General features: G+C 35.6%; 5 protein-coding genes across 5 annotated transcripts in view; 1 reads left to right on the top strand and 4 right to left on the bottom strand.

Moving 5' to 3' along the window:
* LOC130946003 (photosystem I P700 chlorophyll a apoprotein A2-like) overlaps positions 1-3,814 on the bottom strand; it is a 4,388-nt gene extending 574 nt beyond the window's left edge. The window contains exons 1-2 of the mRNA XM_057874687.1: positions 3,662-3,814; positions 1-1,078 (exon numbers count right to left, since the gene is read on the bottom strand). The exon at positions 1-1,078 is cut by the window's left edge and continues 574 nt beyond it. Of these exons, the coding sequence (XP_057730670.1) occupies positions 1-1,078; positions 3,662-3,814 (1,231 nt within the window). The remainder of the gene's footprint in view (positions 1,079-3,661) is intronic.
* A 12,417-nt stretch (positions 3,815-16,231) lies between these two features.
* On the bottom strand, positions 16,232-26,578 carry LOC130944492 (phospholipase D alpha 1-like). The gene is made up of 4 exons (XM_057872830.1): positions 26,421-26,578; positions 18,440-19,818; positions 17,715-18,253; positions 16,232-16,783 (listed from the first exon to the last, which is right to left on the bottom strand). The coding sequence occupies exons 1-4, from the start codon at positions 26,523-26,525 to the stop codon at positions 16,353-16,355; spliced, it is 2,454 nt and encodes an 817-aa protein (XP_057728813.1). The 5' UTR covers positions 26,526-26,578; the 3' UTR covers positions 16,232-16,352.
* Positions 26,579-45,811: 19,233 nt separating this feature from the next.
* On the bottom strand, positions 45,812-47,959 carry LOC130946002 (uncharacterized). Its single transcript, XM_057874686.1, has one exon. It carries the CDS (start codon positions 47,957-47,959, stop codon positions 45,812-45,814), a length of 2,148 nt encoding a protein of 715 aa, XP_057730669.1.
* Positions 47,960-51,288: 3,329 nt separating this feature from the next.
* On the top strand, positions 51,289-54,789 carry LOC130946548 (FT-interacting protein 1). The gene has a single exon (XM_057875323.1). It carries the CDS (start codon positions 51,331-51,333, stop codon positions 54,589-54,591), a length of 3,261 nt encoding a protein of 1,086 aa, XP_057731306.1. The 5' UTR covers positions 51,289-51,330; the 3' UTR covers positions 54,592-54,789.
* Positions 54,790-66,126: 11,337 nt separating this feature from the next.
* Positions 66,127-71,875, bottom strand: LOC130946731 (eyes absent homolog). The gene is made up of 7 exons (XM_057875572.1): positions 71,733-71,875; positions 70,209-70,363; positions 68,909-69,190; positions 68,643-68,816; positions 67,020-67,113; positions 66,743-66,937; positions 66,127-66,633 (listed from the first exon to the last, which is right to left on the bottom strand). Exons 3-7 carry the CDS (start codon positions 69,149-69,151, stop codon positions 66,374-66,376), a joined length of 966 nt encoding a protein of 321 aa, XP_057731555.1. The 5' UTR covers positions 69,152-69,190; positions 70,209-70,363; positions 71,733-71,875; the 3' UTR covers positions 66,127-66,373.
* Between the last annotated feature and the right edge of the window lie 214 nt (positions 71,876-72,089).

Below are 72,089 nucleotides of genomic sequence, written 5' to 3'. Positions count from 1 at the left end.
TCAAATTAGCCAAAGGTGTGCGTTCATGAGCCCATGCTAAAGTTTCAATCAATTTCTGCCAATATCCGCGCCAGGAGATTAAGAACATAAATCCAGTAGCCCAAACAAGATGTCCAAATAAGAACATCCATGCCCAGACGGATAAACTATTCATACCAAAGGGGTTATATCCATTGATAAGTTGTGAAAAGTTTAACCATAGATAATCTCTTAACCATCCCATCAAATAGGTAAAAGATTCATTAAACTGTGAGATATTACCTTGCCATAGTGTAATGTGTTTCCAATGCCAGTAAAAAGTAACCCAGCCAATCGTATTTAACATCCAAAAAACTGCCAAATAAAATGCGTCCCAAGCCGAAATACCATAAGTACCACCTCGTCCCGGACCATCGCAAGGAAAACTATAACCAAAATCTTTTTTATTTGGCATTAACTTGGAACCACGTGCATCCAAAGCACATTTTACTAAAATCAATGTAGTTGTATGTAAACCTAGAGCAATAGCATGATGAACTAAAAAATCTCCGGGTCCTATTGTTAAGAATAGAGAATTACTACTCTCATTTATAGCATTTAACCAACCGGGCAACCATATGCTTCGCCCCGCATTGAACGCCGGACTATTCGTTGAAGATAACAGTACATCGAAGCCGTATGAAGTTTTACCATGCGCAGATTGTATCCATTGGGTAAATATGGGTTCGATCAAGATTTGTTTTTCCGGAGTGCCAAAAGCAAGCATGACATCATTATGGACATAAAGTTCCAAAGTATGGAACCCCAGAAACAGGCTGGCCCAACTTAAATGCGATATTATAGCTTCTTTGTGGTCTAACATTCTTGCCAATACATTATCCTCGTTTTGTTCTGGATTGTAATCTCTAATAAAAAATATAGCACCATGAGCAAAAGCTCCTGTCATAATAAATCCTGCGATGTATTGATGATGAGGATATAACGCCGCTTGAGTAGTAAAATCTTGCGCTATAAACGCATAAGCAGGTAAATAGTACATGTGTTGAGCTACCAAGGAAGTAATAACTCCTAAAAAGGCTAGAGCAAGACCTAATTGAACCTTTGATTAATTAACATCTCGTTTGTTTAGTGATGTTTATTGACTTCCTATTTCTTTTCTTTGTTTTAACACAATCCCTAGGAGGTCAAATTCAGCCTTTAAATTACTGTTTAATTATTTCATTGTCATTCTCCAATATAACAAGAATGAAATCACGTTCTGTAGGATTTAAACCTACGATATCGGGTTTTGGAGACCCACATTCTACCGAACTGAACTAAGAGCGCTTATTATTTATTTATTTTTAATAACATAATAATATTATATTATTAAAATATTATTAAATTTTAAGTGAACCCAATACATCTTGCTTGCATATACCATATACTATATATAAATATTGATATATATGTATCTCCAATTTGAATCAGTCTCAATTGATCCCTTGTTACTTCTCCTACGATAAGTATTAGTTCGAGATAGGGATGACAAGATTTGAACCCGTGACATTTTGTACCCAAAACAAATGCGCTACCAAGCTACGCTAAATCCCTTTCAATTGGTTTCCTGTGTCATTGTAAAGAATCTTTGTCTTGTTTTCCACATTTTCTCTCACTTTTATCTTTTTTCTAATCATATTTTCAAATTATTTGAAGAATATGGCTCGGTATATTAACAGACTGAACGCGACTTGGTACATTATAGAAATTGCCAACTTTGAGGTTAGTGTTATTTTTCATTTTATGGTTATATTAAAGCATAGATATGTTACCATAATTAGGATATTTTTATGGAGGTAATATGCAGTATATGTTAGGAGAATGAATACATAGTTAGAATTGGTTTAAATGCTAAGATACGATGTTAGGCATATTTTAAAATGGATGTTAGTTAAATATTGGTTTAGGCTAGTTTTTCTTTAGTCTAAGTTATTATTAAACATATGTTTATTAATTTAGTTATTAATTAAGATTATTAACAATTTATAATAAGCCTAATTAAGTAGCAAAATATTTATGTTTGTATTTACTAAATATCTAAGTAAATTATTTTTTGTTAAATTTTCTTGTTACTTAAACTAAGTTATTAAGTTGATGGTGTAGTTGTTGGTTATTCAAGTAAATGTTTTCACTTAATCTACCAGATATAGAAGATGCGAAATGAATTTTGTTATTCATTATTTAGCTAAATAATTTTATTTAAATTAAATAAAATAGACGTTTATTAGTATAGCCATAATTTGTTTTAGAAGACATTTTTATTTGCATGATATTATATAGACGTTTAAGTTAATTATTTTACTAAATATTTTTATTATTCAAGTAAATTTTTTTATGTAAATAAATTTATAATTTAAATATTTGTAGTTATTTGCTTAAATAGTTTACTTATAAGTCAAATTAATTTCTTACTCAATATTTTTATTGTTTATTAGAGGCCTCGCCTACGCTTCCGAGGAGAGTGAGTCACATACTCCCACCATCGGACGTCATTGTCCCGCACCTGAGGGAGGTCAGGTTCGGTGATGCGTTGCCACTCAAGAATTTTGTGTTCGACAACTCCCTGATCACGACATTCGTTGAGCGTTGGTGCCCAGAGACCCACACCTTCCACCTGTTGTGGGTGAGTGCATGATCACCTTACAGGACGACGCATACCACCTTAGATTGCATGCTAATGGAGAACCCGTGGATGGTTGCTTTTGTGACTTTCACACATGGTATGGGACTGGGACCTGGGAGTTAGTTGAAAAGCTACTCGGTGTCAAGTCTCCTGTAGTCCAGCAGCAAGGAGCACAGAGGAAGGAGTTTTTCTCCCTGAAGCTGACATAGCTTTAGGAGCATGTCCGACAGATGCCGCCCGGTACTGATGACCCAACCGTTCTCCAATAGTATGCGAGGTGCTACATACTATTATTGATGATAGGGGGTTACTTGATGACTGATAAGTCTAATAATCAGGTTCGTCTCTAGTGGCTCTCACTACTGGACGATTTTAAGAGGTGCCGGAGTTTGTCTTGAGGATCTACGGTGCTAGCATGGACGTACCATTCCTTATGTTCTGCGGCCCACCGCTCTACCACAGGTATCGCCAGGTGCAATCCTCTACTGGTATCTTGGATATACCAGAAGTTCCCTAAGTAGTGTCCACCTGAGCGACAGAGTCACATGTTCCTTATGGCTGGGAGGTAACTATTTAGTTTGGTTTTACTATTCTTCATTTTTCGTATAACATTATTAAGACAGATTGACTGAATGGTGGTTAATGCTGCAAATGTCCATAGGTTGATCGGCATAACACAGCAGAACAGGGACCAGTACGAGCAGAGGATCCACCGATGGTGTCAGGAGTTGGATCAGTTACTCTGGGATGAGGTAAGCCATGTACCTTTTTATTTGGTTCAGTTGCATAGATTAGTCAACCTTTTATAGCAACTATCACTAACATCTCTTTCGATGCGTCCATTGTAGTTCACGTGGACGTCGTACGACGACCCTGCACTGCAGGATATGTGCCCCCTATGGCTGAATGAGGAGGTAGAGTGGGGGACATGAATGTCTGTTGTCCCCATCGTATGCTTTAATATAGTGGAATTCTACCATCCCGATCGTGTGAAGTGTTAGTTCAATGGCCAGGGGGGACCCGGTCAACGTTGACAAGTTCTTGTCTACGACGGGCCACGGTGAGGACATCTGGTAGTCGACCAAGCTTTGTGAAGGACGCCACATGCCCATTCAGCCGTGCTTTGACTATCGGCCGATGCGATACTGAGATTGGTATAGAGTGGCTTGCCATGTCAAACACTTGTCGAGGTAGAATGTACTAGACTTTCCCTGGGATGTGCAGACTTTGAGAGATTGTCAGAAAATTTCTATAGATCAAAGATAATGTTTCGAGGCTGAGATTAGGATAAGAGAAAATTGATGCATGTCTTAATCACTGCATATTATATTATAAAAAAACAAGTGATAAGACTAATTATGTAACCTACACAATATGTGAACATCTAGGATTTAAGCCAATGAAAGAGGATTTAGCTAATAATATATAGTAGGGATATGCCATACTCAATGCTGAGATATTTTTCTATTCCTTCAAGGCTTCAATGTTTATTTATATCTAAAACTACTATGCATAATATATAAAGTGACATGTTGATTGAGTATGTCAAGTTGAACCGGTAATCACACATTTGGCTAATGTTGATGCTTAGAAACAATTTGATGCTACCTATTAAACATTTGCTCAAGAGTATAAAAAAGTTAGGCTTTGGCTTTAATTTGCACTAATGGTTTTAATAATTTTTCTAACTTGAAAACTCCATATTCATGTTGGCATGTGTTTGTCACGTCTTACAATTTTTTTCCAAATATGTACATGAAAAAATAGTAAATGCTTCTCTGTGTTTTGATCCCTGGGCAAAGTTACCCAAAAGAATTAAATGTTTATATTAGACCACTAATTGATAAGTTAAAGGTTCTATGGAACAATGATATTACAACTTATGATGCAAGAAATTTTTTTTTTAACATGAATGTAACATTTTTTGTGGAATATAAGAGATTTTTTAGTTTATGAAATGTTGTCTAGTTACAGCCGCTTTTAAGCTTGTTTTGATATTTTATTTGTGAAGTAGATATGTTGGAGAAGATACATCAGAATTTTATTTTAATAAATATGTTGAATTTGAATTTTTCTAAACATGTATTGTTTAGATGAATTAATTTTATTTGTATGCATTATAATTTTTAATTAAATATTAAAATAAAAAATATGAGATTTATTTTAGTATAACGATAAAATTGGTATTCTAACTGATATTTTGCAAAAAACAGCAACCGAGTAGAAAGAAAATTGTTGCGTAATACCAATAAAATTTTTTATTATGCAGTTAATTAGTTACAATACAGCGAGAAAATTGTTTCAATAAAAAAAATGCTTGTCTAGTGACCAATTAGCCACATACTCACTATTGATGATAGTGACAAATTAAAGATTCTATGTCTCTATCATGGCTGAAACATTTGAGAGATATCTATTGATTTGTTACTAGTTTGAGAGAAATTTGCGATAGTGCTGCTACTAATTGACTGCATGTTATTGCTTAGTAAATTAGCAACTACTTTGTAATTTTATTTTCTCATTCAGAATAACTTTAGTTTAATGACAAAAATCTTACAAATTTAATTAATAATGTTCAAATATTACCATTAGATTTGCTAAAAAATGTAATAGATTTGGGTTCATATTAGTAGACAACTTGCAATAAGTTAGGTTCAAAATAATTAGATGCTAATTAATGACGTCTTTGTATTCAATTTTGTGTACAAAATTAGCTTAGATTTAGCGATGAGTCTATTACAGTAGAGTTCATCGATAATTAGTGACTACCTTTTATTTTATTTCTTTGATGGAATTAGCTTTCAATTTAGTGATGAATTTACGATTATCGATTCGGTCAATGAAAAACTTTCTAATTGATTTGCGACTGATGGTTCTAGTTGAACTTGAGAAGGGGGGGTTGAATCAAGTTGTTTAAAAACTCAAAGTTTCTAGTTCTGTTTTTACTGTTGCTCGAGTTGCAGGAGATTATTCGAAATAATCTCATACGCAGAACATTAAAAGAGTAGAGAAGAGGAGAAAGGGGCCAGCATGTATCCTGGTTCGGATTCTTAGTGCCATGAATCCTACATCCAGTCTCCACCACAAACCATGGTGGAATTTCACTATAAATCTCAGATTACATTCACCAATACTATTGAATTAATTCCTAATCCAACTAGTATCTACCCCTAAGCTTTATACACCAAAGCTTAGCAACCCCAAAGTGCTATCCCAACTTGGAAGGGGAATCTACACAGATTCAATTCTCACCAAGTGCTAACCCAACTTGGCAAGGGGAACTAATCCTAGTTCTTTCACCCAAATTACATCAGAAAAATAGTGGCTATTTTGCATCACTCTTGCCTTTTCTCTCTTGGCTTTTGATCCTCACATATTTGCCTTTTCTCAAAACAGAAAACAACGCAAGACAGCCATAACAAAAAATCAGACTTAAACTTGAGTAGAAGAAAGAGATTTCAGCTCTATATTAGAGATGGTGCTCTGAATGTGTGTCTCTCTTCCTTATTTCCAGAAGATGAAATGAAGCTTCTTTTATATCTTCAGCTAGGCTTCATTGTAGCTTCCTCCTCTTTGCTTTTCCTTGCTGCCCGTTGGAGTGGTCCTTGAAGGCATGCAGTCCTTTCTTCATCCTGCTCCACTTCCCCTGCTGTCCGAGGAGCTTCACCACTACCTCTGCTGTCCTTGGTGTTTCTTTCTTCCTTGGCATGTTCCTCTTTTCCATTCTGCTCCATTATCTTGCTGCTATTCTATGCAAGTTTGTGTTTTGCATAACCACGAACCACAGCAGTGCTTTGGTGATGTCCTTGGGTTAGTGTGTGTGCCCTTGTGTCCTTGCCTACTTTTACAGAGCTACACTTGTCCTTGCATGAATACAGCTGTCCTCATATTACTTTTATCAAATATATGCATAATCATTTAATGTAGCTGAACGGTGCTATGAGGAAATTGTTGGACTTGGTTACTGCACTAAGGAACACTGTGAGCTGCTTTTCTATTTGCTGTGATGGGCTTATGTATCAAGTGCTTGTATACTTGGGCCTGCCACAATAAAGTACACATTAAACAATATTGGGCTTTTAACCCAAAACAATGTTTGTCATCATAATATAACCCAAAATCAAACTAGGCTCAACAATCTCCCCCTTGATGACAAACATGATAAAATAGGGAAAATAAAAAATTAACTGAGTTAAGAACACTTCCCTTTGATGACATTCAGATTGTGAGTTGCTCCCCCTGAATGCTAGCATTACTCCCCCTTGATCATGGCTTACATCTTTTCCTGAACCAAAACTTAAGAACAGCCAAAACCAATATTTCTAAACTATATATCACAGTAATGAAAGCACAGAGCAATTAACACAAAGCACCACACAGGATAAACAAGTTACTTAGCAGCACAAAGCATCATTGTTCTTAACTATCACTATTAACCCCTAAGCCAAACTAACATTCCCTTTCTTTTCTCCCCCTTTTGTCATCAAGGGAGGAAAGGAAAAACCTGCACAAAATTTGTTAGTGGCTGGTGCATAGAAGTCAAGTAGCAGAGTAGTTTAAGTCTGTTACAGTCATCCAAAAGAAAAAGAAACATGTTCAAAACGAAACAGGTCATAGTCGCAGATGAGATAACAAGGAGCTAGGCATCAGAGTTGGATTCATCAGAGGTTCCATCGTCCTCCCCCTCATTGTCAGAAGTTGTGAGGCCAACCTCGATGTCCTCCACAAAGTCTCGTAGAATCCGAATCCTGCCCTTAGTCTTTTTGAGAGCATTCTCCTCCAAAACTTGATTCCGTTTGCGCTCAGCACCATGATGGAGAAGAAGATCTGTCAGATTGAGGAATTCTTCAAGGACATTCTTCAGAATGCGTGTCATGACCTTGATTGTAGTGGAGGTGGAAAGGGAAATTAGAGGATCCTCATCAACAGAAGGAACATCAGTGCTGTCATCAGTTTGACGACGCTTGGGAGCTGTTTTCTTTACTGCACCACCCCCTTTAATATATGAGTTACAATCTATGGCAATTTCAGCCCCAAAATCAACATTGTAATATTGAAAAATTTTTGTGAGAAGCATGCCATATGGTAACGCATTTTTGGTACTGATACAAGCATACATATGCCTTACAAGTAAATAAGCAAAAGAGATGGGAATTTTTGAAAGCAGTGCATACAAAACCAGTGTGTCACAGAATGAGACGCGTTGAAAAGAACCGCTCTGAGGCAAGATGACATGGTTTACAATCCTGTGCAGCTGGGCACGGACTGGACCAAGAGACTTATGAGTAGGAGTGTTACCTTCTAAGAGAGGGATATTGATGCAGACAGTGCTTAGGGCATCAAAATATGAAACATTGAGCGTATCATCCCACTTACCAGAGGTGTAGACATCAGGGCCACGGTCCTGGTAATTTAGGGCTTTGCCTAGGTGATATTTGTCTAGAATGATCACTTTGCCTTTAACAAAAGAGGCGATTCTCCCTTCTTTGTAGGTCATGTTGCTATAGAACTGTTTTACCAAATCAGGGTAAACTTTCTCTTTGATGGACAGTATGGATGTCCAACCTTGATATGCAAACAATGGGGTAAAGTTCAGGCCTTTCCTACGGAGTTTGTCAAGATTGACAAGCTTCGAGGGACAGAGTTTACGCTTGTAAATATCTTTGCAGAAAAACAGATAGTTCATGAGAGATTGAAAACGACGACGATCAAAGGACTCATCAGGAAAATCAGCATAAAATGACTTGTGAGCAATAGGATTTGAGAGTCTAGGTTCAGCAACAGGACGGAGGTCAAAGTCAATGACTGTACCGCGAGTATGGCGATTCTGAGTGGGGCGAGTCTCTTCGTCTTCGTGAAGAGGCCTCTTTCCTCTGGAAGAGCTGGGCTTGGAAGAACTAGGCTGAGATGTGTTTGGTGGAGGAGGAGGAGGAGATGTAGGGTGAGGAGCAACGCCAGGGCGGCGAGCAGTGGTCTTAGTGCGGGCCATGTCAGGAGAAGGGTTTGGAGGTGGAGATGGTGAGGAATGAGTGGGGGAATGAGAGGGAGATGAGTGTGTGTGATCAGAACGGTGGGAGCCACTGTGGGAGCCTCTGCGAGCAACACTTTTCTTTCGAGCCATATATATAGAATCACTGATTTGGAGAAGATGAAAGAGTGGAGAGTGAAGAGTGTGGTGTGAATGGATGCATGCAGTGGGAAGTTAATATAGGCTTGAGAAGTGTAAAGGTTGCACCTTGAAAAGATAAAAACCCAATCTTGGAAAACGCTTTGAAAGTTACAGCTGTACCTTCGTATGTTTGAAAAAGCAAACAAAAGATGGAATTTAATAAAGGATGCAAAAATTTTTTTTTTTTAAAAATGAAGCCCTAATGCATGAAATGCAAAAAAAATTTAGACAAAAAAAAAAATCGAAGTAGGTTCAGAGGTCCAAAAAAATGAAGTAGGTTCAAAAGAATGAAGTTGAAGTAAAGCCCAAACATTTCGAAAGCCCACTTTTCATAAAAGCTTAAACAAAATTTGTTTCAAAAAATTGAAGGAACCCCACATTTTTCAATAAAGAAAAAAGCCCATAGTTCTGAAGACTGTTTCAGCACATGGTGTCCTTCTTTCATCATGGTCAGATTAGAATCCATTAGCTCCATAGTAAATTAATGAAGTTTACTCATCATCTGCCAAATAATCTCTCCGCGATTTAAGAGACAAAACACAAAAGATCTCATTATCAGAAAAATTAAGAAAACAGAGATGAAGCAAGAATGCCTAATTCAGTTCGCAGCTTACAGAACCTCTCTTCAATCAATGGTTTGGTGAAAATATCTGCTAGCTGACCATCAGAATTAACAAACTGAATATCCAAATTTCCATTTTGCACATGTTCTCTAATAGAGTGAAAACGAACTTCAATGTGCTTAGTTCTTGAGTGCAAGACAGGATTTTTGGAAATGTTAATAGCACTCATGTTGTCACAAAATAATGGAATATTAGAGACATTCAGTTTATAATCAGCTAGTTGAGTTTTCAGCCATAATAATTGAGAGCAACAAGAAGAGGCTGCAATATACTCAGCTTCGGCTGTTGAAAGGGCCACAGTAGCTTGCTTCTTGCTAGACCAAACAATAAGTGATTTCCCAAGAAAACAGCACATGCCGCTTGTGCTTCTTCTATCAATCCTATCCCCAGCAAAATCTGCATCACAGAAACCCACTAATTGAAAGGAATCAGTTTTAGGAAACCATAACCCATAATTAGTGGTACCAAGAACATATCGGATGATCCGCTTGACAGCCGAGAGATGTGACTCCTTAGGCTTTGATTGAAACCTTGAACAAACTCCAACACTTTGGATGATATCAGGCCTTGAAGAGGTAAGGTACATTAGGGATCCAATCATCCCTCTGTAACGTGTCTCATCAACATCTCTACCATGTTCATCCTTATCAAGCTTGATGTTAGGATGCATGGGGGTTCCCATAGGCTTAGCACAGTCCAGCCCAAACTTCTTGACAAGTTCCTTTGCATATTTTTCTTGATGGATGAATATGCCTTCTGCAGTTTGCTTAATTTGCAAGCCTAGGAAGAAATTGAGTTCTCCCATCATGCTCATATCAAATTCATTGGTCATAAGCTTAGCAAAATCTGCACACAAATTCTCATTAGCAGAACCAAATATAATATCATCAACATAAACTTGCACAAGAATGAAATGATCATGATAATTTCTAATAAATAAAGTGGTGTCAGTGGCTCCTCTTTGAAAGTTATTTTTCAATAAAAATGAGCTAAGCCTCTCATACCAAGCTCTAGGAGCTTGTCTTAAACCATATAAGGCTTTAGCTAGTTTGAAAACATGATTAGGAAAAGTTTTGTTTTCAAACCCAGGTGGTTGAGCCACATAAACCTCTCTATCTATTATGCCATTGAGAAAAGCACACTTTACGTCCATTTGGAACAACTTGAAACCACAATGAGCAGCATATGCAAGAAGCAATCTGATGGCTTCCATTCTAGCTACAGGTGCAAAGGATTCATCGAAATCAATCCCTTCTTCTTGATCATATCCTTGAGCGACCAATCTTGCTTTGTTTCGGACTATGGATCCATCTTCACCCAGCTTATTTCTGAAAATCCATTTAGTGCCAGTGACTTTCTTTCCATGTGGATTAGGCACCAATGACCAGACCTGATTCTTCTCAAATTGCAACAATTCCTCCTTCATGGCTATCACCCAAGATGGATCAGCAAGAGCTTCTTGGATGTTTTGAGGTTCAATCTTTGATAAAAGAGCAATGTTGTTGGATTCGGCTCTTTTCAAAGATGACCTTGTTGAAATACTTTTGGAGGGATCACCAATTATGAATTTCTCAGGATAATTTTTCAGAAACCTCCATTCTCTTGGTCTTCTTGATTGGTTTGAGGATTCAGGTTCCTCTTGATCAACAATGGCCTCTGCATCAGTATTTTCTGCATTAACAGGAGATAATTCCAAATTGTCTCCTGCAGAATCAGAATTTTCGTTGCAAGCAGGTGCAGCTTCATGAGAATCAGAATTATTTTGAACTGGCACATCGTTCTTGGGGATTTCAGCTTCAAAACCTGGACTATCATCTATGCAAATACTAGGAACAATGTTAGACTCACAAAATGTGACATGCATGGTTTCCTCAACAGTTTTGGAGTTCTTGTTATAGACTCTATAGGCCTTGCTATTTGTGGAATAACCCAGAAAAATGCCTTCATGTGTTTTAGGGTCAAATTTACCTAAATTTTCTTTGATATTCAAAATGAAACACTTGCAGCCAAACACATGAAAATAACTAAGATTGGGAGGATGCCCTTTCCAAAGTTCATATGGGGTTTTCTTCAAAAATTTTCTAATGATGGTTCTATTTAAAACATAGCAAGATGTATTCACAACTTCAGCCCATAAGAACTTGGGGATTTCATATTCACATAACATGGCTCTAGCCATTTCTTGTAAACTTCTATTTCTTCTTTCCACAACACCATTTTGTTGAGGTGTTCTTGGACAAGAGAAGTTATGTGATATGCCTTGTTCATCACAAAAGGATTCAAAAAATTGATATTCAAATTCTTTATCATGATCACTTCTAATTGAAACAATTTTTAAACCCTTTTCATTTTGAACCTTTTTGCTGAATTTCTCAAAAACTGAAAAAGCTTCATGTTTATGAGCAAGAAAGAACACCCAGCCAAATCTAGTATAGTCATCCACAATAACCATGCCATAACTCTTTCCTCCAAGACTTTGAGTCCTAGTTGGTCCAAACAGATCAAGATGTAACAACTCCAATGGTTTCTTAGTAGAGACATCTTCCTTAGGTTTGAAAGAGGTTTTAATTTGTTTACCCATTTGACATGCATCACAAGTGATGTCCTTGTCAAATTTTATATTAGGAAGACCTCTAACTAAGTCTCTCTTTACAAGCTTAGAGATTTGGAACATGCTAGCATGTCCTAACCTCTTATGCCACATCCATTTTTCAGATTCCATTGAAGAGAAACAAGTTACATTTTGAACTTTTAGATCATCTAGAGTGATACCATAAACATTGTCACTTCTTTTGGCAACAAACAAAACAGCCCCTGTTTTCTCATTTATGACTCTACAATCAGATTTCCTAAAGGTTACAGCATACCCTAGGTCACACAACTGACTTATGCTCAATAGATTATGCTTTAACCCATCAACTAAGAAAACACTATCAATGCAAGTTAAAAAATTTTTGCCAACCTTACCAATGGCAATTATTTTACCTTTACCATTATCTCCAAAAGTGACAAATCCTCCATTATACTTGTTGAGTTTAATGAAGAAAGTATCCCTTCCGGTCATATGCCTTGAGCATCCACTATCAAGATACCACATTTCCGTTTTCTTCTTGGATGCAAGGCAAACCTGCATGTTCTTCAACTAACCTTAGGTATCCAAATCCATTTGGATCCTTTGATGTGAAATCTTCTTGGTTGCCCAAGAGCATTAAAATCATGAACAACTTTATATAACTTACTATCATTACCAAAAGACCTAAGAAAGATGAAACATTGAGGAGGATCATGACCATTTCTATTGCACTTGTAGCACTGATTTTTGCCCACTGATTTCTGGGTTTTGCTGAATCCTTTTGGTTTGAAAAACTTGGAAGAGGAAGATTCAAGTTTTTGAAAGTTTGGTTTGAAAGCTGATTTATTTCCCTCTATGAAACCAAGTCCAGATTTTTCAGACCCAAACCTTTGACAAGCAAGCAGTTTGTTCAGATTTTGAGAACCTTGGACAAACTTTGCTAAGTCTTCATTCAAACTTTTTATTTGTTCATTCAGCTTTTTGTTTTCAGAAATCAAATCAGTGGAGGCAGTCACTTCATGCTTGAGTTTGAATTTTTCTAGTTCAGTTCGCAAGGCAATGTTTTCTTCTTTTAAAAACTTGTCATTATTAGTTTCATTTTCCTTAATCTTTTTCAAAAGAAGATCATTTTCTGTCCTCAAAGCCTCATTTTCTTTCTTACATTTAGCATACTTATCCAAGAGTTTCTTGGAATTCACAGAAATGTCTTTGATAATGTAGTGCAGTTCATCAATAGATAAGTCAGAAAGATCTACCTCATCTTCATCATCATGATATGCCATCAGGCATAGTTGAGCTTCTTGATCTGAGCTTTCTGAGTTGGTGTCGTTCTCCAAGTCCTCCCATGTTGCCATCATCACCTTCTTTTTGTCTTTCTTGAATTTTTCGCCTTTCTTAAGTTGAGGGCAATCTGACTTGAAGTGACCTGGTTCCTTGCAGTGATGGAATGTGAACTTGACTTGATCTTTCTTGACATCTTTGGATGAAGAGCTTCCTTTGCCTTTGTTTTTGTATCTTAGTAGTCTTCTCATTTTTCTTGCAAAGAGCACAATTTCTTCATCTGAGAAACTGTCATCAGATTCTTCTCCTTGGGCTGTCATTCTTGATTATAGTGCTATACTTTTCTTTTTGTCATCTTTGTCTTGAGACATGTGAGTGGTTTCATAAGCCAGCAGCTTGCCTCTCAGCTCATCATAGGTGATTTTGATCAAATCATTCCTTTCAGAGATGGCTGTACTTTTCACTTCCCATTTCTTAGTAAGACTCCTCAGAATCTTTCTTATTAAGGTTTCTTCAGAGTAGCTTCTTCCCATGGCGTCCAGATTGTTGATGATTATCGAGAACCTTTCGAACATTTGATCGATGCTCTCATCTTCCTTCATACTGAACATCTCATACTCCTTCATCAGCATGTCAATTCTGGTTTCCCTTACTTGCTTAGTGCCTTCATGAGTGAGTCTGAGCTTATCCCAGATTTCTTTCGCTATTTTATACCTTGACACTTTTCTGAATTCTTCAAAGCTGATCGCACAGTGCATCAGGTTGATTGCCTTAGCATTGAGTTCAACCTTCTTCTTTTCTTCATCTGTCCATTCGTTGTCCTCCTTTGCCACAACTTCTCCATCAGCATTCTGTTTGGTAGGAACGTCGGGGCCATTGAGAATGATCTTCCAGATGTTGTAGTCAATCGACTGCACGAAGATTCTCATTCTCTCTTTCCAGTAAGAGTAGTTGCTGCCATTGAAGTAGGGAGGTCTATTATTGGACTGTCCTTCAGTGAGAGTGAAAGCCACAATGTTGGGATTCATATTGTTGGCCATGGATCTTTACTCCAAGCTGTGAAGCTTGCCTTCTTGAGACCTTGCTCTGGATACCAATTGATGGTTCTAGTTGAACTTGAGAAGGGGGGGTTGAATCAAGTTGTTTAAAAACTCAAAGTTTCTAGTTCTGTTTTTACTGTTGCTCGAGTTGCAGGAGATTATTCGAAATAATCTCATACGCAGAACATTAAAAGAGTAGAGAAGAGGAGAAAGGGGCCAGCATGTATCCTGGTTCGGATTCTTAGTGCCATGAATCCTACATCCAGTCTCCACCACAAACCATGGTGGAATTTCACTATAAATCTCAGATTACATTCATCAATACTATTGAATTAATTCCTAATCCAACTAGTATCTACCCCTAAGCTTTATACACCAAAGCTTAGCAACCCCAAAGTGCTATCCCAACTTGGAAGGGGAATCTACACAGATTCAATTCTCACCAAATGCTAACCCAACTTGGCAAGGGGAACTAATCCTAGTTCTTTCACCCAAATTACATCAGAAAAACAGTGGCTATTTTGTATCACTCTTGCCTTTTCTCTCTTGGCTTTTGATCCTCACATATTTGCCTTTTCTCAAAACAGAAAACAACGCAAGACAGCCATAACAAAAAATAAGACTTAAGCTTGAGTAGAAGAAAGAGATTTCAGCTCTATATTAGAGATGGTGCTCTGAATGTGTGTCTCTCTTCCTTATTTCCAGAAGATGAAATGAAGCTTCTTTTATATCTTCAGCTAGGCTTCATTGTAGCTTCCTCCTCTTTGCTTTTCCTTGCTGCCCGTTGGAGTGGTCCTTGAAGGCATGCAGTCCTTTCTTCATCCTGCTCCACTTCCCCTGCTGTCCGAGGAGCTTCACCACTACCTCTGCTGTCCTTGGTGTTTCTTTCTTCCTTGGCATGTTCCTCTTTTCCATTCTGCTCCATTATCTTGCTGCTATTCTATGCAAGTTTGTGTTTTGCATAACCACGAACCACAGCAGTGCTTTGGTGATGTCCTTGGGTTAGTGTGTGTGCCCTTGTGTCCTTGCCTACTTTTACAGAGCTACACTTGTCCTTGCATGAATACAGCTGTCCTCATATTACTTTTATCAAATATATGCATAATCATTTAATGTAGCTGAACGGTGCTATGAGGAAATTGTTGGACTTGGTTACTGCACTAAGGAACACTGTGAGCTGCTTTTCTATTTGCTGTGATGGGCTTATGTATCAAGTGCTTGTATACTTGGGCCTGCCACAATAAAGCACACATTAAACAATATTGGGCTTTTAACCCAAAACAATGTTTGTCATCATAATATAACCCAAAATCAAACTAGGCTCAACAGCGACTATTGTGTTTGCCTTACTGATTTATCACTTAAAATTAATGAAGAAAGTATTTGTTGCTAAATGACATTTAGTCCGCCACAAATTATATTTTACGTTAGATTAGTAGTGATTTTCTGACTATTTTCATAACAGTTAATCAACGTTATTCTAGTAGTGCACCATCATAATGTAAATATATAAACACATATGAGAATAGTCAAAATTTTCTAACCATTTTGCTTTAGATAAATTTGTCGTTAGTTTTTTAAAATATTAAATGAATTAGTCCCTAATAATAAATGAAAATAACAAATTAGTGCTTAATATTTTTTAACAAGTGAAAAATATGAAACTATTTTGTCTGAAACTTTAAAAAATATGGAACTATTTTGTCATTCTAAATTATCTAGAATCAGGTTGTCATTTATTTTATTTATCAAAAACTGATTTATTTTAAAGAAAAATTATTATAACCAACGATTACGTATACCATTATTATGGAAAAATTATTAGGAAACAATAAAGTATACATTTTAAGATTAATATTAATTTTGTAGATATGATTTGAAACATATAAACTTTAAATCCAACGAACTTATGAGCTACAACAATTTTCGAATAATCTACAACATATGAATTTCTCTGTATTAAAATGTCATGATCAAGGCATAGACAGATGACAAAATGAAAAACTCATAGCATGAATAACTGAATTTAAGTAGTTAAGAGAAAAGGAAGTTCCGATTTGGACCCAAGAATTCGTGCCTTTGTGTCCGGAAAGTGCTCTACACCAAGATGCGTTGTGACATTACCACTTTCTGTTACTTTAATGGGATAACTAAGCAAATGTCCAGGCAAGTCTTCATCAAGGGTTTCGCTACAGTAAAGGTCCCAATACCTTGTTGAAATATTGTTTATAAGTCTGACACACTTCAAACTCTGTGGAACAAGAAAAGAGCCATCTAGAAAACCCAAGTGCTCGTACCACAAGGCCATTCTAAAGCCATGTATCTGACCCCTGTTTGGCTCATTTCTTTTTATGTGATATGGTTGATAAGCTCCCATCGCAATCTCTGTATCTCTAGCTCCATCCATGGATCGTTGATTGATATTGGCAGATCCAATAATTATGTATTCATCATCAACTGCGTGAAACAATAATAATAATCATAATTAACTCTGGAAAGGCATTGGATTGATTTGTTCTTTATTTTGTATTATTAAATTTGTCATTGTATTTTCAAATTCTTGTTTTAACTCAAATATTTTAAATTTGTTTTCTAGTTAAAAAAAAAAACTAAAATAAAAGTATCATATCTGCAAATGTCATTTATGACATTGAAAAGTAGATTTGAAAGTGGAACTTGTCACCAACCTAAATTCTCAGATATACTTAGTTGTTTAATAATATTATACAAATATAGTATATGAAAAACTTTGACTAACATACAAGTCAATCCACTCTTAAAATCGGTGACTTTTTTCATATGAACTTTTTAAAGATACCTTATCATTAATTTATTGGTCAGCCCCTAAATGAGTCTAACGATAATAGGTACAACTAGAATTTAGAAAAAAATTAATTTGATTTCCTATTAAAACTTGTGAAAATTATGTGTTTGTTTGGGCACTATTATCTTAATAAAAAAAAACTTTTATAATTTTTTTTGACGCGTTTGACAAATTTGTAATAGTAAAAGTAAAAGTATTAGAAAAATAAAAAAATATCTTTTTTGAAAAGCTGTAATTTACATTTTTTTTAAAAGATATTTTTTCCTTAAAAAAATGCTTTTGATATACTAAATAAACAAAAGAGTACTTTTAGTTATACCCAAACATATTGATAGATAAAAAGATCTTTTTATATAAGATACTCAAACATAAAATCTTTTAAAAAAAAGATAATTCGAAAAAAGATATTTTCTTAAAAACTCACCCAAACAAATCCTATAACTTTTGAACTTTAAATTATATTGCGAGTTATAAAACACTACATTTAAGAAATTTAAAATAAATTTTGGTCACAAAAATAACCAATATATTAAATTATACAAACAAATATAATAAATAAGTTACCTATCATCATTTTAGCATGTACATAGATCATGAATCTCCTTGCTTGTTGAGCTCTGTTATAATCTGAGTCATATTGTGGGTGTTTAGAAGGTTTATATTCTCGATCATTCTTCTTTTCACGATTTGCAAGGCAAAAGAAACTCAAATAGTCTTTTGGGTCAGCAGTAATCCCTTTGGCACGTAGAGCTTGGATTATATCAATGTACATCATATCCATTGTCTCCTTCTGCCAACTCAACATGCTTTGAACTGAGTTACTCTCAGGAATACCCTCTGGCCACATTGGAATCACTACATATACACTAAACCTTTCTCCTGCTTCAATCTTGCTGACAATCTTGAGAGACAATTCCTTCGGAATAAGATGCAAAGCTCCCACCTCCTGAACTTGAAGCTTGCCAGAATTCCAGCCAAAAGAGCTTCCCATAAAATACTGATTTTCTATATAGATAAAACTCTTAGCTCTCCTGATAGCAGTAATATAAGCATTTTGGATGCTGCAATCAAAGATATGTTCTTTTTCATTCATAAGACCTGACCTGTTAGAAATAAGAGATTAAACTGGAGGAATAATTTGTGTATTACTAAGTGTATTCAAGTTGTCTAAAATGATACAATATAAAAGAGTATTTATAGATACTAAAAGAATTGTAATAATAAAGACGTAATATTCTATAATAAATATTCAGATATATTAAATCTCCTAATATATTCTATAACCGTACCTTGCTACTTCTTCTTCAGAATTTGGGAGGCCCAAAGCTGCTCCTCCATCAATTGATCGAAATAACTGAACGTTCCATGTTTCTTCATCATCTTCAGGGAACTTATCTAGTGATGAGGGAACAAAAGTGTCAACAAGTGAGTCGATTTCAACCAGACAAACATCCTTCTTACCTTGTTTTCTCCACCTTTGCTCAAAATTCTTTAAAACATCCCTTGCAATTGGTCCTTCTAGGCGACAATGTATGTCATGCCAAGGCTCTCTGGGTCCGCCTTTATCGATCGAGGCTCCTTCGAAGTTTGGCTGGCGAAAATCATTATGATGAACTGTTCCTAAGCTACCAAAAATGGAATGGAAAGGTGTGTCATATCTCCCATCACATAGATCAATACCACCAATGAAACTCAAAATTCTTCTCCTACTATCTGATTTTTCATTTGGCATATCACTATCAACGATTATGATCTTTTGATGATGTGTAAACATGGTAGCAACCTCTGTGCCTTGGATAAGGCTTTCCCCTTTGTCAGGATTTCGAGGACATAAAACACAGTGCACTCCAGTTCCATCAAAATAACTTTCTGTGTCTTCATCATGAGTTGTCATAACTCCATCATTCCTTAGCCACTTAATTGAAGTTCTGTCATCCCAAATGAGCATAAGGACCTTAACACCTTCACTGGCCTTCTTTTTAAGAAGCTCACCAAGTGTCAAATTCAAATCACTACCTTCTTGTTTCTTGCAAGTTGATTCCCTAACCAAGGTGATTTTGGTGCAAAGAGACCATCCTGCTATGTAAATCAACTGTTTCGCCTTCGAAATAGCATCAAAGATGTCTTCCCAACATTGATTTAGTTCATAGTACCTACCCTTAGTTAGCAAGATCTCAGGAAAAAATGTGGTTGGTATGTGAGTGTCTTGGTAAAGTGTGACCCTACAACCACTTCTCTGAGGAAAGTATGAATGAGTGAGCCCTGCAAAATCGAGACTTTTGATCCCTTGAGACCAGTTAATGTCCTTTGTGACAGTAAAAAACTGTAATTTCACATGGATTCTAGGCCTTGCTTTAAGAGGTTTATGTTTTTTATTCAAGATTTGGAGCCATCTATCCTTATTTTCTCCATTTACCAACTCTTCCACAGGAAAATATGCTCTTCCAATCACTTTTGCACCAATTATTGTGTCGTCTTCTTTGATATGAAAAACAACTTCACTTGCAATATGAGCAGTGTAAATTCTTAAAGATTGATGCCACTGAAAATTAAAGTGTTCATTTTGGTTTACACTTCTAGTCCTGCCCACTATAGTACTGCCTAAATTAATGGTTGTGTATATTCTACAACCACCAACTTTTCCACTTGAGAAGGTTTCTTCTGATAGCTGCATGAATGAACAATAATAAAAGGCATTTAAAAAGGAAAGCATTCAAAATCTTTATTTTCAAACATCCAATTTCCTTATTTTTGAACATCTAATGGATTATTTTGAACATGGTAAGGGCTTTGCTTGCAAAGCAATACCTATAGAACATGAATACGAGCTACCAGCCTACTTCAAAAGAAGAGTGTCATGATTTATAACAACTTCAAGAGCTAAAGGCCCTGTAATGTGGAAGACCATAGAAAAATACCACTCTTAATGGATATATTTTGACTTCTAAGTTCTAACTGAGCGTCTCACCATGTTTAAATTGTGTGAAATAAACTTTTTTCTCTCAGAGTTGAGGCTTAGATCAACTGGTTAAACCATATGCCTCTTAATATGTTGCATCTGGGTTCAAACCTTGGTGAGTACACCAAATGTTGAATATGCGAAATTTACTACAAAAGAAAAATGGTCTATACCTACCAAAAACATGTCTTTTTAACTACTTCAACGACATTGACAGAAAAAAAGGACTTTACAATGTTCACATGGCTTTTTAACTACTTCAATGACATTGACAGAAAAAAAGGACTTTACAATGTTCACATGACTTTTTATCATTATATACAAGTCCAAGAAACTTTAAAAGAATGAAGAAAATGCGTGCAAATTTCTCTAAGTGTTCATCATCTTCTTCTTTATGTTCATATTTTCTTTTGTAAAACAGCTCTTCTTATCTCAAAAATAAATGAATTAGTTATTTTTAATTGGACTTATCTTTATATATCTTGAACCAAATTATCAAACACAAATTAAGTCTCATACCTTTAAGATAATATCTTAAAACAGATATCAACACTGTGACTACAACATAAACAGTCATATATACATGTTTTAACATGATCTAATAGTGATATATACATTTTAACATTATTAAATACTGTGTGATTTGAGTCATGGTGTAACTTAAGTCTTAAGAAAAACTATCACTATTTTAATATAGTAGAAATCTCAACTATTGTAAAAGTCCTTTCCAAAATCTCATTCGAAAAAAAAAAAACTCAATATGTGATTTCTATGAAAAACAGGAACAAACCAAAGAATGTTTTAAGCATTAATGTTGCGTTTATATCAAGACCTCTTGAGCTATTACATCTTTGATTTGTTTGGTCCAATCAAATAATAAGTCTGAGTAATAAAAGATATATATTTGTATTTGATGATTACTTAGGATTTACATGAATTATTTTCTTAGTTTTTAAGAATGAGACATTTGAAAAATTTGTTGCATTTGCATAAAAAGTTTAGACTAAAAAGGTAATTACAATTTCATCCATTAAATCAAATTATGATGGAGAATTTGTTAACTCAGATTTGGAATGATTTTTGTAAAGAAAAAGGCATTTCTCACAAACTCCCAATTCCTAGAACTCCTCAATAGAATGTGGCTATAATGCACGGAACACGGAACACATATACATATAAAATATAAAGTATTTTTTAAATAAATCGTAATGATATTTTTATATTTTTTTAATATTAAAATATAAATAATTTTTAATTATTTTTAATATCTTATTTTAATTATATAAAGTATTTAAAATATTTTTTATTTTAATAAATAACAATATATATTATTTTTAAAATTTATTTTAAAAATACATGTTAAAAATAAAATTGGACACATTGATACGTGATGATATTTAGGTATGTCTAAGTATGTTCGAAAAATTTTTTTTTATTTTTTATTAAGTCACGGTTGGATACAGCAGACACACATATCGAATGCATGAGTGTCGATAAGTGTCGTGTTCAAAATGTATCCAACACACGGATACGACAATTCAACTAAGTATGGATGTTTCATGGCGATATGATGTTATAGTGTTGTGGTGGTGACTAGTAGTAGCATGATGGTGATGACAAATAAAGAAAATTATAACACGAGGATAAAGTCTTGAATTTTGAAAACTAATAATTAGGACAGATAGAAGTGAAAAAATGTTGGGATAAGTACTTTTTTCGTCCCCAAGGTCTGGGGTCAAAATCAATTTCGTCTCTCATCTTTTTTTGTTATTAAAATCATCCCCAACGTTACAAAACGTTATAAAATCGTCCTTTTTACAAAAAATAATAATACTTTGACAATTTTACCCTTAAAACAAAAATAAAACTAATATTAAAAAAAAAAAAGAAAAAACCCCACCCCACCCCACTCCCAGCCTCTTCGGTCTCTCTCTCTCTCTCCCCCCTCCCCCTTCACCCCCAAAATTCCCCACCCCACCCCCACTCCCACTCTCAGCCTCTTTGGTCTCTCTCCCCCTTCACTCCCAAAATTTCACCTTCCTCCTACTTTCAGATTTAACCAAACTCTCAGATCCCTGACCCTCCTTTCCAAGTTTTAGCTTCCTTCTTCCTCTTTCTTTGGGATCGTCAGTGATGAGGGGATGATGGAGATGATGGAGATGAAGGCGGCGCCGGTGGCGGAGGAGGATGACGCAAGGAGCAAGTATGGGGAGATGATGGAGATGAAGATGGTGGTGCGGCATAAGGACTTGAAGGAGATCGTGGAAGCCATTAAAGAGAGCTTTGACAAAGGGGGTGGCTCTGCTCGACGGTGATGGTGGTGGATCTCAGTGGCGGCGGCGGCGGCGTTTCTCGGCGGCAGAGGCGCGGCGGTGGCTGAGCACGGGTTTCCCCTCTCTTTCCTCTGCTCCCGAGCTCTCTCTCTCCTCAGATCTCGCTTGGTCTCTTTCTCCTCTGGCTCTCTCTTCCTCCAGCGACCACCACGGCCATGGCGGACTCAATGGCGGCAGCAGTTCGGCGATGGCCCAACAACGATGACGACGAATCCCTTGCAGGAGCCTCCTCTTCGCGGTGCTCGGCTTCGGTGTTTGACATGAACATGAACATGAACATGAACATCCTTTTTTTTAATTCTTTTTAATTTCTGTGGTTGTTGATTTTGGATTTGAAGTGCAATTGATGATTGTTGAACTGTTGTCAAATTTAAATTTGTTAGTGATTTATTTTGCTGAATTTGTTATTGTTCAATTTGCTGGATTTGTTGTTGTTGCTGTTGCTGGTGAAGAAGAGAAAAAGAATTGTTGTTGCTAGATTTACTTGTTGCTGTTGCTGAAGGAGAGAAGAAGACTGGGGTTTTTTGGGTGGGAGAGGGGAAGGGGTGGAAGAAGTGATATCAAGATCCAAGGCCAGTGAGTGTGGCGGAGGAAGGGGTGGAAGAAGTGAGAGGCGTTAAGGGGTCAAGAATGGAATTGCTGGTGGTGGAGGAGTAGAGGAGAGAGAGCGCGAGGGGAGGGCGGAGGAGGGTGGCGGTGTTGAAGTTGAACAAGAAGAGGAAGAAGTTGGGTTTTTTCACTGGGAAGAGACATCAGAGGTAGAGGTAGAGGTGGGAGGGGGGAGAGAAAGAGACCGAAGAGGCTGGGAGTGGGGTGGGGTGGGGTTTTTCTTTTTTTTTTAATATTATTTTTATTTTTGTTTTAAGGGTAAAATTGTCAAAGTATTATTATTTTTTGTAAAAAGGACGATTTTATAACGTTTTGTAACGTTGGGGATGATTTTAATAACAAAAAAGATGAGGGACGATTTTGATTTCGACCCAGACCTTGGGGACGAAAAAAGTACTTATCCCAAAGATGTTTCTTTTGGTATTCTAATCTTTAGGTAATACATAAATATATACATTTTATAATTATTAAAAAGATTTTTACTAGTAATTATATAATTGTCGCAAAATTTTTTGTGCGACAAAATATAAAACGACTAATATCTAATTACTAGTAAATATATTAATGATTATTTTTTTGTCAATAAAAATAAAATAAATGACCACTAAAAAGATTTGATTTAGTAGTGTTTACCTTAACTAAGTTGACTGTAGATTTGATTTTAATAACCATGTGTTTTTATAATTTTAAGAGGATAAATTGTCACTCCTGTTGTATTATATTTAATGTGCCTAACCTATTTTTCATCGTTTATTAGTCAAAATAATTGTTTAATAAATATGATAATTATGTTACAAATCTTAATTTTATTTATATTCTTAAAATTTTTTAAACTCAAATCCTCCAAAGTTCGCTTATTTAAAATCCTTAAGTAAATAAATTGGTTTTCACTAATCGTTCAAAATATATATTTTTATTTCCATTAAATAAAGAAAATATCATAATACATAATTCTATTTTTCTTTTTAAAAATGTCATGTAATAAAAAATTTTTACTAATAAAATAAATAAATACATGACTATGATGATAGTTTAATCGGTGAATTCAATGTCACTAACTAATCCCCCTTGTCTTTTGATATAACATAAGAATATCAAGAGACTTGATAACAAATTGGAAATGGATTTCCTTTATCTTTTTTTAACATTTAAAAAAATAAAGTATAATTTTTTATCTTTAATTTTATAAATAAGGCTAAAATTAAATAAAAATAAAAAATAATAAAAAATAAAATTAAACACTGGACATCATCTAATTTTTTTTTTATTGAAAAAAATCCACTTCCAAGTTAGAATGCATCGATTAGTGGATGCTTTTTCTTATCCATAACCTTTGGATTATTGGATATATAACATCTTTTATTATTAATGTATGTTTAACTATACAACATAATCACAAAATCAGCTATATCAACCATCCAACTTGCAAGAATACATATTTTATACTTATTAAAAAGTTTGATTATACTATAAAAATATTTGATTATATATATTATGCCATATTAGATTTGTTTCATTTTGTCATGCAGCGCTTAATTAATCTAGTGGCTAATTATTCTATGTATAAATATATAGACAAGATCGCAGTAGTTGATTATTCTATTATATCGCATCTTGCCAATACCGTTGAATTCTTTGACTCTAAATTCTACGGTAATGAGCATTGAAAAAATTTGATAAAATTTCCAAAGATAAAGAGCATATTTTTGGTAGTGAGAGGCAGGAAGAATTTTAATTTGTCTCAATATAATTATAGGTTAATTACTAATAATTTAATGTTTGAGCAATCATAATATTGACTACTTTTTAGTTTGTAAAAGAAAATATATTTAATTATTTATGGTCTTTCAAATATAAATAATTTTTAATAAAATGTATTATCAAATTTAACTAATTATCGTTAAAGAACAATTTATATAAGATATTTTGTCAAACATTATTCTTCATATATTTATGGTGCCATAGAGTTAATTAGTATTGATTCGAATACAAGATAAATATAAAGAAAAACTATTGATTCTCTAACATTTGTGATAATATAAAACAAAAGATCTCTTTTCTATTCTTAAAATGCACACTTTTTTCATTGTAATAATTAACATATACGTTTAGTCTATTTAACTAAAATACTCTAATACTCTTTAATAATAATTATTATAATTATATATATTAATAACAATAATATAAAATATATATCTATTATTAATATAATAAATTTAATTTATTTTAATATATTTTAACTTGTTACAAAATATTTAATTTAAAATTTTTTATCTATTTGATTATTAATGATAAAATCTTAACAATAAATATATTATTATTACTATTATATATATAAAATATTTTAACTTTTTACAAAAACATTTAATCTAATTTTTTTATACATTTCATCATTAGTGATAAAAAAAAATTAAAAAAATTAAAATATATTATAATAATAAATGTATTTTATTAATATTTTTAATACTATAATAATATTAATAATAATATAAAATATATTACTATATATTAATGTAATAATTTTTAATTATTTTAATATTTTTGTATTAATCAATATAAAAAATTTTGAATTAAATATTTTTCTAATAAGTTAAAATATTAAAATTAAATAAAAATTATTACAATGAAATAAGTATATATTTTATATTATTGTTTCTCTTTTTGAAACAATAAAATAATTATCACTAACTTATATATAAAAATAATTATTAAAAAATATTTTAATTAAATGGACAAAAGTGTATGTTATTTAACTCTTGTAAAAAAGGAGTGTATATTTTAGAAATAGAAGAGAAAAAATATTATTTAAATATCTCGTAGAAGAGGAGAGTGTTATTTTTTTTAGTAAAAATATAAAAAATTTAAATAAAATGGTAGACAATAAACATTTTAGGTGTCAAAATAGCATGCGTCAAACAAATGAATCAAGAAATATATATAGATGATGTTAGAGGATTAATATTCTTTTTAATCAATTTTAACTAATATTTTAGGCCAACATTGTATTTTTATAAAAAAAAATACTTTGGGCATATATACCAAATTCAACAATCAAATTAGTCACTATATATTTGTGTATAAAAAAAATTACGTTGCTTAATTTATTTTTAATATATATTTTATATTTTAACATGTATTTTATACGGATAACTGATTTTTAATATATACTTTACATAATTATATTTTTATATTTTTGATAATTTAGCATTATTCTATATAGATATCTATCCATACCATAAACACAACCCAGTAGCAAATATATATTACCAAACAAAAGCAGAACAGAAAAACAGTAACGTACAATATAAATCAAGATGCTTAATATAGGTTTCATGGTGCTTTGATTTTCAGGGAATTTGAAGCATGTACCTTGGGGAAACAATTGCAGCAGTCATTCACATAGAGATTGTCAGCTTCAAAAATTGTAACGTGAAGAACACCATGCAGTAGTGTTCCTGCTCTTAACTTTGCCATTGCAAGTGCTCAAAAACCCAGAAGAAGTTATTATTGAAATAAAAGTGTAACAGCATAACAAAAGACTAGAAATGAATAAGAAATAACGTTCCCGGGCTATATAAGCCTATAAGGCTATAACATACAGCATCTTTTTTTATAAAGAAAAGACAACTGGAACCACTTAAGGCAGTTGAAGACATTGTTATATACTATAAGCTAATTAAGGTGATAGTGGTGCGGTTAAAAATGAGGTGTAAAGTAATCATTTTAAAATTACTAGTTGATGATAAATAATAAATAATGCAAAAAGTATATAACTAAATCATTAGACTTTGTTAATATTTTTCAGTTGATAATATGAGACTTGCGTATGATGAACTAAAATAAACATAGTTGTCCCGCTTGGCCGAATGGTTGTTAGACACAATTTTTATTTCTGGCGGCTAGTTTCAAAGACACAGTTGGAGGCTGTGATTCTACATTATAAATGTCATGATATTTTGGTTTGGGATTTGATCATAGGGATTCATGAGGCCCAAAAGATATTTTTGAGATGGGTTGAGACTTGAGAGACTATTATTTTTAAGAACTAGCTAACATAGCTTTAGAAATAGCTATGTTCGGGGAGCTCTCTTTCTCTCAACAGGAGAGACTTTTGAGGACTTCGGGTTCTTCTCAAAAAAAGGGAGTTTAATTTTAGCTTTGAATCAACCACTAGATCTTCTTTCTCACATAACATTTACCCCTCTTGAACCATCATAATCATCTAAGCCTGAAACACACAACATTTAAATCTTCAATTTTCTCTCATCATGAACAACATCGAAGGAAAAGTCATAAAGCTTAATAAGCCTGGAGAGCTGGGTTATAAAAAAGACTGCTTAAATGTAGTGGGTAAGGTAATAAGTGACAAGGAGATAAAGTTCAAAACATACAAAAATGCCTTGCTGGGAATGTGGGGAAATCCTCAAGAAGTGGCAATTACAGACATTGGATGGAAGAAGATTTTATTCAGCTTCAAAGACAGGAAGAAAGGGCTGCAAATCATGCAGAATGGACCGTGGAGTGTCAAAGGAAACATGGTAAATCTTCGACTATGGAGGGAGGGCGAGTCAATTTTTGAAGTTGACCATGATTATATGGAATTATGGATTCAAGTGCATGGCATTCCACATGACTTCATGGAGAAAGAAACAGGTATTCTCATCGGAGGTATGTTAGGAGTTTTGGTGGAAGCGGAAGAACCAAAAACAGATGGAGTCTTAAGGAGAACTTATCTGAGAATCAGGGTGAGTATTAACATTACTAAGGCTTTACCTACAGGATTCTGGTTAGATAGAGAGAATTTGCCACCTTTGTGGATTTTCTTCAAGTATGAGAGACTGCTGGACAGCTATTGCTTCAACTGCGGCATACTTGGGCATGAGAAGAAAACATGCAAGAATTCGACAGCCATGGCATGCTGGGATCCAACCAAGAAGAAATATGCACCGGGTCTAGGAGTAAGCCAGGGTCGAACAGGTCCAATCATGGGAGGAGGCACCTCAGAACAAGAAGGATGGAGGCAGAATGGGGAAGAGCAGGCGCGTGAACAAAGGAACCCTGAGAGAGAGAGTAGCGAAGAACGAAGCTTTGAGGAGAGTAGGTATATGGCACAGAGAGTCTCACAGCAGAAAATCCGGAAGAAAAGTGTATGGGAAAACCGAATGAGGAGAGAAGAAGAAATGGCAGATGCAGAAGAGCAGGTAGAAGAAGTTCCTAGAATCCCTGATTTTCAGGAAGAGGGGGATACGCAACAAGACCTAGGTGCAGCCTATAAAATAGGGAAAAAGACAAATAAGTCCCTGACTTTTCAAACTTTTGACAAATACATCCCTGACAAAATTTAAATACAAAAAAGTCCATGACTTTAACAAATGGAGGACAATTTAGTCCTTCCGTCTATTTGTCTCTCATACACCTAACGGAACTGGCTGACGTGGCTGAAACGGTGTCCAGGTGTCCGTTACGGTGCCACGTTGGAAGGGGAAAAAAGTTCGAAGGACAAATAAGTCCTTGACGTCATTTTACAAATAAAGTTCGAAGGACAAATAGGTCCTTGAGAATTTTTTTTTCAAAATTAATAAACTCATTTCCTAAATTCTCTCATCTACCTCTCTCCATTTTTATATTTCTCTCTACTATTTTTACTCTATATATAATTATATTTTATATTAGTAATTTGACAAATCAAAATATATCATTCGATATTTTTTTACAATTAAAATATTTTAAATGTAAAATTATACACATTAAATTATTTTAAATTTTAGATAACGAATGTTAAAATTAATTACTAATAAAAAATTAGACTTTTTCATATAAAAATAATAACTAAAAATCTTATTATTTAATTTTTTATCTGCAGATATCTTTGTCTTCTTAGTCAAAAACTTTTGTCAACTTACGACTTTTTTGTAAAAGTAGTTTGATTTTATAAATCTTTTGTGTCATGCATAATTTATACTGTTAGAACAAAGTGAACTATAATTTAAAAAAAATATATATTCTTGTAATGTTATTATGCATAAAAATACTAGTTCTAATATAATACACAAATGCACTAATGCTAACTTAATACATGAATGATGCACAAATGAACTAATGCTAACTTGATGCATAAATGAACTGATGCTAACTAATGCCACTGGTATGATAAAAACTGAACTAATGCAATTTAACAAATTCTAATATAATACACAAATGCACTAAAACTAAACTAATGTAATTTAAGAAAAAGAGTAGAAACATAACAAGCCCAATTTCTACAATTTTAATACAAATAATTCAAATTGTAGAATAAAACAAGTTAACTAGATTTCAAAATACAAGCATAATTTTATCAGAAATTATTTTTAATATGGAAAGAAAATTGGTGTTTTGGTTGAATATTGACATTTGAAGTGTATTACAGTATTGTGGAAATTATTCAACACGCCCCCACGTGTTGGCTAAGATGCTGCCACGTGTTCAACACGCCCCCACGTGTTGGCCAGAATGATGCCACGTGTTCACCACGCCCCCCACGTGTTGCACCACGCCCCCCACGTGTTGACTTCCCACAAAAAAATCCACCCATCTATAATTACACCACATTCTCCCATTTTCAACAAAAACACCAATATTTGTTCCATACAAAAAAAAATTAGCCTAATTTTATAAACTAAATTCTCATAATAGAAGCATAATAGAAGTATAATGAAAAAAAAAATCTCAAGGACCTATTTGTCCTTCGAACTTTATTTGTAAAATGACGTCAAGGACTTATTTGTCCTTCAAACTTTTTTCCCCTTCCAACGTGGCACCGTAACGGACACCTGTACACCGTTTCAGCCACGTCATCCAGTTCCGTTAGGTGTATGAGAGGCAAATAGACGGAAGGACTAAATTGTCCTCCGTTTGTTAAAGTCAGGGACTTTTTTTTATTTAAATTTTGTCAGGGATGTATTTGTCAAAAGTTTGAAAAGTCAGGGACCTATCTGTCTTTTTTCCTATAAAATAAGCAACCTAATTAAAGAAATAAGGGAGAGGAAGAATGAATGGGCCAACATCCAAAAGGCCCAGAAGGAAGAAAGGAGGAATGAGGCTAAGGAAACAGATGCAAATGAACATACAAGGGAGATTGGGCCCAAAACAGGGGCTTTATACCAGCAAGCAAGGAAAGGTGAAGGAATTGGACTGAATAAATATACAACTGAAGCGGAAGAAGTGAACAGCTATAAAATAGGAGAGTGGCATATGGGCCAGGGAAATAAAGAAAAAGAAACCATTGGCCAAGAATTAAAAAGGCTTATGTCAGCAAGAAAGTGGACTAAAGAAGCGTGTGAAACCAGAATAGAGGAAAAAGTAAACCAAGAACTAATGAAGGGGGAAAAAGAGAAGAATGCTTTAAGGAATCCATTTGAGGAAGCACAGAATGCAAAACAAAAAGGGGTGGATCAACAAGTCAAGCCAGGGGAGAATATCTATTATGTTGAGCTAGCAAGTGATGAAGATGAAGAGAAAGGAACGGAAGCACAGACAGATTGGGAAACCGGACTAGCAAAAAATTTGGAACTCAAGCTGAACTTGAAGAGAAAACGAGAAATTGAAAAGATTCTACTGCTAACTTACAGGGAGGAGCAGGAGGATCAAAAAGATAGAGAACCTAAGAAGACAAAGAACAGCTTCAACACAAAGACTACAGGGGAGTATCAACTAGTTAAACATGGTTCTGGTCAGATTATAGGAATACAAATGGCTGAGGAGGTGGGCCTAAACATGCCCCAACCCCAGCCATGAGTATCATTAGCTGGAACTGCCGGGGAATAGCGGCTGCCCCGACAGTCTCTGAGTTACATAATCTTTGTAAAAAAGTAAAGCCGCTTATAGTATTTTTAATGGAAACCAGAGCCAATCAAGAAAGAATGAATAGGATAAGAAGAAGGCTGAATTTTGACAAGTTATTTTGCGTAGAACCCCGGGGCTTGTCCGGTGGGCTATGTTTGTTATGGAAATCTAATACTAATGTCAATGTTTATGAGTGGTGTGATACCTATATTAAAGCTACTATTAATATCAATAATGGTATGAATTGGCAGGGAGTAATTGTGTATGGTAACCCAGTTTTCCAGAAGCGAAGAAGACTCTGGCAGGAGCTAACGGTTAATAATAGGAGCAGGGAAGAACCTCAAGCGTTTTTGGGGGACTTCAACGATATTCTAAGTCAAGACAAAAAGGTAGGCCTTCATCCACAGCCAATAATTTATTTGAATACTTTTAAAAGGTTTGTAGATGAGAATCTTTTAATGGATATTGATCTTAAAGGAAGTAGGTACATGATGAGCAGATAATTTGTATACTTTTTGGCATTGTTTTTAGTATGTTTTTGATATGATATAGTTAGTTTTTAGTATATTTTTATTAGTTTTTAATTAAAATTCACTTTTCTGGACTTTACTATGAGTTTGTGTGTTTTTCTGTGATTTCAGGTATTTTCTGGCTGAAATTGAGGGACCTGAGCAAAAATCTGATTCTGAGACCAAAAAAGGACTGCAGATGCTGTTGGATTCTGACCTCCCTGCATTCGAAGCGGATTTTCTGGAGCTACAGAAGCCCAATTGGCGCGCTCTCAACGGCGTTGGAAAGTAGACATCCTGGGCTTTCCAGCAATATATAATAGTCCATACTTTGCCCAAGATTTGATGGCCCAAACCGGCGTTCAAAGTCACCTCAAGAAATCCCAGCGTTAAACGCTGGAACTGGCACCCAAATGGGAGTTAAACGCCCAAACTGGCACCAAAGCTGGCGTTTAACTCCAAGAAGAGTCTCTACACGAAATTGCTTCATTGCTCAGCCCAAGCACACACAGAGTGGGCCCGGAAGAGGATTTTTATGTCATTTACTCATTTCTGTACACCCTAGGCTACTAGTTTCTTATAAGTAGGACCTTTTACTATTGTATAGAAATCTTTTGATCACTTTTAGATCTCTAGATCATCTTTGGACATTTTAGTTCTTAGATCATTGGGAGGCTGGCCATTCGGCCATGCCTAGACCTTATGCTTATGTATTTTCAACGGTGGAGTTTCTACACACCATAGATTAAGGTGTGGAGCTCTGCTGTACCTCGAGTATTAATGCAATTACTATTGTTCTTCCATTCAATTCCGCTTGTTCTTTGTCCAAGACATCACTTGTTCTTCAACATCATTCTCACTCATGAACAAAGTGACTGACAACCACTCTTGTTCTACAAGCATTTGAGGCTTGGTGAATGTCTCTTGGATTCCTGATTGCACGATGCATGGTTGATCGCCTGACAACCGAGTGCTCGCCTGACAAACGAGCCAACCATTCCGTGAGATCAGAATCTTCGTGGTATAGGCAAGAACTGATGGCAGCATTCAAGAGAATCCGGAAGGTCTAACCTTGTCTGTGGTATTCTGAGTAGGATTCAATGATTGAATGACTGTGACGTGCTTCAAACCTGTAACCTACTGGGCGTTAGTGACAGACGCAAAAGAGTTATTCTATTCCGGTAGGGGAGGGAACCAAACCGGTGATTGGCAGCACTGTGACAGAGTGTGTGCATTAGCTTTCACTGCGAGGATGGGAGGTAGCTGCTGACAACAGTGAGACCCTATACGAGCTTGCCATGGAAAGGAGTAAGAAGGGTTGGATGAAGACAGTAGGAAAGCAGAGAGACGGAAGGGAAGGCATCTTCATGCGCTTATCTGAAGTTCCTACCAATGAATTACATAAGTATCACTATCTTTATCTTTTATGTTATTTTCGTTCATCACCATATATATCTGAGTTTGCCTGACTAAGATTTACAAGATGACCATAGCTTGCTTCAATACTAACAATCTCCGTGGGATCGACCCTTACTCACGTAAGGTTTATTACTTGGACGACCCAGTGCACTTGCTGGTTAGTTGTGCGAAGTTGTGTAATGCCATGGTATTGAGCGCACCAAGTTTTTGGAGCCATTACCAGGGATTATGAGAGTTGTGAAAAAGTATAGTTCACAATTTCGCGAACCAGTACACTTGGTATAGTAACCCAAGAAACAACCTTGTCACTAGGGAAAGGCTAGATAAGGTGTTAGTGAATTGGAAATGGCTGAATATACATCAGAATGTTATTCTAAGAGCTGCTCCGGCCATAAGTTCGGACCATTGCGCCCTTATTTTGGAAACACAACCGAGAGATCGGATAAAAAAAGAATTCAAGTTTGAGGCCTTTTGGGCTGAGTATGAGGAGTGTGAAGAGGTAGTTAGGAGAAGTTGGGAGCAGGATGTAGGAAACAGAAACTGTTGGAGTCAGTTTAATAGAAACAGGAGCAAATGCATAAAGGAATTGACGGAGTGGAGCAGGAGAAAGTTTAAAAGAGCAGATAAAGAAATAGAAAAAAAAGAAAGAAGAGCTACATCAAATTCAGGAGGGCAATATGACAGACAGAGATCAGATAAGAGAAAAGGAATTGAAGAATCAGATAAGTGAGCTTTGGAAACAAGAAGAAAAATTCTGGGGACAAAGATCAAGGTTGAAATGGCTAAAATGGGGAGACAAAAACACTGCCTTCTTTCATGCAACAACCATACAAAGAAGAATGAGGAATATGATAAACAAATTAAAAAATGAGGCAGGACATTGGATACAGGGAGAAGGAGACATAATGAGGCTAGTAGAAACACATTTCACCAAATTGTTCACTTCGGAAGGGAATAGGAACATGGAAGACTGCATAAGAGAGATTCCTACGAGGGACATGAAAGAGATGAATGATGATCTTATGAGAAAGATAAAAGATGAGGAGATCAAGGACACAATTTTTAGCATGGGAAGCTTAAAGGCCCCAGGACCAGACGGGTTAAACGGACTTTTTTTCCAAAAGCATTGGGATATTCTGGGTAAAGAAGTGTTTGGTGTGGTGAGGCAAATATTTGAAGAAGGCAGATTACCAGGAGACTTAGGCGAAACAATTGTGGTTTTGATTCCCAAAGTGATGCAACCGGAAAGCCTAAACCATCTCAAACCCATAAGCTGTTGTAATTTCATATATAAGATTGTGACGAAGGTATTGGTTGGAAGGTTAAGGAGAGTTCTTGATGTCATCGTATCTCCGGTTCAGAGCGCCTTTATAAAAGGCAGACTAATACAAGATAACATAGTAGTTGTGCAGGAAGTTTTTCACAAATTAAACGGAAAAGGAAATAATGGAAGCAATGACTTAGCCATCAAATTGGACATGAACAAGGCTTATGACAGATTGGAATAGAATTTCTTGCAAAGGGTTATGGAAAAGTTCGGCTTCAGCAGAGAATGGGTGAAACTGATGATGAGTTGCGTTAAGAGTGCCACTTATAGATTTAAGATCAATGGAAAATTGTCATCCAAGATCCACCCTCAAAGGGGACTCAGACAGGGAGATCCTCTATTGCCCTATCTCTTTATCTTAGCAGCGGAAAGTTTTACCGTACTAATGGAAAGGGCGTTGACGGATAACCTCATTTCAGGAATTAGATTAGCCCCAACTGCACCGGTCTTAACTCACCTATTATTCGAGGATGATTGTATCATTTTTGCAGGAACGCAAGAAGAGGAGATTTATCAACTAATTCAGATCTTAAACAAGTACACAGAGGCATCAGGACAGAGAATAAATACTGAGAAATCCGGTCTGATCTTCGGAAGTCAGGTATCAATTCAGAGGTGAGTAAATATTGAAGAGATCACCGGAATGGCATCGTAGGAAGAACCAGGAAGATACCTAGGATTACCAGCTACATGGGGCAGATCCAAGAACAAGGCGCTAGAATGGATACAAGAGAAGATTCTAGATAAAATGAAAGGATGGAAAGAGAAACTTTTAAATCAAGTCGGGAAGGAGGTTTTGATAAAAGCTGTTATACAAGCAATTCCAGTCTATGCCATGAACATCATCAAATTTTCCAAGTCTTTTCACAGAAAAATTGAATCAGCAATTGCGAGATTCTGGTGGACTAACTATGGCAAGGATAGAAGTATTCACTGGAAGAGCTGGACAAAGATGACCAGAAGCAAATTGAACGGAGGACTGAGGTTTAAGGATTTTGAGTGTCAAAACACAGCTTTATTGGCTAAGCAAGCTTGGAGACTTCTAAAGGAGGAAGATACAATATAGGCTCGGATTCTAAAGGCCATTTATTAGCCTAATTGCAGAATATGGGAAGCGGGGAGAGGAAGGAACACATCATGGATATGGAAGAGCATCTTGGAAGGCAGAGATTTTCTCAAAAGGAAGGGAAGGTGGAGTGTAGGAAGCGGAGCAGGAATAGATATTTGGGAAGATAATTGGGTAGTCGGAACAGAAAAGTTGAGGAGAGTTAGAGAAACCCAGCATAGGAAAGTCAGCGAGCTAATAAGAGAAGGCGAGGGCTGGGACTTAGAAAAATTTAGGGATATTTTTCATGGTGATGAGCTTGAACTGATAACTAGAACGCCCATCAGTTTGATCAACAAGAAGGACCATCTTGTTTGGCCATATAGGAACGACGGACAGTACTCAGTCAGATCCGGATACCAGGCAGCAAAGGAGGAGAAAGATACAAGGGTAGAGACAACGCTCGGCAAAGCTTCAACAAGCCATAACTTGAAGGAGATATGGGAGAGAATTTGGAGATTACCGGTTCCGGGAAAGGTCAAAATGTTTTTATGGAAAGCGGTGCATGGAATTCTGCCAGTGAACGCAAAATTACATCAGCGCAGGAGTGCACCTACACCGATGTGCAGCATATGCCCGGAACAAGAGGAGACTATTGAACATATGTTACTATTATGCCCGTGGACCAGAGCGGTGTGGTTTGGTTCTAGTCTTCACATCGTGCCTACGGATTTTAATGTGAGATCATTTGAAAAATGGTTACTGACTACAATTGACAAAATCAAGACTGAGGCAGGAAATGAGCAGGACAAAGTATTGTGCAACCTAGGATGTGTGTGTTGGTGCATTTGGAAAGCAAGGAACAAGCACATATTCCAGCAGACAAGACTCAATCCACAACAGACAATAATTCATTCAGAACAGATTGCAGCAGAACACATAATAGCAACAAAGGACTTAAACAGAGACAACAAAGATATAACAGGAAGGAATGGAGAGAGTAGAAGAATTACCTGGAGGCCTCCTCCTCGCAGCAAGGTGAAAGTCAACATAGACGCGGCCTTTCACAGGGAAACAGGAATCGCAGCATCAGCAGCAATAATCAGGGACTGGCAAGGAAAAATCATTACAGGAATAACATCAAAATTCAAGACAATATCAGTTTTAGCAGCTGAAGCACAAGCATATAGAGAAGCTATTATTCTCACAAAAAATCTCCAGATAAGGAATTGTATAATCGAATCAGATTGTTTACCTCTAGTTCAAGCGATCAAGGCAAGAACGCCCTTAGCTGAAGCAGACGCAATCATCAGGGACATTCTGCTAATGCTGGAAGAGGCGCCGGATGTCGGAGCTACTTGGACTCCACGCGAAGGTAACATCTTAGCTCATCAACTGGCAGCGATGGCAGCAGGAAATCAGCTTCAGAGGCAGTGGGCAGTATCTCCGCCTGTACAGGTCAGGAACATAATCAGAAAGGAAGTAGGATTCGCCAATCTTCACAACAAATATTACAATCAAAATCATGACAACCAGGTTTTAGTTTCAACCAACCTTCAGGAAGGTCAAAGTGATGAAGTATTACAGGGGCGGGTGGAAGCCGAAACCTGGATTAAGCATGCATCACAGGGAGATCGGCAGCTTCAACCCACGTCTTCGCAAAGGCCGACGATTGGCTCCAGCAGGGACATTGGCGGCATAAGGAGGAAGCTCGATGGTGGGAACGAAGCCAGATTTCTGACTGGGCAGAACCTCGCTCGGCACAGGGACGGCAGCGGACAAACCACGAATGCGAGATCACCATCTCAAGGAAGAAACCATCGTCGCCTCCGGGAGTTGCAGCGAGGAACGGACTCCGCGCCGGCTGACCACAGACCGTCAACAACAACTGCGATGCAAAATGAAGATGGTCAGCCCGCCAAGGAGGAAGCATTACAGGATCAGCACCATGCACGAAGGTTCCGGGCTCAGTACGGAGTTCCGTTGTTAACGGCGGAGCGCGAAGAAGAAGCTTGTCTCGCATGGTAGAATCGGGCAGTGAGGGTGGAGAGAAGAGCGAATTCAGTGTCTGGGGGTAGGGTTTCAGGCTTAGGCGGGTTTGGGTTACGGGTTGTAGGCCGGGTCAGTCTTCTGACCATGGCCAAATCCAAAAAAAAAAAAAAAAAAGAACTAGCTAACATGTGTTGTAAATTGGTAAAATTTATAGTATAAATAGGTCAAAATATCATTCAACTAATTATGGATAGGAAAGAAGTTCACAACTTTAAACTCCATTTAGCCATGGATTTCCTAATTATTTTTCACTCTAATTGCTCTTGGACTCCTAGCTTGATTGGACTCCCATCCATGTTGGATTCCGATCCCCTTTGGACTCCTGCCTTCTTGCCACGTTCTTCTCCTTTGTAGACTCCGACTATCCATTGACTTTTATTGATATTGAACTCCTAATTTATTTATTCTTTTTTTTTATTAAAACATATCTTTTAAATTTTTAGAATTATCAAATTAATTTTACTTTTTATTCCATTCGATATCTTGATATGTTTGTTTAAGTTGTTTAAGATTTAAGAGATAAGAATGAAAGAAAAGTATATAAAAGTGTAAATTTATTTTATAAAAAAATGAAGTATTAAAAAAACTACAAAGATGCGTACGCATCATGTATGTGTACACATGAAGTGCGTACGTACCCTACATGTGTAAGTATCATATCTAGTACACACCTCATTTAAAATGACATGTGACTCATGATTTGGAAGCTATTTTGTTCCATTAAAACCAATTTAAAATCATATTTGATGCAATTCTTGAGAAGGAATATACGCACATTTATACACACTCATTTTTTTTTTAATTTTAGAGCGAAAAACTCTAACTTCTCTCTAAAATTTAAAAAATTTCTTATAAATTTCTTTTTTATTTTTAAGTTTTAGTTTATTTAATTGTAGTTTGTAGTTTATAATTTCTTATTTTGGTACTCTAGTGTCTTAAAATTTTTTGTTAGTTTTGTATTTTATTATTTTAAGTCCTTGAATTCTTGTTGAATTTATATTTTTCAAGAACGACGAGAACAAAAAAGAACCACGAGAACTTTATGTTGAGCAGAAAAAGTTTACGTTGATTAGAAAATGTTTACGTTAATATTGGGGAGCGCGTGTATCACAAACAACTTGAGGGGACGTGTTAAAAAAAATGCTTGAAAGACTTGATTAGAATTTTTACATAAATATAGAGCATTATTAATTCTTTAATATGTTAAACTTGTATATTATCAATTTCTTCTCAATTCCAACCCTTTTTAACACTTATTTTGGAGGACGTGCTTTTTTATATATTTTATTATATTTTTTAAAAATTCTTAATCAAAAATATAATTTATACATCCTAAAAATCTTTTTAGTAGCTTTCTATCTTTTATTTTATTAGGAAATGTTTTTTTAAATATATTATTTGTACATCAAAATCAATCACTAAAATCAGTTATCACTGTATTTGTGTATAAATATATGTGTGATTTAATTTATTTTTAATATGTATTTATATTTTTATATATATTTTATACTGATAATTAACTTTATTGGCTGATTTTAGTGTACTATGTAGCATAATTCTTTTTTTTTAACATATTTTATTCTAGTTTTTAATTTTTCTTGTGTTTCTTCATCTAACTGCCAATATCCTGATTTTGTATCGAAAGATGAAAATTAAGTGGCTCCGTTAATTTTTTTCTAGAATTGAATTCTTTCTTAAAAGTTTATGAATACCTTCAATAATTGCTTCATTTATTTTTTTATAATTAGCAAACTTTCTTCATTTTTCTCATTTAATTTTATTATTATTTTTCACATAAAATGCTAGTACGTGCAGCATGTGGGAACTTTTAGTTAACCTAATAATTCTTTTTTCAAGCAGATCCTTATATTCTGATGAAAATTTTTCTCTATCTCTTGAAGAATATGAAATTTTTTTGGGATGTTTATTTCATTTATAAGATCTTTTAGTTTTATACTTACCGATTCTTGATTTATATTTTTAACATCTAATGGATTTTTTACACATACCTCGTCTAAAAAATTTTCTATCCTTTTTTTAAGATTGTCTGAGATATTTATTTAAAAATATAAATTTAGGTAGCATTCTTCTGATAAAATTAAAATTTTGAATTTGAGATTTTTATCTATAGTTATAGTAGGTATTATTATCTGAGTTTATTTTTTATGAATTATTTTCTACATACAAGCATTTTTTTTATACATACAAATTTTTATAAGTCATTTATATTCATGCGCTTCGTACTGTTACTGCACGTTTTTCTTCTTCTTGTTGTTACTGCATGTTCTTCTTCGTTATCGTCGTCATCAACACCGCCTCTTCCTCTTTCTCCTCTTCCTCCTTCTTTTTTCATTAGAATTTCTTTTTCTCCTTTTTTTTTTCTTTTTCCTCCATCATCAGTTATCTCATTGTTGAAGATAATGAATAATTCAGGTTCTGATTGTCAATTGAACTAGAACAAAATTGATTATTGTTTTGAATCCAATCAAGTGGCTGAGATGTGGTTTAATTCAGAAGAAAAAAATATAGCATTAGAGGAAATATTTTTCTATATTTGTAGCAAATTTGGGTGTAACACGAAGATTTTTTGGTGTAACACGAAGATATTTAGGGATATTTTTATTTTGATAAGTTCTGCATAATTCAAAACTCTTTCTCTTTTCCCTTCTCATCTTCTGTTGCTTTTTTCTCATTCATCTTTTTCTTTTTGTTTTACCTTCTCAAATTTCTTCTTGTTTTACTCTCTTAATAACAAGAATAAAAACAAAAAAAAATCAAATAAAGAAGAAGAAGAAACACATAATATTGCAAAATTACTTGAAAAATGATGAACTTACATTCATTTAACTAAAAGAAAGAAAGAAAGAAATGAGAAAAAAAAGAAAAAAATGCAACATTAGAGGAAACATTTTTCTGTATTTGTAGCAAATTTGGGTGTAACACGAAGATATTTGGTGTAACACGAAGATTTTTGGGTGTATTTTTATTCTGATAAGTTCTATATAATTCAAAACTCGTCCTCTTCCTCATTCTTATCTTCAACTGCTTCTTCTTTTTCATCTTCTTATTTCATATTCTCATAATTCTTCTTGAGAGAAAAAAATTAAATAAAAAATAAAAAATACATAATGTTGCAAAATTAATAGAAAAAGGAGGAGGGAAAAAATGCAGCAACAATAACAGTAGTAAAAAAGCGACGATGAAGATGAAACACGTGAAGTAAAAGGAGGAGAAACGCAAAGAAGAAGGAGAAGAAGAAAGAAGAGGAGGAGAATAAAAAGGAACGTAAAGCGCACTATGAAAATCATTGAGTAGCGCGTGTTGATACGCTCATATGGGTGAGTGTCCTTTTTGTTAGATTTGTCCTAACTTATATGATTTGTAAACCAAAATAACTTAACTTATATGTGTAGCATTTCTATTTTTTATTTATTGATGAATTATGTAGGGCTTTAAGAACCATATTTGATAGTTCTTGAATAAATGGATGATAGAATTTAAGGAATTTGTTTCCTAATATAAAATTCATTCCTAAATCTAGCTTACATGTAGAACATACTACAAATCTATAGTTTTTTATAAAAATTTCAACTATTTCTACTTTTTATTTAATTATAGATGAATTCTATGATGTCTTTGTTATGGTGCCTAAAATATCTAAATTGTTTAACTTTTTTTTAAAATGAAAAATAAAATATTTAAAATAAAAAATAAATTATATAAAATTTATTAAATATTATTTATTTATTTTTTTTAATAACTTAGGTAGAAAATGATAAACACCGTAACATTCATCTTTTATGTATAGACTTGTCAGTAATTTTATCCCGTAATGGTTTCTTTCGTTTCTTCCAATCTAATTGTAATTTTGGATTGATAAAACATTGCGTTGCTCTTGAGTCAATAAACATTAACAAACTTTTCTATAATTTTTATAGAAATAAATATTGCACTATCACTTGATTTCTGAATCCGTTTTTAAGACAAACTCGAATACTTATTCTAAACTATTATCTGATTCTTTAAGTGGTTCAGAAAATAAGATTTTATAACTTCTACTTATTTTATAAGATTCTTTTTATTTTGTCCCAACACGATTTTGTAACTTATTTTATAAGATCATTTTTATTGTTGTCCTTCATTTTAGGGCATTTATGAGCATAATGGTCTTGTTCTTTACAATACTAAAATTTACAATTTTCTTTTTTTTTGGACAATATTTATTGTTTGGTTTAAAATTTCTTTTTTTAGAATATTCTTTTCTTCTCCAGTTATTTGAATAGTATTTTCTTTCTCTAAAGCATTGCTGTCTTGGTTTTTGTTGGTATTTTTATCACAAGTATAGTTTTGGAAAATTTCAGCATTCTTCTGGAAACATATAGTAATTATTTTTCCAAACTTTTTTAGATTGCTTTCTTACATTTCTCCTCTTCTTGTCAATATATGTTGCTACTCCAAATTTGTTTTCGATAGTTCCTTCGTTTATCCCATTAACAAATCTTTTCATGATGATTTTATTAGTGGGATATGGAAGTTTTGCAATATAAATATATATTAAGATAAACATTTTTATCTTCTTGATTAAGCTTATAGTAATATATTTTATATTCTCCTCTTCTTTATGTTTGCAGGTTATGGGCTTTCGGTTGGCTAGCATAGGTCGAAGTCAGGAAAAAAGACATAGAAAGATGTTGCAGAGTTCTGTGGTAAGTGCCAAATTGAAAGAGCAGTTGGAATCCAAAAAGGCTGCTTTGACAGAATTGGAAAAGGAGGCTTCTGACGCGAAAGAAAAACTTAAACTTGAAAAGGAAAAGTGTAAGAAAACTGCAGAGTTACTGAAAAAGAAGGAAGATGAAATTGCCAATATGGGCGAGCAGTTCGTTGAAATGGAGTTAAAGTTGACACAGATGAAAACTAACCGTGAAGCTGAGATCCTTGATGCTTTTGCCGAGGGTTTCGAACGTGCCCTTATTCAAGCAAAGTTTCTTTGCCCTAAAGGAGATTTTGCGGCTATGGACCCGAGTAAGATAGTTCGGGATGGGCACTTAGTCGATGATGAAGAGGTTCCAGAAGAAAAGGGTGATAACTTGGCTGATTGATTGTGCTTGATGCTTTTTCTTGTCTTTTTTGTAATGATTTAGCAGTATGAACAACTTCCGTTTTTATTTTGAGTGGGGCAGTATGGGCCCTTTTTCTTGGTCTGTTAAGATCAGTGTTTGTTTTGTAACTGATGCATTTCTGATAAGTTTAGGATATATTTGTCTTATCCTTTTTCATATCCCTATACTTAGGGTCTGATTACTGACAAGGAGTCATCAGTCCGGTTTGCACACCAATTATTGGTGTGGCTTCGAGTTTAAACAGGAATTGCTAATTGTGGTAGGCAATAAGCCTTAAGAGGTTTATGTTAGTATGGAATATATTGACAAAAAATAACTTTTATTTGTATGCACGACCTTTACAAATTTGATTTAAGGCCGCTGGCCTCGTTAAAACCTTCTTGAGCAAAACCTAACTTTAGGAAAAATCTCAAGGTAGGAAAAAGAGTGCCAGCATTTTGAAGTGTTAACTATAATATCGTTTCAAGGAATTAATATTCCAAGTGCTAGGTAATACTGTACCATCTAATTGTTCCAATCGATATGCTCCTTTGCCGAGCACTTGATGAATTCGGTACGGGCCTTCCCATGTGGCTGCAAGTTTTCCATGAGCGGGCGGTCTCCGCGCTTCTTCAGTTTTTCTTAATACCAGGTCTCCGACATTAAAAGATCTTGGTTTCACCCTTTTATTATGGCGTTTGCCCACTCGTTGTTGTAAGGCTTTGTGATGAACTGCCGCTATGGCCCGTACCTCCTCAACCAAATCAAGCTCGGCTCGCCTAGCATGCTCGTGATCTTCTGCTTGTGTTCTGAAGGAGCTTTGTGATACTTCAACTGGTATCATTGCTTCCGATCCGTAAACCAGACGGAATGGTGTTTCTTTAGTCGTTGAGTGTGGTGAGGTATTATAACCCCATAAAATTTCTGGAACAAGTTCAGCCCATAATCCTTTGGCGTCATCGAGCTTCTTCCTTAGAGCCTGCAGGACGACCTTGTTTGCAGCTTCAGCTAAGCCGTTAGATTGAGGATGCTCCACCGAGGAGAAATGTTGCTTAATCTTTAAATTCTGTAAAAAGTTCTTAAAATTATGGTCGGTAAACTGTCGACCATTATCGGTTACAATGTGACGAGGTATACCAAATCTGCAAATTATCTTTTGCCAGACAAAAGAAATCATTTGAACTGATGTAATTCTAGCTAGAGGTTGAGCCTCAATCCATTTAGAAAAGTAATCAATTGCGACAACCAAATATTTTACCTGTCTCGGGGCTGTGGGAAAAGGTCCCAAGATATCTATTCCCCAATGATTAAAGGGCCAGCTTACCGTTGACTGATGTAAATCCTCGGCGGGAATGTTAATGGTCGGGGCATGTTTTTGGCAGCGGTCACAAGCTCGGACCTTTTTCCGACTGTCCTCCCATATGGTCGGCCAATAAAAACCGGCACGAAGAATCTTTTGTGCTAGACTTCTGGCTCCTGAGTGTATTCCACAAACGCCCTCATGGACCTCGGCTAGGTCGGCCTCTGTCCTGTCTAAGCATTTCAATAATGGTCGGGAGTAGCCCCGCCTATACAACAGGTTATTTAATAATGTAAAGAAAGATGCCTGTCGTTTGAACTTTTTTACATCTTGTATCTCTTGTGGGAGTTCTCCAGTTTTAAGATATTGAATGTATGGCTTTTGCCAACCGACTTCTTGTTCTATATGAGAAATGCTAAGAATGTTTATGCTCGGCTCGTGGAGAGTGGACTGTAGTAGTGAGGCAGTGTGTGATTGAGTGGAAGCAAGCTTTGATAATATATCTGCCCTATGATTTTGATCTCTTGCTATATGATGAATTTCAATTTTTGAGAAACGATCCATGAGGTTTTTGACAAGAACTACATATTTTGATAAAACTGGATCTTTTGTTTGGAAACTCTGATTTACTTGTTGAACAACTAATAGAGAATCACAATAAACTTTTAAATTGACAACATGAAGTTCTGTTGCTAACCTGAGCCCTGCGAGTAGGGCTTCATACTCGGCTTGATTATTGCTGGCTTTGAATGAAAATCGTAGAGAATGTTCAATAATGACTCCCTCAGCATTTTCCAAAAGTATTCCTGCTCCAGATCCATGGGGGTTAGAAGCCCCATCAACAAATAACATCCAACATGCATCCTCTATGTTTGTGCTCGGTCCCGTGAGCTCGACAACAAAGTCGGCCAGGTACTGTGATTTGACAGATCCTCTAGGTTGATATTGAATATCAAATTCGGACAGTTCAATAGACCATCTTATCAATCTCCCGGCAAGCTCGGGTTTGGCGAGTACTTGACGTAAGGGTTGAGAAGTTCTGACGTAAATTGTATGACTCTGAAAGTAGGGGCGAAGTCGTCTTGCAGAAAAAACAAGTGCATAAGCGAGCTTTTCTAACCTCGGATAGCGAAGCTCAGCATTCTGCAATGATTTGCTTACAAAATAAACTGGTTGTTGTGTTTTCTCTTTTTCTACAACAAGAACAGAGCTAACCGCTATATCAGTAACCGACAAATATAAATATAATGGTTCACCAATGTTAGGTTTTTGCAAAACAGGTGGTTTAGAAAGAAATTGTTTTAAACTTTGAAATGCCATTTCACAGTTTTCATCCCATTGGAAATTTGTGTTCTTCCGTAAACATCGAAAAAAGCTGAAGGACTTGGAGGCCAAGCATGGCAGAAATCTGGAGAGAGCTGCCAACCTCCCTGTTAATCGCTGAACATCTTTAATGTTTGTGGGACTATTCATATCAAGGATCGCCTGACATTTTTCAGGATTTGCTTCAATTCCTCGGCTAGTAAGCATGAAGCCGAGGAATTTTCCTCCGATAACACCAAAGGCACATTTTTTCGGGTTGAGCCTCATGTTATAAGCTCGGATTTGGCCAAATATTTCGGCAAGGTCTTCAATATGGGAATGGCCGACCTTTGTCTTGGCGACCATGTCATCGACATACACCTCAATATTCCGACCTATCTGTTGCTCGAAGACCCTGTTCATCAGTCTTTGGTATGTTGCACCTGCATTCTTTAAGCCAAAAGGCATGACATTGTAGCAATAATTACCATATTCAGTAATAAAGGCCGTTTTTTCTTGGTCTGATGGGTGCATAAGGATCTGGTTATAACCAGAGTATGCATCCATGAAACTCAAGGTGCCATAACCACAAGAGTTATCTACTAAAGTATCGATAGAAGGCAGAGGGTAAGCGTCTTTAGGACATGCTTTATTTAAATCAGTAAAGTCGACGCACATGCGCCATTTACCATTATTTTTCTTTACCATGACGACGTTGGCCAGCCAAGTTGTAAACCTGATTTCTCGGATGAAATTTGCATCGAGGAGCTTCTTGGCTTCAGCCATGGCTGCCATTCTTTTTTCAGTTCCGAGATTTATTTTTTTCTGAGATATTGGTCGAGCTGCGGGGCTTATTGCCAACTTGTGAGTAATAACGGATGGATCAATGCCTGGCATGTCTCCAGATGTCCAGGCAAAAAAGATCGGCGTTCTTCTGTAAAAAACGGATGAGCTCCTCCCGTTCTTTGTCTTTTGCCGAGGTTCCTATGAAAGTGAATTTCATTGGGTCATCAGTTAACATAATCTTTGTTAGCTCTTCATTTGGCAGAGGACGATCTTGAAAGTCGGCTCTAGGGTCAAGCTCGGCTAATGTTGGTTGTTCAGAAGTGATGGAGTTTATACGTCGTTCGGAACTCTTCCTGATAGGTTTTAGGCTTGTATTATAACAATGCCGAGCTTCTTGTAAATCACCATGGATTGTGGCTACAATATTGTCCTGCACGGGAAACTTGACACAGAGATGAACAGTGGATACAATCGCAGTAAATCTATTTAAAAAAGGTCTTCCTAAGATAAGGTTATAGGGACTGAAACAGTCTACAACAAGATATTGGATGTCATGTGTTTTAGATAGAGGCTGCTCACCGAGTGTGGTTTGTAACCACACTGATCCCATCACTGGAACGCGTTCCCCGGAAAATCCTACCAAGTCCCCTGCAGATGGCTGCAAAATATTAGTACTTAATTTCATTTTTTCAAATGTTGTAAAAAATAGCACATCAGCACTGCTGCCTGGGTCTAGCAGCACTTTCCGAACTATTAAGTCGCCCAACTGAAGAGAGATGACGACAGGGTCATCTAGGTTGGTATCCTTGCAGTTAAAGTCGGTTGGGCAAAATGTCATCTCTGGAATCTCTTGCAATGGCTGGGGATTGTCATCTCTGGAATTTCCCAGTGCTAGCATGGCCATGTATGTCCGTTTTCTTGCCGAGCTTGTTTGTCCACCTCCGGCGTAACCGCCCGAGATGCAATTAATTATACCCCTGGGCTGAGCCGGTGCCTTTTCCTTATCTTTTGATGATGATGATGGTCCTACAGGGGGTGGATCTGAAATGGAAGCGGATCTTTTCTGCATGTGGCCTGAGATATATTTATCAAGATGTCCTTGTCTTGCTAAACGTTCTAAAAGGTCTTTGGCGATCACACACTCATCGGTTGTGTGACCATACTTCTGATGGAATGTGCAGTATTTGGATTTGTCTATATTCTTCGGCTCGGGATAACTGCCAGCTTTGCGAGGAGGTTTAATCAGCTTGGAATTCAAAATTTCCTTAATAATATCATCTCTTTTCGTGTTAAACTGAGTGTAGGTTTCATAGCGAGGGGTTGGTCTGAAAGTCTTCTTGTTGTCCCGAGGCTTATCATCTTCTTTAATAGCTGCCGACTTTTCCGCTTTGCGAGCTTGACGAAGCTCTTCAATGTCTATTTGCCCTTTTGCCTTTTCTCGAAACTCGGCCAAAGTCTTCGGCTTGGCTACGGCAATGGCTTCTTGAAACTTTCCTGGTCGAAGGCCCCTTTTGATGGCGTGAAGATGAACTTCTGGATGAAGGTCGGGTATGCGCATGGCTATCTTTGTAAAGCGGGTGATGTAGTCTTTCAGACTTTCCTGAGGACCTTGCTTTACAGTCGTTAGGTAGTCGGAATCATGCAGATATATCGCTGATGCCGCGAAATGATCTTCAAACTGCTTTGCTAACTCCTGGAAGCGTGAAATTGAATCTGCAGGCAAAGAGCAAAACCAGTCAAGTGCAGGACCATCTAAAAAGGAGGGAAAACAACGACATAGAATAGGATCGGATGCACCGTTAACGATCATGATAGATCGGAACTTTTTGATGTGCTGCTTTGGGTCGCCTAAGCCATCATACGGATTCAAAGTCGTTGGCAATGTAAATTGCCGGGGTAGTTGAAAATTCATGATATCAGCTGTGAAAGGTCTTGCCGAGTTGTCAGGCTCCTCTCCCTCGTCTTTCAGTGAGGCTTCATTGTTGTGAGGATCCCCTTCCTCCTCATCCTGGGGAGTCTCCGAAACATGTGTCGGCTGAGATTGATTCTCGTCATTGGCGTTTCCTCCATGACGGTTGTCGTTATGTTCGAGTCGGGCGTTGGCTATTTGCTGAATTTGCTGCTGCATTCTTTGATTTTCCTCAGCCATACGTTGATTTGCCTCTGCCATGCGCTGATTTGCTTGCTGAAGCTCGGTTACCATCCGAAGTAGCTCGGACGGAGTAGGTGGAGGTGCATCAGCCATTTGCAGACGATAGGGTATTTGGGACCTGTTAAGGGAAGTGTTCTAAACTCGGCCCCACGGTGGGCGCCAAATGTTCCTGCCTGGTTGCGGCCGAACTATTCTTCGTCTTGGAGAGGGGGTCGGCCGAGCTATACTTCGTTCCGAAGAAGGAGCTGCTTTGCCTAGCAAGTGGACCACAATACACCTCGATCACCAAGTGAAACAAGAGGGGGAGCACCTGCAAAAAGTACTCCGACGCTCAAGTCAGTTAATGAGAATTATCAAAAGAGTTTTTGTAATTTGGAACGATGATCTACCTTTTCAACCTGGACTGTTTTCTTTTATAACTCGGAGACGATAATCGACCGTTTTCTCATAAATTGATTATTTTATTGTAACCGACCAAAGTCGTTAAATGCCATAAAATCGGTGGCGTTAATACATCGGTTACGAATAGGTTTGCCGAGCTATAACTCATAACGGTCATATCAAATAGTATTTACCAAAGCAACTTCAATTTAAAAGTTATGTTCAAACATTTCATCTTCTTGAACTATTTTTAGTTGTTTAAACAACATAGTTACTTCTTCTAACTTTTCATCAATGTTAATAGTCTTAATGGTGGTTTTAACTTTTAGTTTTGACATATCAATTATATTTTGTTGATTTTTATTTTTTAAATTTTTTTTCGAACAATATTGAGTCCGAATTGTCTTTTATCATTCCTTTATTCTTTTTGATAAATTGTATTTAAATTTCTTCGAGAAAATTTATTATAGAAAGTCTGGAGCAAATGTGAAAAATATTTACTCGTTTCGAAAGTTTTAAAAGCTATTTTTTAGGTTTTTGACTTGTGAAAAATTATATTAATATTATTTGGTACAATTTTTTAGATATATTTTTAATTTTTCAAAAAATTATTTAAGAGTTTTTGAAAAAGTAAAAAAATTTGATTTTTTTTCAAAAACTATTTTATCACTCTTATTTATTAAAACAACTTTAAAATAAGTACTTTTATGATAAAAATCAAAATACAGAATAATTTATTTATAAACTGTTTTTAATATAAATCCTTATGTTTTAACCTCTTTTTTAAAAAGAATTTAATTAAATTGTTTATCCAAACTGGCATTTAAAGTCCTATTTTAGAAGGTTCAAAAGTTATTTTTTTTTTACTTTTAAATTATGAAAAGATATCATATTAATATTTGGTATAATTTTTAAAGTTAATTTGTGACTTCTTAAAAGTTAGTTAAAGTGTTTATGAGTTGAGGTAGTAAAAAAAAGTGACTTTTCCTCTTCTAAAAGTTATTATATCATTCTTCCTTTAAAATACATTCTTGTATGACTAAAAAACAAGATATAAAATAACTTATAATTAAGCTATTTTTAATATAAGTTCTTATATTTTATATTTTTTTTCAAAAAATTTTAATGAAGTTATTTACTCAAAATAGATATAAGATGACAATTTTTTGGAGTTCCATGAGATATGAGTTTTTTTTTTAATTTTAAATTGCTTGAATAAAACTAATTGTAAAATTAAAATTTTAGAAAAAAATTATTTTATATTGATTTAAGAAATTTAGTGTCATTAAAACTGTCATTAATTAAAATCATTAATTTTTTATCTATTATTAATTTGGATAATTTAAATATTTTCTCTCTTAATCTTTTCAATTTATTTAATGGCACATTTTTTTTAAAAGTTATGATTTTAAAATATGGCTAAATTATTTAATGGCTCTTTTCTTTCATAAATCAAGGTTTTAAAATGTGGTTAAATTAATATTTTTATGAAAAGATATTTTTAATATTTTTATCGGAACGGATGGTTTTTCCAAAATTATTGTATATTGAGAAAATTTTGTTAAAACTTCTACCTATCATAAAAAGTTAATTACAAATTTTTAATTTATAAATATTAAATTAAATATTTGCCAAAGCTTATAAAATAAAAGAATACTGAAAAATTATCAGAATTTATTATTTTTGAATATCAGTTTGTTATTAATATTTAAAAATATATAATAAAATATATTGTTAGATTACTAAACTAAAAAAAATTAAACCAAAAAAATTAAAATAATAATTAAATAATAATTAAAATAATAAATTATAATAGATGTCTAACATTTCTCAATAAAATATGCAAAAAATAATAAATTCAGAGGAGAATATAAGAGTAAAGTTCTTGATTTTAAATATAGGAGAAGTCTAGGAGGTCGTATGTAATCAATAAAAAAAAAAGTTATTAAATGAAATCTCACACCAATCTTATACTATCAAAATTATTATTAATAGCTATTTGATAGTTATAAATCACAAAAATTAATGACCCAGCACTCCTCTTAAATCTATCCAGATCTGTTTTATGTGAAGGTTAAACTACCAAAGCTCTATAGTCATGTGGCAAATAAAGTAATCAACAACTTCAAAAGGGATCAATACTGCATATTTGCTAGAAGCTACTTTTAGTTTAAATGTCACTTCATCATCCTTTGTTCTTTGCTTATCCTGCATGATACCATCTTGTTTTCAGTTTAATGAATGACTTGGCACAGCTTAAGAATTGACACCGAAGCACCAAGTATCGTATGAACTTTTTGGCGGGTTCGAACTGCCTATTACTCACATTTAATTAACAATAATAATAATTAATTATTTATTATTATATTCATTATAGCACAAGTAAAGTATCTATAAGCTATGGTATGTGAGACCTTGAGCTAAGCTAAGCCGCCTTTACTTTTTTGCAGCTTCAAATCAGCCTTTCATGTTCATTCACTTTTTCTTCACTTTGGCGTTGCTCCACATAGAAGAAAGAACTGATCCTTTCATGTTTCAACTCATCCTTTTATCCAAATAACCCCATTCATTAAGTAAACAAATTAACCTCAAAATCATTATGCCACATGAATCAGTTAAGAATCAAATCATGTTCGCTCACCCAAGATTGGACCAAAATAGGAGTAAAAGCAGAGTCAGAATTCTGAATCATTCCTTGTTACTTTCATATTTTACGATCACTTGAAAACATAAAACCCTTAACAAATGAAACAACGTTACACGCCAAGAAGAATGTCCCAACAATAAGTTACATCAACTTGAAGCTTTCCCTTAATCCTTTTTTATGTTACTAAAGCTCATGCAGCTTCTTCACCAAATTATTCCTTGCTTAAAGCATACTGAGGTCTTTTCTCCACTGTGTAACAACAAAGTGAAACAACATTAAATGTGTCTACTTCTACTTCTTCTACTAATGTTGTTTTGCCTTAATAAGTAGAACTTCATTGCTTTCAGAATGGAATATTTTGGTTACTTGTTGCAGGTAGCAACTTGAGTTTGTTGCTTAACTGTGGCAGAGACACTGGGAAGAATTGAAAAAGGATATGAAGCTGGTTGTGGAGGTCATAGATGCTCATGATCTTATGCCAAAAGACGGCGAAGGATCAGCAAGTCCATTCGTCGAAGTAGACTTCGAAAACCAACTAAGCAGAACAAGAACTGTCCCAAAGAACCTCAACCCAACTTGGAACCACAAGCTGTTGTTCCAGTTTGATTCAACCAAACCTTACCATCACCAATCCATTGAAGTCTCCGTGTACCACGAGAGGCGACCGGTTCCTGGCCGGAGCTTCCTCGGTCGAGTGAGAATTCCTTGCTCCAATCTTGTCAAGGAAGGTGAGGAAGTTTATCAAACTTACCCTCTTGAAAAGAAGTGGTTTTTCTCTCCTGTGAAAGGTGAAATTGGCCTTAAAGTTTATATTGCATCACATTCCAAACCCAAAATCAGTCCTTCCATTTTGATTTCAGAACTTGAAAAACTCTCACCTCACACTCCTCTGCCTCAAGCACCACAATCCAACACTAAAAATCTTTCTCCTACTCATTTTCATAGTAGTCTTCCCTCAATAACTACAGAAGATACAGTCCTTACTGAAGAAACTTCAGAATCTGAACCCAAAGAAGTTACTACATCATTTGACACTTCAGAACAAGTCACCGAAGAATCAGGGATAGTAAACAAAGAAGCTGGAACAAATCTCGCTGCTCGAATTCAGTGTAGTGGCAGTGATACTGATCTAGCGCCAAAGCAAGAGAAGAGAGAACCTGTCCCTGAGAGAGCCCAACAGCTACACAGACACCAAGTTCACCAGCAACCAATGATTTCAATTAAGAGACGGCAGCGAGGCACGCCGGCCGCGGCCGCTATGCAATCTGTTAATTTTCCTCAACAAGTCCACCGCAGTAGCCATGACCATCCTAGTACTCTTGGCAACGTTCCTAGTAGTCTTGACCATCACGGCAGCCTGGATGATGAGGACTACAATGTGAAGGACACCAACTTGCAGCTGGGCGAGCGGTGGCCTAATGGTGGAAGAGGGTGGATGAGTGGCGGCGAAAGGTTCTCGAGCACCTATGACCTTGTTGAGCAGATGTTCTATCTTTATGTCCGAGTAGTGAAAGCCAAAGATCTTCCACCAGGCACTCTCACTTCAAGTTGTGATCCTTATGTGGAGGTGAAGCTTGGTAACTACAAAGGGAGAACAAAGCACATTGAGAAGAAATTGAACCCTGAGTGGAACCAAGTCTTCGCTTTCTCAAAAGACCGCATTCAATCTTCGATTCTTGAGGTCTTTGTGAAAGATAAAGACATGGTCGGAAGAGATGACTATCTTGGAAGGGTGATCTTTGACCTCAATGAGGTTCCAACCAGAGTTCCACCAGATAGTCCTTTGGCACCTCAGTGGTACAGACTCGAAGACCGGCGAGGAGATGGGAAGGTAAGGGGTGATATTATGCTTGCAGTGTGGATGGGAACTCAAGCAGATGAAGCTTTCTCAGATGCTTGGCATGCTGATGCTGCCTCTGTGTACGGCGAAGGCGTTTTCAACATTAGATCAAAGGTTTATGTGTCTCCAAAACTGTGGTATCTGAGAGTCAACGCTATTGAAGCTCAAGATGTGATACCTAGTGACCGAAATCGCCTACCGGAGCTTTTTGTCAAAGGACAGGTTGGCAACCAAGTTTTGAGGACAAGGATATGTCCAACTAGAACAACAACGCCGGTTTGGAATGAAGATTTGGTTTTCGTGGCGGCCGAACCATTTGAGGAGCAACTAACAATAACTGTGGAGGATCATTTGCACCCTACAAAAGATGAGGTACTTGGGAAGATAACCTTGCCAATGACCCTCTTCGAGAAGCGGCTAGATCACCGGCCGGTTCATTCCCGTTGGTTCAATCTGGAGAAGTATGGTTTCGGAATGCTAGAAGCTGATAGGAGGAAGGAATTGAAATTTTCAAGCAGGATTCACCTCAGAATTTGCCTTGAAGGTGGATACCATGTGATGGATGAGTCCACCATGTACATGAGTGATCAAAGACCAACTGCAAGGCAGCTGTGGAAGCAGCCGATTGGGATACTTGAAGTAGGCATCTTAGGAGCACAGGGGCTTCTCCCAATGAAGATGAAGGATAGCCGCGGCAGCACAGATGCCTATTGCGTCGCCAAGTACAGCCAGAAATGGGTCAGAACAAGAACAATTCTTGACACTTTCAGTCCAAAGTGGAACGAGCAATACACATGGGAAGTTTATGATCCTTGTACTGTCATAACTTTGGGGGTTTTCGATAACTGCCATCTAGGCAGCAATGCGGCGGCACGTGATTCCCGAATTGGAAAGGTCAGGATCAGGCTCTCAACATTGGAAGCTAACAGAATCTACACTCATTCTTATCCTCTCCTTGTTCTGCACCCGCATGGTATCAAGAAGATGGGTGAGCTTCAGCTAGCAGTGAGGTTCACCACACTCTCACTAGCTAACATTTTTCACATTTATGGCCAACCGTTGCTTCCAAAGATGCATTACTTGCATCCTTTCACTGTCAACCAAGTAGACAATTTACGCTACCAAGCTATGAACATTGTGGCGACGAGACTAGGAAGAGCTGAACCTCCTCTCAGGAAGGAGGTAGTTGAGTACATGTTGGATGTTGATTCTCATATGTGGAGCATGAGGAGAAGCAAGGCGAATTTCTTCCGAATCATGTCGCTTTTCTCCGGAATGATCACAATGGGTCAATGGTTCAATCAAGTTTGTCACTGGAAGAATCCCATCTCATCAGTCCTTGTTCACATCCTTTTCCTGATACTAATTTGGTATCCCGAATTGATGCTCCCAACGTTATTCCTATACATGTTCTTCATAGGCCTATGGAACTATAGGTTCCGGCCTAGGAACCCGCCTCACATGGACACTAAACTTTCCTGGGCGGAGGCCGTTCACCCGGACGAACTCGACGAGGAGTTCGATACATTCCCAACTTCAAGATCTCATGATGTTGTGAGGATGAGGTATGACAGGCTAAGAAGTGTTGCAGGTAGGATTCAAACAGTTGTTGGAGACATTGCTACACAAGGTGAGAGATTCCAGTCTCTGCTGAGTTGGAGGGACACAAGAGCAACTAGCCTCTTTATAGTGTTCAGCTTCTGTTCGGCGGTGGTTCTCTATGCAACGCCACCGAGAGTGGTGGCTCTGGTGACCGGCTTGTATTACCTTCGCCATCCGAGGTTTCGCAGCAAGCTTCCTTCGGTTCCAAGCAATTTCTTCAAGAGGCTACCAGCTCGAACAGATAGCATGCTTTGATAATTATTAGTTTTCAGTATGATGAGTTTTATGTATTTATTGTTTTTCTTTTCTGTATTTTTACTTCTTCATAGTTCATAGTATATGTTCTGTTTAAGTTCCATCATCTCGAGACACCAAAAGAAGTTCTATCATCTCAGAAAGTGCCTTTGCTCATATATAGCACCATGTAAAGATTGTACCTATATGGATTTACCATTTTCTTTTAATAATAATATACACGTAATTCTAACTTATATCATAATTTGTTAGTCTATAAACTAAGACAATAACGTAAATATTAAAAAAAGTTTAGGTAACTGTTCTGCACCGGGTAGTTTAAGCTCGGAATGCAAGATTGTTTGGCTCCAGGAATTCGACGATCTGCACAAAACATTTCGACGATCAAGTCAGTGGAATTACTCAGAAATAAAAGATGGAACCTTGCAATAGTGCTTTTTTTGTTATCAGCCTTTTTCCTCGTGCCCTTTACTTAGAAATTTCTCTCCGTTTTATAGATGGTTGGCCTCATAGTTTTTGTTAACAGTCTCATGAGTTTATTCTTGCCCCTGTTAAGGTGGTAGGGATAATTTAGTTTTGAAACAGTTGTTCCGAAATTGTTGCGCACGTATAAGCTCTATCCGAGATATGATTGTGTAACCGTTAAACCGAAGTTTTTTTCTGGTATAGTCTACAAGCCCCTCAAGCTTGGCTTGGCCTAACGTATAAGTAGGTTGAGCTTGCCATAGCCATGATATCCTTCGTTTGTTTGGATATTTGTATGTTGGATAGAGCATACGTGTAGCCCCCAAGATCAACATGTTTATTTTTTAAGAAATTATTTGGGCCTTCATTTTAGGCTTTTAGTGAGTGGTTTAGTTTCCTTGGCGGGAAAAAAACGTAGATTTAGTGGTAAGAAAAAAAGTTTATGCTTTTTCGGATTTTATAACCTCTCATTTAAGACCAACTTCTCGTTGGTATATTTGCTTTATTTAAGTCATCTTTTAAGGACTTTAAAGAAATGTATGTGAAGGTTTAAATCGGTGAGGAATATTATCCGTTTTTTCTAGACTCATTAATGAATGAGAGGTTTCCTATATTTTAGTCGTCAGAGCCAAAACAAGTTTTGGATTGTGAAAATAGGGTAATAGTAAGGATTATGTGATGGATTTTTTAGTCTCAGTAATGTCGTCATCAGGGTTGATGCTGATGTGAGAGTTGTTCATGAAGCGGGGAAGATTGGTGTTTCTCGGTATTTGCAAGTAAGTGATGTTTATTTGTTGACTTTAGTGGAGTAAAATTGTCATATGACCTTGTTCTGTTTTGGTATGTAGATGATAGGTAGTCGGTTACTATTTGTTCTTGTCTGGTAATTAGTGCCGATATATAACTCCTTTTAGTGCCGAGATATAACTCCTTCCTCCGTGTGTATGGAGTTTTCTGTCCTAAGAGCACGAGCTATACTTCGGTCGTCAAGGAACACCAGAGGAGGTTGGGACCTACAAAGAGACTCCAACGCTCAAGTTAGTAAGAGTATAAGATGAATATCAAATGACTCAGAATGAATAGTGTTGTGTACCTAAGATTGGGGGTGGGTGTATTTATAAAATTGTTGTGGTATGATTACTCTGATATTGTGGAGCTGTTATTTAGTGGGATAATTATGTGATAACTGCTCTAGTGAGTTTGTTTAGAAAGATTTGCGGAAAGATTCCTGTGCCATCTGGGTTGGCACGTAGTTATTTGATTGTATAGGATAATTTCGTTAGGAGAGCAAAACACGTACTCTCCACGTACTCCTGCATGTGTGTATTTAGTTTTAACCAGATTGATTCCGATTTATAGTTTTAGTTTTACTTGAGCCGAATTATAGCCAACGGACGGATCACTATTAATTGGTCGAACTTGGGAATTGGATGCCATTCTTGAGAGTGATAATGTTGCCGCTATAAAGAAGCTGAATGAATCTCTTAAGGAGAAAGCTGATCTAGGGACTAAGTTAAAAACTGAAGTAAAAAATTTGAAAGAGGGTTTGAAAAAGGAAAAGGATGAGGGTAAGGAACTTAAAGCCAAGCTAGAGGCGAGTGTTACTGAAGGGGATAAGTTGAAAGCGAGAATTTCGGAGTTAGAGGAGGAGGTTTTGAGCGCTTTCACTCAAAGTTTTGATCGTGCTACTCCTCGATAGGAGTGATTTTCCCTGATGTTGATGTTTCAAGGTTGGGTGTCATGAAAATCATAGCGAATGGTGAATTAGTCGATGATGACGCGTTGGTTGACCACCAAGAGGAGAGTGTAGGTGGTGGTGGCAAGGAATAATCTCGTCTTTGAATGACTTTTGATCTTTTTGCTTTATGATGTAAAACTGTATTTTGGGTATAGACTTTCATAGTAGCAATTTGTTTGTTTGTCTGGCCGAGTTTGAGACCATATGATATGATTGTTGGATTTATATTATCCTTTTGATGCTTTTTGCTTTGTTTGGAATTGTTGATAGATAGTCATCCAATGATAATAATCATGTTTGAATCTGAATGAGAAGTACATAATCGATATTGCGTGGAGACCTCATTAAAACTTCTCCTAAGAAAAATCCAATATGGGAAAAAACCTAAGAGTAGGAAAAAGAGTATCTCCCCTTCTCTATATCGTGCTTAAATAAAATAATGCTTAAGTGAAGATATGTTCCAAGTACCAAGTACATCAGTTTCTTGAAGTGTATGTAGTTTGTATGATCCTTTGCTTAGAACTTGTTTAATTTGGTAGGGTCCCTCCCATGTAGTAGCAAGTTTACCATATGCTGGTGGTTTTCTAGCTTCTTCTGTACGTCTGAGGACAAGATCTCCCTCATAGAATGTTTGGGGTCGGACTTTGTTGATATATTTCTTTTGTATTATTGACTGCATTTGCTCGTTGTCTAATTGCTGCTCTATCTTTGTCTTTCTCTGTTGAATCTAGCTCAAATCTTCTCGTGTCTTCATTCTCGGATTCGTTTCTGTGTTCGGCTTGTGTTGATGTTTGAGCGATTTCTATTGGTATCATCGCATCTGGACCATATACAAGTCGGAATGGTGTTTTACGTGTTGTAGTTTGGACAGAAGTATTGTAACTCTAAAGGATCTCTGGGATGAGTTCCGCCTATTGCCCCTTTGCGTTGCCGACCATTATCAGTAATAATAGCTTTAGGTAAACCAAAACGACATATAATATTTTTTCAAATGAATGATATAATTTTGTCAGCTCCGATCTTAGCTAGAGGTTGTGCTTCTATTCATTTTGAGAAATAATCAATTGCAACTAACAAAAATTTTACTTGGCTGGGGGCCCTAGGAAATGGTCCAAGAATGTCGAGCCCCCATTTGTAAAAAGGCCAACTTACCTCCGAGCTATGTAGGAGCTTGGCTAGGTGGTGTATGCATGATGAATGTTTTTTACAGATATCGCAACATTTGACTTTATTGAGACAGTCTTATTTCATAGTTGGCCAATAATATCATGCCTTTGCAATCTTGGATGCTAGACTCATTCCTCCAACGTGGTTTCCACATACTCCCTCATGAACTTCGGCCATCGCGAGATTGGATTCATCTTCTCCAAGAAATTGTAAAAGAGATTGTGAAAATCCACTTTTGAATAATTCATCTCCGATCATAGTGAATGAACTTGCCCTTTTCTTGAATAAGGTCGGGTTGGTGACCTCTTTAGGTATTTGTCATGTTGTGATGAATTTCTTATAAGGTTCTCTCCAGTTGGCAACCTGTGAAAGAGACAAAACTGCTTTGCTGCTAATGCTTGGTTCAGCAAGTGTGAGTTGAGAAAAAAATAGGTTCACTCATGTGTTTTCTGGTTGTTGCTAGTTTAGATAGAGCATCAGCTCGGGGTGTTTTGTTCTCTAGGTATGTGAGTTATATGAAAGGAAATGAATTGTGAAATAAGGTCATGTACTAATGTAAATTATTTGTCTAGTGATTGGTCACATACCTGGAAATTACTTATCACTTGTTGGACTACCAACAATGAGTTGCAAAACACCTGTAGGTGGGTAATATTCAAAGATTGTGCTAGCCGAAGGCCGACTACCAATGCTTCATATTCTGCCTGATTGTTGCTTGTTAGGAAAGAGAACTTGATTGATTGCTCAGTACATAGGTCGTGGTTGTTGGTTAGGAATACTCCTGCTCCTAATCCTTCTATGTTAGCAGCTCTGTCCACGTATAAATGCCATTCTTCGATGCGATTTGTTTGAGAGGTAAACTCGGCGACAAAGTCTGCCAAGTTTTGGGCTTTCAGCGTCGTCCAAGGTTCATACCTTATGTCAAATTCGGAGAGCTCTACGGACCGTTTGATGAGTCTTCCGGATACCTCAGGTCTGGTTAAGATCTGCCTGAGGGGTTGGTTGGTTTTGATAATAATTGTGTTGTTGTGAAAATAGTGCCTTAGTCTTCTGGCCGTAATGACTAATGCAAATGCCAGCTTTTCCATGCTTGAATATCTGAGCTCGTCCTGTTGTAGTAACTTGTTGAGAAAATAGACTGGCTCTTCTTTTTTGTTTACCTCTGTTATCAGGACAGAACTAATGGCACTATTAGATACTAACAAATAGATTTTTAATGGCATACATGGGGTCAGTTTTTGTAAGATCGGTGGAGTCGATAACATTTTTTTGAGAGTTTGAAATTCCGCTTCACATTCCTCATTCCAGTTGAAGGTATGCTGCTTTTTTAGTAGCTTGAAAAAATGTCGAGAACGGATATAGCTGGTAAGAACTTGGCAAGTGCCGCTAATCGTCCTGTAAGTTGTTGCACTTCCTTAATTGTTCTCGGGTTGTACATGTCTATAATAGCTCGGCATTTTTCTGGGTTTGCCTCAATTCCTCTAGAAGTCAGCATGAAACCCAGGAACTTCCCTCCTTGGACCCCGAAAGCACATTTTTTAGGGTTGAGTCTTATATTGTGGTGGCTGATGTGTGAGCATCTTATACCTTTTTTTTAGTTATTTTTATATTGTTTTGAGTTAGATTTTATTTAATTTTACTTGATTTTAGTGAAAAAATCACCTTTGGATTCTACTTTGAGATTTCTTGTATTTTTATGATTTTAGGTGAATTTCGGAGCAGTTTGGAGAAGCCTAAAGTAAGAGACGAAAATGCTGGCAGCACCCTCCCTGGACGCCGAACGCTCATCTGGCGTTTGGCGCCAGCAGGGGGCACAGGCCAACAACGTTAGACTTCCCCCTTTGGCGTTTAATGCCATTCCTGAAGTTGAATGCCAGCAGCAGCCCGTTCACACCTCTTTGGGCCTCCAAGAGTCCAAGTGGATCTAGCACTTAATAATTTTATTTTCTTTTTGTAATTTTTATTTACTAAAAAATATCTTTCTATGACTAGCATTTATTATTTAGGTTATTATTTAAAGGAAAGGATTAGGGTTCGAACATAATCTTCTTCCTTCCGTACTTTTTCAGAACCCTGTTTTCTCTATAAGTTATGAGCAACTAAACCTCCTGGTTAAGGTTAGGAGTTCTATTTATTTCTATGGATTAAGATTATTACTCTTCTATTTTAATTTATATTTGATTCAATTCTAAGGTGTTGTTTTCGTTCTTAATCTTATGAACTAGGTGAAAACAAGAGTATGACCCTTTTCTACATGAGTTTTTTTTATTCTCGAGAGAGTTATCTCGCTTGAACTACAGCTTGAAAATACTCCTCCTAAATTTCTAATTACATGAACTAATTGGGATATGTGAAATATAATCTTGTTAGCTTTGGGTAATTAGGATTTTTATGGCGTTAAACTAGTTTTATGAACTTTACCCTCTGATCTGAATTGAGTGACCATGAGAGTGGCGGTTGATGAGGATTAGAGGAGATTAAATCACTAAGAGATTAGGGTTTAATCACTTATGGTTTGTCATAGAATGAATCATTCATTGTTAAAATAGTTGGTAAGACATTTTAATCCGGAAAAGTAAACATCTTCAAGACCTTAACTATTTTCTCACATTGTTTTCGCACCGAACTATTTATTGCTTTCTTTATTTCTCTTGTTATTATTTTATGCGTTTTACACCAACAAACAACCTTTACTGTGTGCCTGACTAAGTCCAACAGGACAACTATTGCTTGCTTAGTCTGACAATCCATGTGGGATCAACCCTCACTCACCTAAGGTATTACTTGGATGACCTGGTGCACTTGCCGGTTAAATTGTGCGAGTTCTAATTTCACGCACCAGTGGCGTAATTGGGCAAATACTTCTTCAAATTCGGTACTATGTTAATTTCCATGGGTTGTTTTTATCACCATATCATCGACATAAACTTCGATATTTCGTCCTATCTAGTTGGCGAATACCTTATCGATTAGGCGTTGATAAGTAGCCCCTGCATTCTTTAATCCAAAAGGCATAATTTTATAACAATAGTTTCCATATTCAGTTATAAAAGCAATTTTATCCTGGTCGTTTGGGTGCATCAGGATCTGGTTATAGCCAGAATATGCATCCATGAAACTTAAAAAATCATAACCTAATGCATTATCTACCAATTTGTCTATACAGGGAGGGGATAGGCATCCTTAGGGCATGCCTTATTTAAGTTTGTGAAATCTACATACATTTCATTTGCCTGAAGTTTTTTTTACCATAACGACATTTGATAGCGATGTAGTGAATCGGAGTTCCCGGATGAAGCCTGCCGCCAGGAGCTTTTGGGTTTCTTCTAGTGAGGCCCTTTTTCTTATCGTCTCCCAATTATCATTTCTTCTGAGCTATAGGTCGGACGACTGGGTTGATTTATAATTTGTGACATATGAAGTTCGGGTCAATGCTAGGCATGTCCGTAGGGGTTGATACAAAAAGGTCGATATTGTCTTGGATGATGTTGACGATCTGTGCCTTGTTTTCTGCAGGGAGAAATGACCCTATATAAGTACATTTTTGTTGATCATTGTTAAATATTACCTTTCCAGTTCATCGGCTAGTGTTGGTCTCTCTCAGACATCTTCTCTAGGGTCAAGCTTAGCTAGCTTGGGCATATCAGTGATGTTGTATATAGGTTGATCGCTTCTTGATTTTGGCATTTATGGAATCTTGAGACTTGCATTGTATCAGGATCGGGCTTCTTTTTTGTCGGAGTGAATAGCTGCTACCTGGTTATTCTGCACATGAAACTTAACACACAAATAAACAATTGATACAATAGCACCAAATAAATTTAAAGAAGGTCTACCCAAGATTATGTTGTATGGGCTGACATCGACTATTAGGAATTGAACATCCTTTGTTTTTTATAATGGTGGTTTACCTAGTGTTGTTCTGATCCAGGTGTAGCCGATCACAGGTACCCTCTCCCCTAAGAATCCTATCAGTTCTCCGGGAGATGGTTGTATTAACTTTTCACTCAACTTCATTTTTTTGAAGGTAGAAAAGAATAATACGTCGGCGCTACTACCCGAATCAAGGAGAACTTTTCTTACCAACAAGTCCCCAGCCTGGATGGAAATCACGATTGGGTCGTTTAGATTAGCCGAAGTTGCTTGATAATCTGAATGTTCAAAAGAGATGGTAGATGTTGCTGACTTTGGTGCCACCTCAGATGGGGTTCCTTCGACCACCAACATTGCTCGGTATGTTCTTTTTCTTGCCGAACTTGATAATCCTCCACCTGAGAATCCTCCTGAAATATAATTTATTATTCCTCTTGTTTGAGGTGGGGAATCAGTTTTCTCCTATATGCTCACGGGAGTTGTTGCTTGTTCTCGAACGTCCTTGTTGTATACGTCTGTCTACGTATTTATCCAATAAACCTCGTCTTGCCAACCTTTCTAAGAGATCTTTAACGACATGGGTGGCAAAGCGGGTCGGCCCGCTCCAACCTGCCCCGCCTAGGCCCGCCTCATAAACGGGGTGGACCGGCCCGCCCCGCCAACTAAAATGGGTTCAAAATGCTAGTCCGCCCCGCTTTATGGCGGATTGGCGGGTTGGCGGGCTAGCCCGCTTGACTCTTTTTTTTTTGAAAAATAAAATTGATTACAATTAACCAAAAAATAATAATTAAAAAATAAAATACAAATAAAAAATAGTCAAACTATAATATAATTTTTTTACTATTTTTTTTTGAATTTTTAACTACAATAAAATTGTTCAAAATAATATTTGTCAATAAAATCATCTTTATTTTAAAAAATAAGTCACATAATTTGAACATATATACGAAATTGTAAAATAAAATAAATAAAGTTAATAACTAAAAGAAGAATAAAAACAAAATGAAAAAAAATGTTTAAAAATTTTATAATTATTAATTTTATAATAGTAACCACTCTTTTATTTAATAAAAAAAAACAAAAATAAAAAGCTTCGGCCCGGCGGATCGGCCCACCCCGCCCCGCCAAAACTTGCCAATTTGGCGGTGCGGGTTTGGCGGGTTTTTTTAATTTGGCGGACTCCAAATCCTAGCCCAACCCGCCTTTTTAGCGGGTTTAGCGAATCGGCCCGGCGGGTTCGACCCGTTTTGCCACCCCTATTTAACAATAACACATTCGTCTGAACTTCTGATGAAAAGCACAATGTTCGGATTTATACACATATTTCTGGCCTTGGTACGCTCCAGCCTTGGTTGGTGGTTTGATGATCTTCGCATTAAGTACCTCCTTGACAATGTCTTCTCTTTTAGTTATAAATTGGGTGTAGGCATCAAACTTTGTGGTTAACTTGAAAGGCTTTTTATGGTCCTTGTTGTTTTGAGTTCGGGGTGCTTTTCTTCCTCCTGACGAGGTTGTTGTCTTTCTGTCCACCGAGCTTCACGAAGCTCTTCAATCTTCATCTGGCCCGAGGATTTTTCTTGGAATTCTGCTAATGTGTTCGGCTTATTCACGGTTATGGTCTCCTGGAACTTTCCTAGACGAAGGCCGCTTTTGAATGCGTGTAAATGTATCCCGAGACTGAGGTCTGCGATCTCCATAGATGCTTTGGCAAACTAGGTCATGTAGTCCTTTAGGATCTCATGCTGTCCTTGTTTGATAGTGCTAAGATAATGTGACTCGTGCACATATATTTTCGAGGCAGCAAAGTAGTTGATGAAAGATTGTGTTAACTCCTCAAAGATGAAATTGAACATGCAAGTAATTTAGAAAACCAAAGTAATGTAGCACCATCTAAAAAAGTTGAAAAATATCTACAAAGTATAGGATCAGAAGCACTGTTAAAGAACATCATTGATTGGAATTTAGTAATGTGGATGCAAGGGGAACCCCTCGTAAGACTTCAAAGTAGTAGGTAGTACAAAATTCTTTGACATCTGAAATTTTACGATGTCTTCCAAAAAAGGCTTTGAGATTGTTAGTTTTTCTTTTGGAGGGGTGACCTCCTAAGAGTCTGCATCCTGAGATCGTACATCATTCGAGAGTGTATTCTTGGGATCTCCAGCACCGCCCTTGCCATTTTTGGCCAACAAATTTGCCGTTTTCTTGACTTTGACTTGAAGTGCGGCGTTCATGACTACTAGTTCATCATGAGTAGGGGGTGTTGGTTGAGGTGTGGCGTCGTCGGCCATAATCCTACAAAACAGTCGAAATAAATGTGGGGTTATTTAATAATGTCGACCCACGGTGGGCGCCAAATCTTCTGCACCAGGTGATGACTCAGCCGACATGTAGTTTATAACAAAATGCTAAACAAAAAATATTTAAAATTATTGAAAAAGAATATCTAAAACTTAAAAAAAATAATATTATCAAAAAGAATATTCTAAACCTAATAAAATAAAATATTCAAAATCATAGAAAAAAATATATGAAACTTCTACATTTTAAACATCTGAAATTGAGACGTATTATTTGTTTTTATTTATTTTTTAATATACATCCCCAGAAAAAAAAATTTAAACCTTTTAAAATTTAAACATTCAAAATCTAGGTATAAAAATAATTCAAAATGATTTAAATATCTGAAATCCAAGTATAAAAAATATCCAAAATAATGTCTTTTTTATAGTTTGCTTTTATTTCTTTTTTTTTATTGTACATTCCAAAAAAAATTTGAAATTGATATGTTCTTTTTTTTTTACCATAATTAAAAAAGATTTTATTTAGATTTTAAATTTTTTTGTTAGATTTTAGTAGTTTTTTAAAAATAATTTTAAATATTTTTTATGTTTTAGATAATTTTTTGTGTTAGATTTTGGATATTTATTTTACAATGATTTTAAATTTATTTTATTTTATTTTAGATTTTTTTTGTTATATTTTAGAATTTTTTTTTAATTTATAGTTTAACTAATAGTTGATTGTTGTTGTTGGCTAATATCTAATTGCTTACTAGCGTTATTATAAGTAAACAACTCTTAATCAGCCAAATTTTTTGAAATAAAATAATAAAACTAACATTATCCAAAGTAAAATAAATATTGTCCAAAATATATAATTAAACATCTATAAATTTAGAAGATAATCAATCAAACATAAAACATAATCCAAAACACTAAATTAGAACATCTTCAAAAAATTCTGTGTCCGGCGGAGAAGCCCGTCCCCACCCCGCCAAAGTCCATAGTTTAAGCGGTGCGGGTTAGGTGAACTTTTGATGTGTGGTGGTCTCAATTTTTCAGTCCGACTCACCTTTTTGGCGGATTACGCAGACCGATTCGACAGATTTAAGCATGTTTGTCACCCCTAGATAATAGCCATCAAAATTAGTCACTAATATATTGATGTATAAATATATATATTGATTAACTTATTTTTAATATAGATTTTGTATTTAAACATGTGAATTTTTTTTTTTTTTTGCTATTTTATCTTTTTCCTGAATTTATTATGTTTTCATCTTAAACATTATGTATATTTACTCTTTCTATCTTTGTTTTCACTATTTTTCTTTTATATGCATTGTAAATACTTTTTAAAATTATCCTTACACTTTGTAAATACTTTTCTTTATATATATACATCTATTAATCCTAATTTAATCCCTCTTCTTTTTTCTTTCTTGCAACAGCCACATCCACACTTTCACACACATATTTTCTTTTAAATTGTTATTTTTCCTAATGAATATAGTATGGATTTGTGTTGGATTTTATATTATGCAATTATATTAAATTATGTTAAATTGAAACTTAATCGAAGTTAAAACTTGGTTGAAATGTTAAAAATTAAAATAATACTTTAGCCTTTTATTATTTATTTCGTAACTTTTTCCACTAATTGTTATTTAGCAAATACACACGGGCTACCCAATTAATTTCTTGTTTCATACATTTTATCTTTACTTTTTATAAGCCACTTGTTTTCTTTGTCTAAACATCCAAAATTAAAAAAAATAAAAAAAAATAAAAACAAAAAAAGTCAAACAAATCGACTCATCTAACTCGTTAACTCCAGCGAATCAAGTTACATTAGCATTTTCTTGAGCCGTTTAAAATACGAGTGAACTTCTTTTCTAATTTTGACTGGTTGCTAGTGATGAGTTAGCTCGAAGTTGCCCGCCTACCCCCCGTTTGACACCTCTTTACTTTTTATAATAAGCCACTTGTTTCTCCGTCGAAACATCCAAGACCTAAAATCAACTACTGCTAATTATAAATTTGAAGCATGTTACATACATGATAAGTGGTGGATCATCTACATTCCATCAACTTAAACATCTATACATCTTAAGCTATGATATTGCATTGCAAGAGGAAATAGTTAAATCTAATCTCTTCTAAAGACTAATTACCACCAAAGTTGTGACAGCCATATGAAGGCAACAATTCATACATTTGGCAACACTGGAAATCTTTTGTAGAGAAATTCCAGAGAAGGCTAGGTAGCATCATTCTCATCATCTGGGCTTCCGTATACCACTGCAAAATAGTGGCCAACTGTTGTCAATGAGAGACCAGGGAACCTATGAAGTTTGTCTGGCCGCAGGTCCATCCTAATAAATGGCCATCTCATGATTTCCGCAGCTTGACATTCTTCCCATCCATCTCCAATTACACAAAAGCGGACATTCGGATGGTTGAAACGCTCCTTGATCCATCGGAAACATTGAGTTTTTCCCACTACACAAGAGCTATAAACTGAAACAAAATAATCATGAAATTTATTAACAATGGCAAGCTACACTAACGAACTATAAAAAGATATTGATATTTGTCATAAGTTTATTAAGAGAAGACAACAACTTACCATTTCCATGTGGTATTAAACCATCGAGACGAAAGAGCAAGCATTTGACAAGAGAGGGTATTAACCCTCCTGACGTCACCAAAACATTTACATGCTGATGGTTTGCATTGGCTGTGTTAGATACTACACTTGAAAAAGCAATGGAAGAAACCAAATCTTTGTTTTGGCCTGAACACTCCTCCAAAAAGGTCCGTGCTATAAAAAAGTAAAACATTAAACATGAAAGATATAAATGAAACAGATCGTGCAATAGAATTCATATCATTGGAAAACATACCTGAAGACAGCCATCTGTCAGTATATTCATCAGTTTTATCATACAATTCATCCCAAAATTTCTTCGCCTCGTGATCTAAAATATTATGCAAACCCTAAAACAAGTGGCAAGGTTATTTAAATGTATCCTTAGATCACCTTAATGATGGGAAGCAAAGGCCAAGTAAAACTACAACTTATTTGGTTACTTACACCCTAACTATTGAGCTCTAGTTCTTTTCTCAGTTCATCTAGTGAATCATGTTTCAATCATTAAAAAGAAAGTTACCATTTCGCACTAAAAAGCAAGGTTCATAAGAGAGAAGAATCAGGTGGTGTTTGTTGAAGTATCAATGGGAAAAAGGAGAGAGAAATGAAGTGGGATGAGCTCTTGTTAGAGGATGTGAGCATTGAGAAAATGATTTTGTTAGAGGAGAGAGAGGATAGTTACTATAAGAAAAAAGAGGAGAGTGAATTCAATATCTATTAACCTCAGCAAGACATACTGATACATCAGATTCTAAAAGGAATATTGGGAAGTAATGGATACATGATATATCACATAATATTGTATAAAGTCCAAAACCATTAGATAAATAAGCAATACTGACTACTAAGGTTAAAAAGTTAGTTTAGTACAAACTTCCAGCATATTCATCACTTTAATAATGCTCTGGAAACTATGTTATGTAACGTCTATTTTAACCTGAGTGTACTAGCGGGCTCATCTCCTAAGGTTGAAAAATGTTTTTAACCATCTACCATTTCTGCAACTCATTCTCCGTTTTTTCAAAAATAACTAAAAATTTGATAACAATCATTTTAAAAAGTAACTAAAATTTTTTTCTCATTACTTAAATTTAAAATAAAAAATATTTATCATACTATAAAAATATTAATGAGTATATAAAAACTATTAATGAGTACTATAAAGAAAACTATTTTATTGTACTCATTAACTTTTTTATATTGTAATGAACATTTTTTTATTTACATTTAATTAATCTGTACATTGTCAAAACAAAATTGTTTATTAAAAAAAAAGCTATTTTATAAGATTATTGTCATCAAATTTTTAGTTACTTTTGAAAAATGGAGAATGAGTTACAGAAATGGTAAATCATTGGAGGGTGAGGCATATTAATCATCCAATACTCTGCTAAATCATTGCAGGGTAGAACTCTGATTCCCCTCTCTCTTCCCAATTAATGCGTTGCGGCCTAACACGAATTACCTACATACTAAGTGTCCTATTAATTCGTTGCAGGCTAAAACGAACTACATGTAAATTTTGAATTTGTGTTAGGGTGCAACAAATTATATAGAATTAAAAGAAGACATTTGTGTGTGCAAATTCTAATTAGGACATTTGTGAAATATATGATGGCAAACATTTTATATATGTAAATTACCTTATTTTAAAGCGAGGGCTATATAATATTAGAAAAAAAATTGTCATGTCCTCGATGTCAAACCATTCCTTCATGAAAGAACTATGTAAATAGATAAATACTAAATACACTACAAAATGTATACCAGTTTCAGAAATCTTCCCTAAATACACAATAATGCAGTGACAAGTAAAATTTAACATCATAAAGTTTGTAATTAGTAATACCCAGAAATAATGCTTCAGAGGTTTTACCTGTAAGTACTTTTGTGCTATGACTCGATGTCTATAGGCAAGTTTTCTTTTGTTGGCATCATCATCCGGAGGACCTAACTCATCATGGTTAAAATCATAATTAGATAGGTCCCTCCCATCATCATACCGGACCAGAGCATCAAGAAATGGAGTATGGTAATTTAAATTTTCTATCTGCAATACAGGAACCCCAATATCAAATTTACCAACATTCAAAAATTACAACAAGCTACCATGGAGATTTAGACGTAAAAGCCAAACTTTACTTGTTCATAGAAGAAATAGTCATCACACAATTGTAGAATGAGATTTTCCCACATCTTCCCAATTTCCACGCCCTTCTGCACATCCTTGAGACCGTTGAAACCCTCGGCATATGATGATTTCAGCAAGGAGTTGAGCAGTATAAGGGTCTCATCCATGTCCCAAATGTAGACATCCATCTTGGGAGGAATGCTGCTGGAAAACCCTTGTGTTTCATGCTTAGGCATTCCAGCCTCGGAAGACATTCCGGTGTGTGCAATAGGAACTTTTGAAGAAATCTTGACCTTTATCAAAGCAAACCAAATTAGCATCAACAAACAAAGAAACAGAACATCTATTAGGCTGCGCTTGGTTCTGAAAACAGGACAAGACAAAACACAAAGGATAGAGACACAAAAATTAGTGTTCTTGTATTTTCTTTGATGATAAACATGAACAAATTATGAAAATCTAATTTACTCTTGTTTCTTTTTCATACAAAAAATTTGGGGAGAAAAATATAATTATGAAAATTTGATAAGAAGGATGAAAGAAAAAATGAAAAATAAGTTGTGTCTCTTATTAGTGTCTTTGTGTCCTTCCTAACATACAATAATTCAGTGTCTCTAGACACAGTCAAACATGATTTTGTGTCTATGTGTCTCTGTCTTAGTGTTCCGTTCCTATAAACAAATGCAGCCTTATTGTCAGTGGAGTCCCATTTAAGAAAAACAAGAATTGAAGGCACATAACTATTAGAATTTCGAGCAAACGTAATAGAGGCATAATCTTGGTTGACACTCACCCAGTCAATGAACAAACATAAGCAACCACAATTTGAAATGAATGTCATGATGGTTCAATTTTCATCTTTTGGGAGGGAAAAAAAGAAAAGAAAAAGAAGAAATCAGTGAATCACTTAACAGCATGGGGAAACACTTCAATGATGAATTAAGAATCTTTTAGTAGTAGGATGAATATTTTAAATTAACTATAATTATTACATCTCAAAATAAACAATAAAAAAGAACTGTGATGACAAAAATAGATGCACGATTCAAACAAATGTGAAAACTGCCAAAACAAACGGAAAAAAACAGGTAACATCAAATTAGAAAAAATCAATGTATGATGGAAATAGTTGTTGATCCAACTTAGGGTCGTCACTGCTGCATTGGGGACCATTTTCCACCTAAATTAGGGATTTATTTTAAATAGTTCATATAATAAATAAATCAGAAGATACCATTCAAACTACAAAATCAACATATCGCTATTAAATTGATAAATATGTGTCCAATTTGCAAGGAAGCTATAACATACCAATAGTTAATGGAGTGTTGCTAGAGATTATACGCAGCAGAATTATCAATACCAACAAATACAAGTATATGCCCCCACGAATAAAAATGGGGTTCACTGAATAACTAAATGCTTCTAGTTAACCAAGGGACCTTAACGCCAACCTGCACATGTACCTGAAACACGTGGAGATAAAGAGTGAGTCAGTCCGACACAACGAGAGACAATATATCTATAACTAGAAGAGGGACAAGCATGGGAACAAGATGTTCATCCTCAAACATGGTTGTAGTGAAAATGTCTCCATTCTATTTATAATTTAAATCCACGATATCTACAGATAGAAAACCTTATAAGCAGAACATACCTTGAGCCAATTCATATTAAACTGACAATCATTGACAATTTGACATAAAATCAAAACATAATAACTGAAATATGTACAGATAGGAAATCACGAAATTCTTAAATAATGCTTAACAATGATAATTCTAGTCTACTGAAGGATATGGCTGCCAAATCCAATAAACCAGAATCAGAAAAGGTAGATCTCAAATCCAGAATCAAAATACAAACCAAATCACATTCAGGCAGCCCTATAACCCATCCCTATAGTGATCATAACAGATCCAAAAGAAGCAGAGCTAGCAACACCAGAGCAGGCTGGGATCGAACTGATGTCCAAGAAGTTTAATGTCTACTGTCGCTAGATACAGTTACCATCAAAGACTTTTTCCACAAACCAATGCTCTAAATTATAAAAAACAAAAACAAAAACTTGAATTCAATACTTTTAAACTTCCAACTCCAAAAAAATAAAAGATCCATGTCCCACACCGAATTTCATACTTATATAAAAGCCTCTGAATTTTCTCATTAATATCTCAGAACTTCCAAATTCAGAAAAGACAAAAACTTAAAATTCATATCTAATGCAGTTTTAAGTCCAAACTCATAAATCCTTTTGGTAAAGATGAAAGAAACCTAAACCATGTGCTTTTCATAAAACAATACTTTCCAAGATTGCTTGCCCCTCATACAACATAAATTGTTTCCTTGCTGTTTGAAAATACAAGAAAGGCAGCCAGACCATGGATTAACTAAACAATAGTCAGATTATAGTTCTGAATATTAACTAAACAACAATAAAGCCCACGAGTTACATGGATTAACTTCCAGAGTATAAATAAAGTTAACCTAATTTGCTCATCATCCCGCTTTAATCCCCAAAACGAAATTCAGCATTCACAATACCTCTAATTCTCTTATTTGATTCACAGCCTAGCAGTATTAGTTGTTCCTCTATTCACACACGACTGATTTTTTTCAAAACAAAATGATGAAATTCATGGTAACAGAGCAAGGGAAGACAAAAGTTGAGAAGTTGAGATAATAATAGAGAAAATCCCAAATGAGAATTTACTGAAAATGAGAAAGGCGAGTCAATGCAAACGATCACATGTCTCACAAGAAAAAGCTGAACAAGAAAGCATAATCAACAAGAACCAAGCCAACAAAAGAAGCAAAAGGGGGCTGAGAACTCACCGAGCGGGTTTAGAAGGGGCAGAAGCCAAGGGAAGCGAGAGTGAGTTGATGGAAGTGAGGGAGAGAAACGTGAGAGTTTGGTCCTGCCTTTTCACGGGACGATCAGATTGGTAACTGATCCCGTCAGACCCAGTTCTAAATTGTTGTTGGTTAGTGGTAAAATTATGTTTTAATTGTTTTTAAATTTGTATCTTTATTATTTATGAATTTTATTATTTTAATTTAAAGATAATTAATGATATAAATTAATTTAATTTTTTTAAGTGATTCAATAATTTTAAAGAAGCTAGATTCGGACAAAAATATCAGTGTTAGTAAATTTGTAAGGTTTAAAATGTATTTTTATTTATCAAGATT

The sequence above is a fragment of the Arachis stenosperma genome, chromosome 8 (genome assembly GCF_014773155.1).
Source record: "Arachis stenosperma cultivar V10309 chromosome 8, arast.V10309.gnm1.PFL2, whole genome shotgun sequence".
Taxonomy (NCBI): Eukaryota; Viridiplantae; Streptophyta; class Magnoliopsida; order Fabales; family Fabaceae; genus Arachis; species Arachis stenosperma.
This window is presented reverse-complemented; position numbering and strand designations above follow the sequence as displayed.

Excerpts from the sequence above, each read along its gene's own strand:
- LOC130944492 (XM_057872830.1), bottom strand. The coding sequence starts at position 26,525 with ATGGCAAAGTTAAGAGCAGGAACACTACTGCATGGTGTTCTTCACGTT. Across the intron at positions 19,819-26,420 it reads GCTGCAATTGTTTCCCCAAG|CTATCAGAAGAAACCTTCTC; the intron begins GTACATGCTTCA and ends TCATTCATGCAG. Across the intron at positions 16,784-17,714 it reads ACATGCTAAAATGATGATAG|TTGATGATGAATACATAATT; the intron begins GTAACTTATTTA and ends TGTTTCACGCAG.
- LOC130946731 (XM_057875572.1), bottom strand. The coding sequence starts at position 69,151 with ATGTCTTCCGAGGCTGGAATGCCTAAGCATGAAACACAAGGGTTTTCC. Across the intron at positions 68,817-68,908 it reads ACTATTTCTTCTATGAACAA|ATAGAAAATTTAAATTACCA; the intron begins GTAAAGTTTGGC and ends CCTGTATTGCAG. Across the intron at positions 66,938-67,019 it reads TGACAGATGGCTGTCTTCAG|CACGGACCTTTTTGGAGGAG; the intron begins GTATGTTTTCCA and ends ACTTTTTTATAG.
- LOC130946548 (XM_057875323.1), top strand. The coding sequence starts at position 51,331 with ATGAAGCTGGTTGTGGAGGTCATAGATGCTCATGATCTTATGCCAAAA.
- LOC130946002 (XM_057874686.1), bottom strand. The coding sequence starts at position 47,959 with ATGGCTGATGCACCTCCACCTACTCCGTCCGAGCTACTTCGGATGGTA.